At 45.3% G+C, this 72,089-nt stretch overlaps 1 protein-coding gene across 1 annotated transcript; it reads left to right on the top strand.

Moving 5' to 3' along the window:
- The first annotated feature begins 20,814 nt into the window (after positions 1-20,814).
- Positions 20,815-40,903, top strand: B4GALT7 (beta-1,4-galactosyltransferase 7). The gene is made up of 6 exons (XM_082256847.1): positions 20,815-21,338; positions 24,663-25,001; positions 28,420-28,645; positions 33,985-34,068; positions 39,649-39,753; positions 40,622-40,903. Exons 1-6 carry the CDS (start codon positions 21,289-21,291, stop codon positions 40,775-40,777), a joined length of 960 nt encoding a protein of 319 aa, XP_082112973.1. The 5' UTR covers positions 20,815-21,288; the 3' UTR covers positions 40,778-40,903.
- The last annotated feature ends 31,186 nt before the right edge of the window (positions 40,904-72,089 follow it).

Raw genomic sequence — 72,089 nt, 5'->3', positions numbered from 1 at the left:
GCTCTGAGAGCATTCTATCCTGGCGGTGATCCGTAGCTTGATTCTACTCACCTGTACCCCGTTCCGGCGTTCTGCATGCCCTACAGGTCCTCCGGAAGGTCCCAGAGGGGGAAGAAGCTCCACTTTCCTCCTTCTACAGCCTCACCCGAGATCGTTGATCCCGCGCGGACTAGGCCGCAGCCCGCTCTGTGCTCTACCAACATGGCCACGCAGACGGACCCGAGTGAGGGGGCTGCTGCTAATCCCCCTGGCATCCCGGAGGTGATGGCGGCCATCGTGTCCTGTCAAACGGCCCTCACCACCAAAATCGAGGAGGTTCAGCTGGATGTGGGCTTGCTGAGACAGGACTTTGACAAGATCCGCTCCCGTCTTACCGTGGTGGAACAGCGTGTAGGCCCTGTCGAGGACACCCTTGCTGCACACTCTGCCTCCCTCCGGGTCCTCCATTCCCGGGTTCGGGCCCTGGAATATCGTGCTGAGGATGCCGAAAACCGCAATAGGCGCAACAACCTCCGGATCGTTGGCCTCCCGGAGGGTGCGGAGGGTAAGGACCCGATGTTGTTCGTGGAAGACCTGCTGAAGTCCCTCTTACCTGCAGCCCGCTATTCCCCGCACTATACTGTGGAGCGGGCTCATCGGGTCCCCCCGCGCCCGGGTCCGGAGGGTGCCCCCCCTCGCACGCTGATCCTTCGGCTTCTCAATTTCCGGGACCGGGATGAGACCCTGCGGGCGGCCCGGGTCGCGGGCTCCTTGTCGTTCCAAAATGCCAGGCTGATGATTTTCCCTGACTATACGGTCGAGACGCAGAAGCAGCGCCGCTCCTTTGATGCTGTGAAGGCGGCTCTCCGTGCCCGAGGAATCAAGTATGCCATGCTGTTTCCCGCCAAGCTGAGGGTGGTCGATGGCGAGACCACCCGCTTCTTTGTGGATCCGAAGGACGCCTCGGACTGGCTGGATCAGCTGCCCCCCCGGGGGTGAGTACTGCTTCGGGCGTGTGGATGCCTCCCTGGAAGTGACTGCCCTGCCTGTCTTGTGCTGTCCTTGTTCTGCTGAGGTCCTGAGTTCTCACCCCTTGTGCCTGGCGGCCTATCCTGCTGGTCTTTCCTGGACCTGGGGCATGGACTAGCTCCGAGGATTATTGGGACTGTTCCCTGTTCAGCGATGCTGCGTTACTATCCTCCTGTTTTGCATGTACTTATTTTTTTATCTGCTCTTCCCCCCTGTTTGTTGGGGTGCAGGATGTCACTAGACACCCCTTTTTTTTTTTTGTTTGTTTGCTCTCGGATGCGACATGCAGCTGCACTGACTCGGTACCTGTTGTGCCTTACACAGCTGTGCTACCCTGGTGCCCGTTGGCCCTTGGTTACACGCCACTTCTTTGACTGGTTGATTGTTGGGGTTTGGGGTTCCATGCCTGCCTCTGGGATGGGGTCGGGCGGGGTGGGGGGGGGATTGTGGGATTATATCTGCCTCCCCCCGTTGACCCCGCATTTCTGTACACGCTTATGCAGCTTGTCATTTCTTATGATGTGTCTAATGTGCTCTTGTTGGGGGACTTTAATCTGTCCCCCACTCCTGATCTGGACCGCCTCCACCCTCCCTCTACCTGGTCTGACGCCCTGGCCCGCTGGATGTCCATGTTTTCCTTGGTGGACGTCTGGCGGTGCTTTCACCCGTCGGATAGGGAATATACCTGTCACCCGGCCTCCCACCGGACCATGTCTCGTATTGACCTGGCCCTGGCCTCCACCGAGGTGTTGAGAATGGTTACATCTGCCTCTATCTTGCCTAGGGGCATATCCGACCATGCCCCCCTATTGCTCTCACTTCGGGTGGCGGATGGGAGGTTGGGTGGGCGTTGGAGGCTGTCCAGGTACTGGATCATGGAGCCCTCGATCTTGGCGGCGTTGCCGGCTGCACTGTCTCAATTCTGGTCGAGTAATGAGGGCCACCCTAATCCTCTGATACTGTGGGATGCCTTTAAAGCGTGGTGGCGGGGGGTGTATATGACTCAAATTGATATGGCCCGTAGGAGTTCTGTGCAGTCTCTGGAGCAGCTGGAGGCGGCCCTCCGTTCCGCGGAGGGTGCCTACGTGGCCTCTCCGGATGCTGCTCACTATGCATCCTTCCAGTGCGCACTTCGTGATCTGGTGGTGTGCAGGACTGCTGCCACTGAGAAGTCGCTTCTCTCGACAGCTCAACGCATTTTTGAATATGGTGATAAGAACGGGCGCCTTCTTGCTTGGCTGTCGAGGGAACAGGCTCCGGTCACGCACATTGGTCGGATTCGCCTGTCATCGGGGGTTTTACTGACTGACCTGGGCGACATCAATGATTGTTTTAGTGACTACTACCGTGCTCTGTACGCCTCTAGGGTGGCTTATGGCGCTGAGGAGTTGGATAGCTTTCTTGACGGTATTGTGCTCCCTGAGCTGGACGCTGCTGCTAGGACTAGGTTGGATGGCCCCATTACGCTGGAGGAAGTTCAGGTTGCTCTGACTAAGATGCAGTCCGGTAAGGCTCCGGGCCCTGATGGCATTCCGATTGAGTTTTTCTCCTGTTTTCAGGAGCAGCTGGCCCCCCGTGTGGTGAAACTGCTGGCCAGGTTTGCGGACCTGGATGCCTTGCCAGACTCTTTCTCTGAGGCCCTCATTGTGCTTATACTTAAGCCTGGTAAGGACCCTGAAGACTGTGCCTCCTATCGCCCCATCTCCCTGCTGAATGCAGATGCCAAGCTCCTGGCCAAAATCTTGGCTCTTCGTTTGGCATCGGTCATTGAGGATATTGTCCATGTGGACCAGACCGGTTTTATGCCGGGGAAGGGGACGGACATTAACCTTCGGCGCCTTTTCCTTAATCTCTCTGCTTCACATCTTAATCCGGGACAAAGGGTGGTGGCCTCTCTCGACGCGGAGAAGGCTTTCGATTCGGTCGAGTGGCCTTACCTATGGCGCGTTCTGCGTCGCTTTGGGTTTGGCCCCAAGTTCCTGAGTTGGCTGCGCTTGCTCTACCGTCGACCCATGGCCCGTGTTCGTACCAATGGTGATGTCTCGGGGGCCTTCCCGCTGAGCAGGGGGACGAGGCAGGGGTGCCCTCTCTCGCCGGGGCTGTTTGCCCTGGCGCTGGAGCCCTTGGCTACCCTGCTCCGTTCCTCAAGGGAGGTGTGCGGATGGCGGATTGGTCCCCTGGAGGAGAAGGTGTCGCTGTACGCCGACGACACCCTACTGTATTTGGCAGATGCGTCCTCCTCTCTGCGGGCGGCCCTGGATATTTTTGAGTCTTTTGGGAGGTTCTCGGGGATACGGATAAATTGGAGTAAATATGTTTTGTTTCCCCTGGACCCGGACGCCCGAGCCCTGGCTGCCCCCTCCCCCTTGCAGTGGGTGAACGAATTTAAATATTTGGGTATCTGGGTTTCTGGGGACCCGGGGGCATACGTCCCACGTAATGTGACCCCTGGGTGGGCTGCGATGCGCTGGGTGGGCCTCCCTGCCCCTTAACCTTCTGGGTCGTATCAATATCATCAAAATGATTTTTTTGCCTAAATTCCTTTACGCAACTCCCCGGCCTGGCTCCCCGCCGCTTTTTTTCGTGATCTAGACAGCTGTATCGGCGCGTTTTTATGGGCCGGAGCTCACCCCCGGTTGGCGCGTTCTACCCTGCAGCTCCCGGTGGACTCGGGAGGACTGGCCTTGCCGCACTTTAAATTTTATTTTTGGGCAGCTGTGTTAGTTACCGTCCACTGGTGGTTTGCCGGCTCTCGTTCTAACGCTGCGACGTGCCTGGAGGCGGCTTGCCTGGGCTCCTTAGCTGACCTCGGCAACCTGCCCTACAGGGGCGCGGGTGCGTACCCCCCTCTTCCCCTCCCCACTATGACTACGCTGCGGGTCTGGCGGGTGGCCAGGGCACGGTTTCTCCAACCTAACACCTGGTCCCCTTATCAGCCCCTATGGGGCAATCCGTCGCTCCCTCATCTGCGGATGATACCTGACCCGCAGGTGTGGGGCCGGTGTGGTATACAGCGCTTGAGGGACATCATGCCTGTGGGCGAGCTACGCTCGCTCCGGGACCTTAAGGGGTCCTTTGCCTTGCCCCGCTGGATAGGCTTTCGTTATCTCCAGTTGCGCCATGCGGTCAGTGCTCAGTTCCCGGTCACCCCTGTCATACAGACTGATCGTCTGGAGGATGTGCTGGCGCAGGCGGACCTCCCTAAGCCCCTTTCTGCCCTATACGCTACCCTGCTTGTTGTTGACTCCCCTGCGTTGGAGCGTCTTTGGCAGAAGTGGTCTTTGGACATCCCCGACTTGGATAGGGAGGACTGGGAGGACTGCTTGGGGAATGGTTCCAGACTGGTCATTGCCTCCAGGGACAAGCTTATTCAAGTCAAGTTCCTGCACAGGGTCTATTATACTCCTCAGCGACTGCACAGAATGTTTCCTGCGAGGCCGGCAGATTGTCCTAAATGTTTTACTGCAGAGGGTTCGTACTTCCACATGTTCTGGGCATGCCCACGGGTGGCGGAGTTCTGGGGGGCGGTGTTCGAGGTCATGAACACCCGTCTTCACCTCTCGGTCACGTGCGCCCCGGAGCTGGCGCTCTTGGGCATCCCCGATCAGGTTAGGCGCAATAAGTATTCCCGTTTACTGATTTCTCTATTGCTGTATTACGCTAAGAAGGAGATTGTCCTTCGGTGGGTCTTCCCCTCCCCTCCCACGCTGGCTGCGTGGGAGGCCCTGGTGCATGGGGCTCTCCCAATGTATAAGCTCACCTACATTAATAGGAACTGTCCCCATAAATACGAGAAGGTTTGGCAGCCTTGGATAGATGGCACGGGTTGATCCTCTGTTCTGTTTGATGCTATCTGTCTGTGTTCCATTTGTTTTTCCTTTCTTTTTTGTTCTTTTTTAGTGGACTTGCATCTAGCCCCACCATGCCTTTTACCGTGTTCTTACTGTTGGATCCCCCACTGTATAGGTTTTGTTGCCTTCGGCACATCTGTTTTTTCCCCTGTGGTCTGATGATGTACAGCAGCTACACATGTAATGTATGTTGTATATTGTCGTGTGTTTTTTTTTCAATAAAGAGCAACCTTGTTTGTAAAAAAAGACTCAACTCAAATCCACCGGTCCCTGCACTGCCCGCTCCCCAGAACTTTGGCACGTTGGGCTCCTCCTGCCTGGCCACATCGATCATTCACAGTATTCTGTGAATGGAAAACTACAAGGTCCAACAGCCCTTGCGGCTGTCGGCTTGTAGTTCTCAATGAACTACCACGGTGATGCTGAGCGCTGTGGTAGTTCATTGATGCACCCTGTTAGTGTGTGACTGCTTAGCTGAATGATGTATGGCAAGACATTTTACACACAGAGTCTGCAAGGGCCCTGCATTGCACCCAAAATCTGTTGAGCGTGGTTTCAATGCTTTCCAGGCTCCCAAAAAAAAAGAATAATGCACATTTTTTTACCTGCAAAAATATTTTTTATTTTCCTTTAAAAATTTATTTTTATTGATTAGGGATTTTTTTTACATTTTGCTGTTACAATGTTGATCACTATAACAGCAGTGTTTTGAACAGTTGTAAATGGGGGATTGGCCCACGGCTATCACATGGTACAGGGTGCTGTGATTGGCCCAGGTACCATGCGATAGCTGTGGGTCAATCACAGCATCACCATTGGAATCACTGCTGTCGTGAATTAAATTAATTCATAACAGATTTGTTGACATTGTGGTCATGTGAATGCATAGTGATACTGGGAGCCGCAATCTGCTGTGTCTGGCGGACACAGCGGTCGCAGAAGCGATGGGATGTGTGTTACAGGGGGAGGAGCGCTGCGTGCCCCTCAGCTGGATGACATACATGCACGTGATCCAGCCTGCCCGTGCTGCCCTGCCACAGTAAATGTACTGTGGCAGGATGGCATGCGGTTAATAATGAGTGGCGTAAGAGTTAAACATATGAATCCGTGTCACTAGGATGAGGTGACATTAAACTGGGCTGTTGAAGTCCAGGGCACGTCATGCGCCACTGGCTCAGAAATGCGTGGAGAGAGAGCAGTGAATTATTATCCTTTGTGTACAGTACATAAAGTTGAAAGAACTGTGCCACGCAATCCAAGAATGGAACTACTGTATGCGTGGAGAAGTGTCGTTCATTATGGAGAGATCATGCTATATCCGTGATTCGGCATATGCTTCTGGCAGCTTGCAAAAACATTAGGACACTGAGACAATGGGACCAATGCGCTGCAAACATGAGCCAAGCAGCGCAGCCCCATTGACTTGAATGGCTGTGTTTGACAGGCGATGTTGCTTTCACTTGGCCATGATTTTTTGCATGTAAACAGTCTTCTCCAGCTGTATTTTAGTCTTTAAGTGGGCAGTTGTGGGGTAGTTACCTGTGTGAAGAAGGCCTTTCAGAGAGCCTGCATTGAGTCTTTACAATTACTTATATGATTACTTAGTTTGTGCTAGTTTACCCTTTTGGACACTGAAACCAAGTAAAAGAAAAGAAAAGGCAGAAAGATGTGAGCATGTGTGCACTATATGTAGCACTGTCCCCCCTTGGCCTGCTGAATAGTGTCTTGACGGGCTCCACTGATTACCAGCACATAGTTACCTTAGAATGGTAGTCTGTGAATCCCTCCTTGTTTCTGATGGCTCGTCACGCAAATAAACAGTCTAGAGGTGTTGGTTTTTTTTGGTATTAATTTGTAATTGGGATAGGAGAAGCGAAAAGTGGGATACCCCAGCGGAAATATTCACATTGGTTGAGGACTTCTATCTTCAGTCAATTATGTCAATTGGAAACAGCTAGGCTGCTTAATCCACACTGCCACAAGTGTAGAAAGGGTTAAGTCTCTTGTTGTCTTTACTCTATGACAAGACGACTTGGTGGATGATAACTTATCTTCAGGACACTTCCACTAGCATCCCTTTTCAACTGACACCTGTCCACTGACTATCCAAGGAGCAGAGGTGACCCTCCTCAGGTCAGGCCCCTTGACACGAGCTTCCATACTCACTGTACTGCAGAGACAGATCCTCTAGTATCTCCCCTCTCAGTCAGCTTCTGTGGACCTCTTGGTTCAGTTCCTCACTGCTACTCTCCAGGCCCTCAGGACGACCCCCCTGAGGCTGCATGGCACCTCTACAGAGAAGGAGGCAGCCCCCTCCCTCCCTCTGGGACTCCGCTATCAATACGAAAGACCACAAGCACATGTGCTTTGGGCTTTTATACAGTATCCCAACATGCACCGAGGCACTTTCCCTCTGCCAATCATCAGGACTGTGTCAAAAGCCCATGCACCCATTCGTCAGGTTTCCTTTCACTGGTTGTGCCTTCAGCTGGAATAGTGTAGCGGTGCAAACTCATTTTCCACATAAGTAGGATGAATAGGAGAGGCAAAAGTGGGCACCCCTGCTGAGCCCTGCATCTAAAATCAAAATATGTGGGTGTAAAACTGGAAAATTTCACATTTGCCCGAGGAGAAGAATATAAGGAAAGGATCCAGGTACATAAATGGGGGCCTAAGCCACATTTAGGCAACAGATTTTGTAGGTATGGCCAGGAGATTGAATCAAATGCTTTTCGGAAATGGAAGTAGTAATTTTAGTTTCATCATACGTATCTTCTGTTTTGTAGGGCTTTTAGTTGAATGCAAGATCCTGTTGTCATATATTGATTCATAGTATTAGAGACTTAACCACTTGCCGACCGCCCACAGTATATTTACTGCGGCAGTCAGCCCCGTACAGGCAAAGTGACGTAGTACTACGTCGCTAGCCTGAGAGCCTCTAGGGGGCGAGCGCGTGCCGCCGGAGGCGCGCTCCCACCCCCGCTCGTTCCCTAACATGTCCTCGCGATCTCCAGGTGGAGAGGGAGAAAGGCAGGCGGCTGATGTAAACAAAGCCGCCTGTCATTCTCCCTGATCTAACTGCAGAGATCATACAATCCTGCTATGTAGGATCGTATGTCTCTGTGGTTACATCACTAGCCACACCCCTTTACAGTTAGAAGCACACCCCTAGGGACACACTTAACCCCTGCATCACCAATAAAGTTAACCCCTTCCCTGCCAGTGTCATTTTTACAGTAATAGTGCATATGTATAGGGCGGCACAGTGGTGTAGTGGTTAGCGCCGCCGAGAGAGGGGAGAGTCTGGTGACGTAGGTCTACGTCGCCAGACGATAACGAGCCACTTTGCCGCAGTGCCAGCTCAGTGAGCGGTCGGCAAGTGGTTAAAGGAGTAGTAAAGTCCTATTCGATACGTTAGGTATTAATAAAGAGCATCAATCACTAAGGCTCCATTCAGGGCCGGGACAAGGGGTGGGCAGGAGGGATGGTTGCCCTGGGTGCAATGCTTTTTTGCAGGGATGGGGGGGCACCTTGACCCAGACCCTAAGGGAAGGGGGGGGCGAAGTTTGGCATCCTTTCCCTGGGCGCTGGATGACCTTGTCCCGGCACTGGCACGATTCACACCTGAGCGTACTGGAATCAAGGGCTGAATCACAGGATTCTGCCTGCGATTCCAGAATCGTGGCAAAACACGGGACGCATTTGAAATGCCATTATTTCTTAATGCCACCACTAACATGGTGTGATTTTGCAACGATTGTCGAAAATCATGGCAGAAATTGCACCGCTAAACGCTCCTGGCTCTGTGCCAAGATATGCTACATGAACTTGCAAAACACTGCATTATAGTGTAGAAATGTTTTTTTACTTTGAAAATGTGTGTATACCCTCAGTCAACCCCCTATAGCAGAAGCTGCTGTATTTTTAGTATTTCTTGTTTTTTTTATAACAGCCAGTAGGTATTTAGGGTAATATATTAATTTCCTACTGGTTGCAGAATTGAAAGGACCCATCCCTGATCACCCTTTGGACTTGCATGTTCTAGGGAGGGAGTTGGACATAATTTAGACTTTAGCTAAGCTGTCTGCTCATCAGTTGATTTATTACATTTTATCAGACCTGCTTCTGGAACATTAATCAAGCACCTCATCAGCACAGCACCACTAAAGTCTAGACCTTCTATTGGACAGGAGGGAGGATCTCTGGATTGTATCAGGATAAGCCTGCACCCCATGCTCCGGGACACGGGGATATACTTTAACCTCTACTTTGAGTGGCGCCAAAAGCAATATAACAGGAATGATTTGAGGTATGTATGAAACAATTGAGAATTGAAGCTTGAAGCTGTATGTAAATGCAACTTTTTTTTTTTTTTTTACTTTCTGTGGTTCTAAAAGCTACATTTTTTTTTAATTTAATGTATTCCACACATTAAAGTTGAAATTATTTTTGGACTTGCTGTGCCCCCTCCCCCTCTAAACACTTAATTGACGCTGTTCCTGATTCTGTTAGTCAAATTCAGTGAGGAGGGAGCAGGACAAAGCAGCACTGTGTCTGTTAATAGATGTGCACAGCCTGGCTCAGGATCAAGCACACATGTCTGACCCCATAGCATGCAGTTTGCTATGGGGGCAGACACAGAAGAGGAGGAGCCGAGAGTGCCAGCGGGAGACCCCAGAAGAGGAGGTTCAGGATTGCTTGGTGCAATACCATTGCACAGAACAGGTAAGTATATCAAGTTTATTATTTTAGGAAAAAAAAGCCTTTACAAGCACTTTTAGTTATGCTTGAAGGAAAACAGTTTTTATGAAATCTGCTGGGTATGATGCAGAATTATTTTTTGATTTTTTTTGGGGAATTTTTGAACTTATTAGAATTTTTATACAATAAAAATAATATTTTTAAAACAGGGAAAATTTAGGGTGGTGCCTTTCTCCACTATTTCATTCTTCCATTTAGTTATGATAATTTGTGTGTGGATGCCTGCCCTGATTATGGGAAAAATCCCATATCTGCTTAATTTTTATATATATTTTTTTTTTTTGAGCATTACTGTCCAGTTTTTACATCATTAAAGCTCAAGTATGGCCAAAAACTATTTTTGTAAATTTTCATGATAAAAATAAGCTGGCACATGTGCCGTGTGGAGTCAGCTGTAACTGATTCGGAAGTCACAGTCAGCTCTCAAATTCAAGATGATGGTACAGGACTGAAGCCAGCACTGACGTTTTTAGGTTGTAGGAACAATTCCAGTTCACACAGCTCCGGAATGGCAATGGAGCGGTTTGCAGAAGGGTCCTGTGCGTCTTCTGGTCTGTTTCAGGTCCAAATTTAGCCAAAAACTCAGACCGAATTCAGACCCGAATCAGTGAATAGGGGCGCACACCAGTGAATTACGTAGGCTCTTTACCGTGTGACCAGCTGTGTCCAATCACAGCTGGTCACATAGTAAATAGGAAGTGCCGTTGATCGACTTTCCTCAGTTTGTCCCTGACAGGCACGAGTAGAGGAGAGCCGATCTGCGGCTCTCCTGATGAGGGGGGGTCTGTGCTGGTAATCAGAGCATTGATTACCATTGCAGACCCTTGGTGGGGGGTGCCACTAGAGCCACCAGGAATGTCCACCCATGACCCCAGGGATGCCCACCCATGACCCCAGAGATGCCCACTATGGCCACCAGGGATGGCAATAAGGGCTCAGGGAGCCCGCCAGTGCCCTCCCCATCAGTGCTGCCCGCCAGTGCCCTCCCCATCAGTGCTGCCCACCAGTGCCCATCATTGCCATCTATAAGTGCTGCCCACCAGTGCCGCCTATCAGTGCCAATCAGTGCCGCCTATCAGTGCCCATCAGTGCTGCCTGTCAGTGCCCATTAGTGCCACCCATCAGTGCCACCTATCAGTGCCCACCAATGCTGCCTATCAGTGCTATCTATCAGTGCCACATATCAGAGCCCATCAGTGCTGCATATCAGTGCCGCCTATCAGTGCCCATCAGTGCTGCATATCAGTGCCACTCCATAAGTGCCTGTCAGTGCGGCCTCATCAGTGCTCATCAGTGCAGGTAAAAAACGTATTTATTTACAAAATTTTATAAGATAAACAAAAAACTTTTTTTTTTTCAAACTTTTCGGTCTTTTTTTATTTTTGTAGCAAAAAAGAAAAAAACCTTGCGGTGATCAAATTCCACCAAAAGAAAGCTCTATTTGTGGGAAAAAAATACATAAATTTAGTTTAGGGTACAGTGTAGCATGACAGCGCAATTGTCATTCAAAATGCAACAGCGCTAAAAACTGAAAATTGGCCTGGGCGGGAAGGGGGAAAAGTGCCCGATATTGAAGTGGTTAAATTAGCCTCAGAACTTGTGTACATCATATGTAGTGATGGACAAACATAGGCCGGGGCGGTTCGCAAACGTCAGCCGCAAATTTTCTCAAAAGTTCGAGAACCGCAAGTTCGCGGTGGGCCCCATTGACTTTAATGGGAGGCGAACTTTAAAAACCCTTAGGTCATATTTGCAGCCACAAAAGACGTACTAGCTGTACACAAATAGTCCCAGCACATGGACAATGTCATAACAGAAGTATTGCAATTGGAAAAGTTGCCCTAATTTTTTTTTTTTTTACAGCAAAAATTATTTATTTTTTTTTTCCATAAATCAGCCAGAACTGACAGAAGCCGGTAAATACATGTCTAATACATATAGGGTCCATTCACACATCTGTAAAATGGGTCCGCATCCATTCCACAATTTGGCGAAACCTTTATAGACCCATTGTTTTTAATTTCCAGTCTGAAAAATTAGGCATTCACAGGATGAAGAAGTAAGTATCGGCCATTCCAGGCCCCAAAAATTAGCTCACATGCGTTTACCTGACAGCTAAGAACGTAGTATTCTGTGGCTGAAGGTACATTAGTCATTCAGAGGATACAGAAGTAAGTGTCGGCCATAAAAGGTCCCAAAAGTTAGCCCACATGCGTTTACCTGACAGCTAAGAACGTAGTATTCTGTGGCTGAAGGTACATTAGGCATTCACAGGATACAGAAGTAAGTGTCGGCCAGTATTGGCCCCATAAATTAGCCCACATGGGTTTACCTGACAGCTAAGAACGTAGTATTCTGTGGCTGAAGGTACATTAGTCATTCAGAGGATACAGAAGTAAGTGTCGGCCATAAAAGGTCCCAAAAGTTAGCCCACATGCGTTTACCTGACAGCTAAGAACGTAGTATTCTGTGGCTGAAGGTAAATTAGGCATTCACAGGATACAGAAGTAAGTGTCGGCCAGTATTGGCCCCAAAAATTAGCCCACATGCGTTTACCTGACAGCTAAGAACGTAGTATTCTGTGGCTGGGGGTACATTAGGCATTCACAGGATACAGAAGTAAGCGTCGGCCAGTATTGGCCCCAAAAATTAGCCCACATGCGTTTACCTGACAGCTAAGAACATGGTATTTGGTGGCTGGAGGTACATTAGGCATTCATAGGTAACAGAAGTAAGTGTCGGCCATGAAAGGCCACAAAAATTAGCCCACATGGGTTTACCTGTCAGCTAAGAATGTAGTATCCTGTGGCTGAAGGTTCATTAGGCATTCACAGGATACAGAAGTATGTGTCGGCCTGTATAGGCCCCAAAAATTAGCCCACATGGGTTTAACTGACAGCTAAGAACGTAGTATTTGATGTCTGGAGGTACATTAGGCATTCACAGGATACAGAAGTAAGTGTCGGCCTGTATAGGCCCCAAAAATTACCCCACATGGGTTTAACTGACAGCTAAGAACATAGTATTTGATGGCTGGAGGTACATTAGGCATTCACAGTATACAGAAGTAAGTGTCGGCCTGTATAGGCCCCAAAAATTAGCCCACATGGGTTTAACTGACAGCAAAGAACGTAGTATTTGATGGCTGGAGATACATTAGGCATTCACAGTATACAGAAGTAAGTGTCGGCCTGTATAGGCCCTAAAAATTAGCCCACATGGGTTTAACTGACAGCTAAGAACATAGTATTTGGTGGCTGGAGGTACATTAGGCATTCACACAGGATACAGAAGTAAGTGTCGGCCTGTAGAGGGCCCCAAAAATTAGCCCACATGGGTTTAACTGACAGCAAAGAACGTAGTATTTGATGGCTGGAGGTACATTAGGCATTCACAGTATACAGAAGTAAGTGTCGGCCTGTATAGGCCCCAAAAATGAGCCCACATGGGTTTAACTGACAGCAAAGAACGTAGTATTTGGTGGCTGGAGGTACATTAGGCATTCACAGAAAAAATAATTGTCGGCCCTGAAAGGCCCCACAAATTTGCCATTCAATGGACATGAAATGCCTTTTATGCCGCTGTATGTAGCGAAGCCAAGGACCAGGAATTGCTGTGGGTGGATGGCGGTCTGGCGGATATTTGTGACCTGGCATGAGGAATTTCAATGATACATGGTCTACTGGTCACATGTGTTGAATTCCTCAGAGATCCATGCCTCATTCATTTTTAAAAATGTGAGGTAGTCTACACTGTCATGAGCTAGGCGAGTGCGCTTAACGGTCAAGATCCCCCCTGCTACGTTGAACGTCCTTTCGGACAGGACACTGGATGGGGGGCAAGCGAACATTTCCATTGCAAATTGTGCAAGCTCTGGCCAGAGGTCAAGCCTGCCCACCCAGTAGTCCAGGGGTTCATCACTCCTCAGAGCGTCCACATCGGCTGTTAACCCGATGTAGTCGGACACCTGTCGGTCTAGGCGTTCCTTGTTGATGGATCCGGAGTACAGCTGTCAATGGTTCGGCTGAAAGAAGGATCTCATATCTGAAGTGACCAAGACATCTTCAAACCGCCCTCTTCTTGCAGACGCTGTTGGATTCCTACCCGCAACTGTCTCTGTGACTGGAAATTCCTCTGCCAGCGCACGCAAAAGCAGAATGCAGCATTTCCCGCAGCAAGGCCTGGAAGCGCTGCATTCTGACCGCCCTCTGTGATTGTGGTAACATTTTCGCCATTTTTTGTTTGTACCGGAAAGTCTAAGTATGTTGCCACCCAGTACTGGTCCTTGGCCTTTATGCATTTTATACGGGGTTCCCCCTTAAAACACTGGAGCATGAAGGCCCCCATTCACACTAAACTGGAAGCGGTTTAGTGGCCTGCTTCCAGCTCATCATCCAGGATAATGTCGTCCTCATTCTCCTCCCCCCATCCACGGATAACACCAGGGATCCCAGAAAGGTTTAAAGCATGCTCTTCTTGCTCCTCCTCATCCCCCCAGCACCATCCTCCTCTGACTCCTTTTCAGACTCCTGCTGTTGATTTGTCTCAGATGTAGCACCCACTGGGAATTCATCCAACATTGCGACTTCCTCATCTTCCTGCTCCTGCTCCTCGACGGCTTGATCAATGACACAACGTAATGCACGCTCCAGAAAAAAGGCGTAAGGTATGATGTCACTTATGGCACCCTGGCCGTGACTGACCAGTTTGGTGATCTCATCGAATGGCCGCAGAAGTCTGCATGCGTCCCGCATGAGCAGCCACTGGCGAGGTGAAAAAAACCCAAGCTCCCCAGAACCTGTCCTGCCGCAGAGTTCGTACAGGTAGTCGTTAACTGCTCGTTTCTGCTGGAGCAGCCTATCAAGCATATGCAACATTGAGTTCCATCGCGTTGGGCAATCACAAATAAGACACCTGACGGGCAGGTTGTGTTGCCGCTGAATGTCAGCAAGGCGAGCCATGGCTGTGTAAGATCTTTGGAAATGGCCCAAGATTTTCCTGGCCTGCCGCAAGACGTCCTGGACCCCAGGGTATTTGGCAACGAATCGCTGCACCACCAAGCTCAGGACGTGTGCCATGCATGGCATGTGTGATATTTTGCCCTGTTTCAGCGCGCTCAGCAGATTGGAACCGTTGTCGCACACCACTTTACCAACTGTCAAATTCAGCGGTGTCTGCCACTGATCTGCCTGTGAACGCAAAGCTGAAAGGAGTGCAGGACCAGTATGGCTCTTGGCTTCCAGGCACAACAGACGCAGCACAGCATGGCAACGTGGCAGGTGAAATAGGTTCTGGGGATCTTGGGCGGCGCAGTGGAAGAGACGGTAGCAGCGGAAGAGGAGGAGTCAGCCGAGGAGGAGAGGGAGGATGGAGAAGGAGAAGGAGAAGAAGAAGAATAAGAGGCAGGCCTGCTTGCAATCCGTGGCGGTACAACTAAATCTACACGGGTGCCACGGGTTACATGCTTGACGGCCGTCAGAAGGTTCACCCAGTGGGCAGTAAAAGTGATATACCTTCCCTGCCCATGTTTGCTAGACCATGTGTCTGTGGTCAGATGTATCTTGGCACCAACACTGTGTGCCAGAGATATATTCACTTGTCTCTGAACATGGCCATACAGCTCTGAAATGCCCTTCTGCAAGAAATATTTCCTGCCTGGGACCTTAAATTGTGGTGTTCCAATGGCCACAAATTTACGAAAGGCCTCCGAGTTCACCAGTTGATATGGCAGTAGTTGGCGGGCTATCAGTTCCGACAAGCCAGCAGTCAAACCTTGGGCAAGAGGGTTATCCGGCGTCATCATTTTTTTCCGCTCCAACATTTGGACCACAGAAGCCTGCCTTTTTCCAGAACAACGTGACAACGGCATCATGGAAGGTGTAGTGGAGGACAAATGTGAGGAGAGAGGAGAAGGAGAAGGCGAAGGGGCTGGACGGTAAGAGCCTGGAGTGTGGCTTTGTGGGTTCTGACGGTGTTGCTCACACTGGGCTAAGTGATGGGAGTTCAGGTGCCTTCTTAAGGCGGTTGTCCCTAGGTGAGTGTTGGGCTTACTGCGACTTATGCGTTGACTGCAAAGGCTGCAGATGGCAACACTGTTGTCAGCAACGGACACATTAAAAAAAGCCCACACTGCGGAGCCACGTGCCGGCATCCTGGGAGCACCAGATGTGACTGTACATGGTTGATGGCTCGCTCCTGATACATTTGCAGTCTGCTTTGTACCTCTTGTGCAATGCAAGTTCTGCCTGCCTCTCCTCCCTATTTGCCGGTCCATCTCTCCCTCTGAACTCCCCTCCTCTTCCTCTCTTGTGACCACCCACGTGACGTCCATAGACATGTCATCATCCACGTCACCTTCCCCACCACTAACATTCGAGATCTTGGAGTAGGCAGCAACAGCGGGGACCAACCTCCTTGGGCTTATCTGGGTACTGTGGTCAGACTGCTGATTGTCAGCTGTTGCTACCTCCTCTTCCTGATCCGATGCCAACAATGGCTGCGCATCGCAAACGTCTTGTGATGGATCGGAAAATCATTTCAGTCACTCGAGCGGAGGGTATGTGGTGGTGTCTTTGGGGGTGCACACAGCAGAGAGTGAAGAGGGTGCAGATAGAGAGGATGAGGAGGGTGCAGAAGAGGAAGGCTGAGTGAGCCACTCAACCAAGTCTGGTGCGTCCTTTGACGTAATTGCACACAGCTTTTAAAACTTCACACTTTGGCTCCGGCCTACTGCTCCTGCCCTACCCCTACCACCCCTGCGTAAGTGTCTGCCTCTTCCTCTGTGTCAGGTCAGCTGTGGTCAGGTGACAACTGCACCCTGATAGAGGTAGGGGTGCAGTGCAAGGTAGCGAACCCGATAGCTGACTGCTGCAGATGGACCGGAACGTGAGCCTAAGATTCCCCAGGGCGAGGAGTCTAAGACCCAGCAGGTGTTCACCAGAGCCTCTAGTGGTGAGGATGGACTTGGCTGCAGCTGGGCCCAGGTCACGGCCCCTGGGGTCCCCCAGGTAATGCTCCGTAGGGAGACAGGGGAAGCAGCCACTCAGGACACAAGGGATAGAGATGGGTAAGCCGAGGTTGGGGTAACAGGCAGACGAGGGTAACCAAGGGACAGGCCAAAGATCAGGGTCACAGGCAAACAGGAGTAGTCAGAGACAAGCCAAAGTCGGTACACAGAAAGGTAGATCAAGCACACGGCAGACAGGAAACAACTAGCAAACACTGTTGAACAGCAAAGCAGACCTGCAGTTCACTGGTTAATATAGACTTCCTGTGATGGCCTGGGGTGGGGCCAAACAGGAAGGAGAGATGATAAAAAGGAGCCAGAAGGGGAATCTGGCCTCTAATGCAGACATGAAGGAGCAGGTAAGCTGCCAAACACTATTGCAAGCCTATGACACTCTGCCTGTCATGTTTTTTAATTACCCTCTGACAAAAATCTCTAGAGAATCGCAGTATATCTGGAAAAAGGTAGATAACACCCCGCTTCAATCTGTGGTATTGGGGGGCCACAGGTTTATCACACCAGTTCTACAAATAATTGGCCAGTAACTGTTGTCACACAGCAAAAGAGGCCAAATTTTTGCAGAACTAAAATACAATCTTAAAAAAATATACTGTTAAATAACACCTCACTTCAATCTGTGGTATTGGGGGGGGGGGGGAGGGGGCACAGTTTTATCACACCAGTTCTACAAATAATTGGCCAGTAACTGTTGTCACTGTGTGTAGCACAGTTAACACAGCAAGAGAGGCCAAGTTGTTCACACCAGTTGTTCAAAAAATTGGCCAGGGAGTTTGGCACTGTGTGTATCAGACTTAACTCAGCAAAAGAGGCAATATTGTTGCAGGACACAAATACACTTGTAAAAGTATACTCAGATAACACCCCACTTCAATATGTGGTATTGGGGGGGCCACTGGTTTATCACACCAGTTTTTCAAAAAATTGGCAAGGGAGTTTGGCACCGTATGTATCAGACTTAACTCAGCAAAAGAGGCAATATTGTTGCAGGACACAAATACACTTGTAAAAGTATACTCAGATAACACCCCACTTCAATATGTGGTATTGGGGGGCCACAGGTTTATTACACCAGTTCTACAAATAATTGGCCAGTAACTGTTGTCACTGTGTGTAGCTCAGTTAACCGGTTGCCGACCGCCGCACGCCTATATACTGCGGTGGTCAGCCCCGGCCAGGCAGAGTGACGTATGGGTACGTCACTCGCCTGTCACTGACTTGAGAGCCAATTGCGGGCGGGCGCGCGCCCACCGCGGCTCGTTCACTGACAAGTCAGTGCGTGTGACCGGCCGACCCGATGTCCGCCGGTCACACTACGATCGCTCCGGTGAAGGGAGAAAGGCGGAGCGGCTTATGTAAACAAGCCGCCCGTCATTCTCCCTGGTGTAAAAATGAAGATCAGACGGTTCTACTATGTAGGACCGTTGATCTTTGTTTTTACACCAATAGCCATGTCCCTATACAGTTAGAATCACGCCCCTAGGACACACTTAACCCCTCCCTCTCCAATACAGTTAACCCCTTCCCTGCCAGTGTCATTTTTGCAGTAACAGTGTATATATATAGCACTGATTACTGCAGTAATGTCACTGGTAGCCCCAAAAGTGTCAAAAATGTCAGTCAAGGGTCCGATCTGTCCGCCGCAATGTTGCAGTACCGAAAAAAAATCGCAGATCGCCGCCATTACGCGTTAAAAAAAAAACACCAAAAATGACAAAAATCTTTCCCTTTGTTAGTAAACGCGATAACTTTTGCGCAAACCAATCAAAATACGCTTTTTGCGATTTTTTTTTACCAAACATATGTAGCATAAAACAAATTGGCCGAAAATGTTAAAAAATTTTGATTTTTACATTTTTTTGGGGGGAATTTCATATAAAAAAATGTGAAAAATATTGTTATTTTTGCAAAATTGATGCTCTTTTTTTGTTTATAGCGCATGATCAAAAAATCGCACAGGTGATCAAATACCACCAAAAGAAAGCTCTGTTTGTGGGAAAAAAAGGACGTCAAATTAGTTTAGGTACAGCGTCGCACGACCGCGCAATTGTCCGTTAAAGTCACGCAGTAAAAAAATCACAAAAAACTCCCTGGTCTTTTAGCAGCCAAATCCTCCGGGGCTTAAGTGGTTAACATAGCAAGAGAGGCCAAATTTTTGCAGGACTAAAATACACTCTTAGAAAAGTATACTGTTAAATCACTCCCCACTTCGATATGTGGTATTGGGAGGCCACTGGTCTATCACACCAGTTTTTCAAAAAATTGGCAAGGGAGTTTGGCACTGTGTGTATCAGACTTAACTCAGCAAAAGAGACAATATTGTTGCAGGATACAAATACAGTTATGAAAGTATACTCAGATAACACCCCGCTTCAATATGTGGTATTGGGGGGCCATAGGTTTATTACACCAGTTCTACAAATAATTGGCCAGTAACTGTTGTCACTGTGTGTAGCACAGTTAACACAGCAAGAGAGACCACATTTTTGCAGGCCTAAAATACACTCTTAGAAAAGTATACTGTTAAATAACACCCCACTTCAATATGTGGTATTGGGGGGCCACTGATCTATCACACCAGTTGTTCAAAAAATTGGCCAGGGAGTTTGGCACTGTGTGTATCAGACTTAACTTAGCAAAAGAGACAGTATTGTTGCAGGACACAAATACACTTATGAAAGTATACTCAGATAACAACCCACTTCAATATGTGGTATTGGGGGGCCACTGGTTTATCACACCAGTTATTCAAAAAATTGGCCAGGGAGTTTGGCACTGTTTGTAGTATTGCTGCAGCAACGCTCAGTCACCACACCCGTCACGTCACAATGCTGCACAGTGCACATTAATACTACTAATGCACTATAATATGCTTTCTACAAAGTATATTATACTGTGGATTACCCCCCCCCCCCCCCATATAGTGCACTGCACAGCAATACCAAAAAAATTGCAGCCCTTTAAATTACTTTTGTCGACATTAACAGAGCGATTTGTGTGACTGCTGCCGATCTCTAACTGCCCCTAAAGCACTGACTGGATACCTGCCCCTAACCTGAAAAGAGACTGGACCTATACCGAAATACCAGCCCTTTAAATGACTTTTGTGGACATTAACAGAGCGATTTGTGTGACTGCTGCCGATCTCTAACTGCCCCTAAAACACCGACTGGATACCTGCCCCTAGCCTGAAAAGATACTAGTAGACCTACACCAAAATACCAGCCCTGAAAAGGACTTTTGTGGATCTTCACAGAACTATTTGTGTCTGGCAATCTCTCCTTCCTGAGCACAGCAGACCTCACCCTACGCTGACAAAAAGCAGAATGTGAAATGGCCGACAGCTCAGGTCTATTTATAGGGTAGGGGGCATGTCCATGTGCTGAAATGTTTCAATTGGCTGTCCCGTTCTGCCTGACGGCTGTGTCATAGGTCATGGTTCTTCTGAATGAAAAAGAAAATGGCGGCGCGGACATCTTCGCGAACATCGTCAAAAGTCCGACTTTTCGCGAATTTGCGAACAAGCAAAATTTGCAGCGAACCAACCGCCGGGTAAACCGCAAGGCCATCTCTATACATATGTGTTCAGGTTTAAAGGGATGAGGAGGCAACCCTAACAGCAAGCTGTGTATGTGCAGCTCACTGTATAAATTTGGCAATGCTGAAGCTGACAGCATTCCCCCATGCGCAGGAGTGACGTCATATCGGCCTGGCCAATGAAAGCAGCTGGCGAACGATACCCGGCGCCTTGAAAATGTCAGTGGCCAGCGGGGAGCTGCAGGATACTGCTTCGCTGGAGCCAAGGTGAGTATTGTTCCGCTTTACCAAATTCTGCAGCAGACAAACATGGCAATAACTTTTCTTCACTATAAAAAAATAGTTTTTGGCCATACTATAGGTTTATTATTAAATTAAATAAATGTATGATAAAGAAGGTTGTGTGAGGGCTTCACTGTACCTCGTCACGTTATTATGTGCAAACGAATGAGTAAGCACGACACATTACAACCTCCTGTTTGTTTGAAGGTAGGAACGTTTAGCGCCGGAACCTTTAGGCGAGTCGCTATAGTTCTGAGGGGGACATGTATTCCGACGGATCAGGTTTCTGGATAGCCAGCGTGTAACGGGCAGAAGGGAGAGAAGACAGCCAGGAATAGCGGAACAGACAGGACAGGGGTGCAGGGAGGGTGTTATAGGGACCGTTTTCTGTTTGCTGTTTAGGAAGCCTCTGGTATTAGCAGGGGGAAGAGTTCTCTAGGTGCACGCTGTACTGGGATTTGTAAATAGCTCGCCTGGTACATTGTCATCATAAAATTCCATGGTATTCGTATACATCAATGGCTAGTCTAGTGCTGTGTGTGTGGCTGGCAGGCTGATTATTCCTAACAAGTTAATTTTATGATGATTTTGGAAAAGTTTTAGAAGGGGCGTATTTGTTCTTAGCTGTTTTATTATTTACCTTTATGGTATTAGTAAGGGCAAGTTGTGGCATGGAGGGATAGCTAATGTGCACAGGGGAGAATTTAGTGTTCCTATATGATGTGTTGACAGATGTAGATCAGATAGTAAGATGCTCTAATTGCTGGTTGGAAATGGCTTTGAGTATGTGAGAGTCAAGAATCAGTGAGCTGTGTGCTAGAAGAAATGTATTTGACACGAAGGAAACCGGCACTGTATCTCCGAGAAGACAGCAGGTAAGAAACGTAAGCTGCACACTAATCTCTCCCTTTTTTTTTCCCTTTAAAAGCTAAGTTTTCTAAAAAAAAAAAAAAAAGCTCCAATCACCGTAATCTGTAGTCCTCGGACCCTGGATACCCCAGCACTACTCCATTCAAAGACGCTGCGCTATCAGTTCCCACAATGAAAAGCTTTCTAAGACTAACAGGATTGTTCTCCAGAACCATTGAAATGTACTTTTGCTTTACTGATTTATTAATCACTTTGTTTTTAAACTAGACCGACAGTCAACAATCTACCTTTTCTTTTCAATTATATGACATTTGACGGTCTATCAGTGATGGTGAACCTTGGCACCCCAGATGTTTTAGAACTACATTTCCCATGATGCTCAACTACAATGCAGAGTGCATGAGCATCATGGGAAATTAAGTTCCAAAACATCTGGGGTGCCAAGGTTCGCCATCACGGGTTGATGCTTTTATATTGCATTTGATTTTTTTTTTTTTTTTGTCTCTTTCCAATTGAAGTAACTAGTTACCCCTTGAATATGTACCACCATCCATGTAAAATTCAAAGTGTTCTCCGTTATTTTTTTTTTCAAAACGTTAAACAAATTTGACAAGGAAAAGATTTCTATGAATAGAGGAAGGCAGGATAAATTAAAGTATCGCCTCCAAACACAGCATGCTTGATCATTGTGGGAATTGATAGCATGGCTTTTGCGAATGGAGGAGGGAGCAAAAAGGGATGGCATTTGATGTGTGCCTGTCACAGAGCACTAGAAGATCACTGCAGGGGAGTATCCAGGGGAATAAAATTTAGTAGCCACCAAAACACGGGACACTCTCCATTCATTGTAAATGCTAGTGATGCACTGATACCTGTTTTTTAAGTGTGAGTACAGTAAACCCCCCTCCATTGCGGGGGTTACGTTCCGGACCCAGCCCCGAAAAATGAAAATCCGCGAAATAGAAAAACCCTATTAAAATGCATTGTAGGCATGTTTTTTTTACTGTCACTGTACGTGTAAAAGCATTTTAAGGTCTTTAAACACACTTTTAAAACAATAGAAACTAATTTAAACACATAAAAGATACTGAGAGACATAGCAAGAGCTACGGAAAACACAAAAATATTTCATTTTTAATGATTTATATTGTAAAATAAAATTACAAAAAAAAAAACGCAATATACTGGGACCGCAAAAACTGAACCGCGATGGAGCGGGGGTTTACTGTACCGATACTTGTCCTCAATTCTCACTGATACCAATGTGCGGTGCAATTTGAGCCCATACAAATTCAATGCGCTCAAATTGCACTTCAAAGAATCGAGTGTGATTTGAACAGGAATGCGGTGCGATTCCTGTCTGAATCACATGTGGATTCCAGGTCCTTTCCTGTGTGAACACAGGCTGAAGTCACTATGACAAGACTGGGTTCAACCTGGAGCAGCGCAGGAAACCGCATTTGATTCGGACAGGAAGCGCACCCTGTTCAAATCACATGCGATTCTTTGCAGAGCCATTTGAGCCCATTCATTTTATGAGCTCAAGTCGCCAAGAAAAGGCATTGGAGCATTGGCACGAGTACAAGTACTCGTGCCAATGCTTAGTATCGATACCGGTATCGGTGCTACCCTAGTAAATACCATCCCTGGTGCTGTTTTTTCATTTTTAAAGTTTTCATTAAATTAAACTTCAGCTTCAGATCTGATCTGTTATCGAGAAGGAAGGGCAGTAGAAGTTCTGCCCGCTGCTTATCATCCTCCTTGATGCCAGAATCTGCCATCACCCGAATTAGAATTAGAAAATTAAAAAAATATAAATAATAAATGCACATTTTTTTTTGCTGAAAAAAATAAAAAGCATTGTACCCACGATCAGTGGATAATGGGTGTAATGACCGGTAGGGCACTTTTGACAGTGGGAGGGTTGCTAAACAATGTGTTACATGTTACAAGCGTAGCATGAAACCTTGCTAGAAGTGGAGTTAGCCTTTAAGCTCCCTTCCACACTTAAATGATTGCTTGAAGTGACCATGCTCAACATGAAGATTCCCATTATTTTCAACAGTGCCTTTTTAAAACTGAGTATTGTGCTGTCTTGTGAAAGCGTACATATGATTTTATTTTCAAGTACAGTTGCGTGTTTTTGGCCCCATAGAGTTCAGCTGGAGTTCCTGAAAATTTTCCACGTTGTATTTCTCGAGTTTTTAGCATAACAACTTGGTCTCTCCTAGCAAACTAAGGTCTGTGAAGAAAAAGGAGGATTCTGGAGTGTCCATGCTCAACGTGGACACTTTCATCTACCCAGTTTGACAAAGAAGCCGGGAGCTTTGAAACGCGTTATCTGATTGCTAGCCCATTCTGTGGTTGAGCGTCTTGGGTCTGTTTGTTGCATTTTCATTTACCCAGTGAGGACCCACAAGAACCTCTACAACCCCAGTAATGCCCATCACAAGAACAGACGTGACTTTAGAGCTACAACAGCACAAAATGCCACACAATAAAAACAGAAAATAGATACCAGGACGATAATGAATATGTCACAGATGATACTGCTTTTCACTGGACAAAAAAAAACCCCATGAAGCCTGCGATAGTTGGCAATGTGTTGCGGATTCCTATTATACTTTTGATGCTGTACTTACAGCCTGATCGATGTAAAGTGTTGTGTACTTTAGTGGAGGTTATAGCTGTCCTATCTCCAACTCTGATCATCATGTGCAGTTAAAATGATATTAAAGTCTTGTTTTGTTTTTTTGGTTTAAAAATAACAAACATGTTCTACTTACCTGCTCTGTGCAGTGGTTTTTCACAGAGCAGCCTAGATCCTCCTCTTCTGGGGTCCCTCACTGGCGCTCCTGGCTCCTCCCTCCTGCTGAGGGCCCCCACAGCTAGCAGCTTCCTATGGGGGCACCCATGCCGAGTCGCTGCTCTGTTTGTCCATTTAGACACAGAGCCACGGCTTGGTCCCACCCCCTCTCTCTCCTTATTCGCTCACCCGCTGCTGTCTTAGCCAATGAGGAGGGAGAATCCTCGGACAGCCAAGGCTCTCATGCAACATCGCAGTATCGAGATGGGGCTTAGGTAAGTATTGGGCCCCTTTCACACCATCTGGCAGATTGGGTCCACCTGTCTGTTTTTTAGGCAGACCCAATCGTGCCACCAATTGACCTCTATGGGGAAGCGGATAGCTATAGTATAGTGATCCACATTCAGATGTAACCTGCTATGATATATAAGCTCTAATTCCATTTTTGTGCAGATAGCCTTCTTGTACAGGATTTTTATGTTGAGATGTTCTTTTTAATAAAGATTTAAATTTATTTCTTTAGGTCTGGCCTCTTTCTTGGGATTCTGCCAAGGAAATGCAGCATCTTCAAACTGTTTCTGACTTGCTTATTACTGGGATTCTTATCTATGCTTTGGTTACAATTCAGCTGCACAGGAGATGTCAAGAAGCATGAAGAGAGATCTCCAAAGCAGCCCTGTCCACCAGTTCCTAGGACTATAAGTGAGGATCCCTCATGGGGTCCACACCGTCTTGCCTTACTTATTCCTTTTAGAGAACGTTTTGAGGAACTCCTCAGCTTTGTACCCCACATGCACCAGTACCTGTCTGAGAAGAAAATCCGCCACCATATATTTATAATAAATCAAGTGGATCATTATAGGTTTGTATGTTTTCAATTCTTGTCCAGTACTCTCTGATGGTACCTTTTTTTTAAAGGGTATTTCATCTGTTGCAGTCAAGTTTGAAGATGCCCAACTATGTTTATGTGTTCCCATATACGTAGCATGCCTAAATATTTTATAAAAAAATTCTTACCTTTCTATATGTTTGTTGGCAGCGGGCCCTGGGCAGATTGCAAGCTTCTCTTTAACAATTTGAAATGAGAGGAAACTCAGTGTGTCCCATTGACAAAGGAGGATACACTGAATTTCCCCTCTTTAACCTATAATGTAGAAGGCCAGCTTAATACTGTTAAACTTGGTATACACAATAGGATTATCAGATGAATGATTTCCGTTTTTTTTTTTTTTTTTTTTTTTTTTTTTGCATGCTAGTCTCCATATCGAAAACAAATTGGTTACTAATGTAAAGAATTTTTGTGCAACAGAAAAAAAATTCCAAAGTGATGTAATTAATATTTGTACTGTATTTTCGGACTAAAACTGTACCGATTAAACGAAAATTGTATGATCTGGTATCGTACGAAAAAACTTTTCGTGTTTGTCCCTTCAGATAATTTTGGATGAAAGCATTGTACTAACTCCCAGATTATTCTACAATCGATTCAAAAGCGGTATTGTTTGTACGATATTCTGATTGTGTGTACTAGGCTTTAGGAAACACGGCGTTCAAATCTTGTTTGTTACTGATAGTGAGATGTGCACAGACAGAGTTTACTATAGTAAATATTATTTCCAACAAAAACGCTTGTAATCAGCCAAAAAATAAGCTCATGTACTTTTTGAGCTTCAGACGTTTTTCTTCAGGAGACGAAACGCTCAGATGTGAACAGGGGTCATTGAAATGAATTGGATTTTGCTTGTTGGGCATTTTGAAACTTTAAAGATGAGCGTTTTACGAGCTGAAATACACTCAGGTGTTAACAGGGTCTTAGAGGAATGCAGAAAATGAAAAGCTGTGTCTATAATATTCAACCTGTTTTGCCATGTCAGTTATGCTGGATTTAGCAGGTCAATCAGCATGATGTAGTGGAGGGTTGGACACAGCAAATATTAGGGTGCTCTGACTACATGTTAGCTATTCTTAAGGAAACAAAGCAATTTGTAATGCCTGTTGGTTTCCTGAACTGTTCCTGCTTTTCCATTGGACTGGAGTTTTTCATTACCTAATGCTACAGTTTTGCTGTCTTAGATCATATTGTGTCCAGACAACAACTATGTGCTACATTTCATAGTTTCACTCAGTAAAATATAGGAGCAGGGAGGGTGGGTATAAGGCAGGTCATACAAAGTTATCCAATCACAAAAGCCTTCATACCTTTTTTTTTCTTAGAAATTCTTCCTTCAAGCAAGAGAGAAATTCCATTGCTAAGAAATTTTTTTGCAAAACTGGTAAATGTATTTTTTATGTGCATAAAAACCGGTTTTACAGCTACACAGAATACACGTTGATTATCAATACAGGCAAGATTATATTTCCTGTTTAAAGGTATACCAAATGTGTTGTCACTGGGCACCTAAAAGGAGCACTAATGAAAGAAAGTAAACTGTTAGGAGAAACCGAAATATTCAAACCCTATAACAGGACAATAAACTTCACACATTACAGTTAAACCCTTAGGCTGGTTTAAAGACATGCATTTATAATTTCTTTTTCTTAATACAACTAATGTAAGTACCTTTACCTCAACTTGACTTGATTGCAGGCTTTTGTCGTCTCCTGTACAGCAGCTCTGGGAGCCATTCCAGTTAGCTGCCTGCAACTGTTCTTGCTAGGAAGACTAAGGGCTCTTTCAGACGGCCGCTCCGCTGTTCTTATCCGCTGCGGGACTTTTTTTTTTTTTTTCACGGAGCGGATGACACTTGTGTCATCCGCTCCGTGTGTCCGCATATCATCCCATCCGTTTGCGGATGATATGCGGACATAATGTAAGTCTATGGGCATTGCGGATGTCAGCGGATGACACCGCTGACATCTGATTTTCCTTCCTTTCCGTTTTTTACACGGAGGAAAAATAGGGTTCTGTTCCGTTCCAAAAAACTGAACAGAACTGAAAGGAAGAAAATCGGATGTCAGTGGATGGTATTCCGCTGACATCCGCAATGCCATTGACTTACATTATGTCCGCAAATCATCCGCAAAAAAATAGGATGATTTGCAGACAAGCGGAGCGGCCGTGTGAAAGAGCCCTAAGGCCCCTTTCATACATACGGTCCGTTCAGTTCATCAGTTCAGTCATGTCAAAATGTATCCATTTTTCATCTTTTCATCCGTTTTTCATCCGTTGTCATCTGTTTTTCGTCCAATCTGTTTTTTTGACGGATGAAAAATAGAGCATTCATCCGTTCAAAAAAACGGACATTGACGGAAGCGGATGAAAACGGATGTTAACTGATGATCATCCGTTGTCATCCGTTTTTACATGGAGATACATTGATGTCCATTTTTCATCCATCAACGGATGGATGAAAAACAGACAGCATGTGTGATAGGGGCCTAAGCAGAGAGATCACTTCTTTAATCTGCTGCTGCTCCCTTACAGTTCATTGGACAGGTGGAGTTGGCAGTATTTTCCCTGAAGCGTAACTAAAAGCAAAAACTGTTTTTCCATTGTGGATAGAATAAAGGGAGGGTTAAAACCCCTTTGAGTGGTTATATATTTTTTGGCATCTGTGTCCCCTGGGAGAGATTTCCCTTAACTTCGTGCCCCATAACCAAAGCAGGCAGTGAGAAGAAATTCCTCCAAAGTGAGCAAATCCAGGGGTGTCGCCATAACTAGTGTCCCTATTGGAAGAGGGTAAATTGTATTTCTGAATGCTATTTCTTCCTGAAAAGATTATATTCTGGATAATTTAGAACACATGTTTTTTTATATTTTATTCCTACAACATTGTCATTAAAAACTCTGCAATTACTGGAAGTAAACTATGAATCCATCACATTGCTTCCAAAACATCATACTGTATGGCTCGCGTTCTAAAATCCCAACTGGCTTTGCAGGGTCTTCCTATATGGTCTGTTTGCTAGCATTGAAATAATTGCTTACGGTGTTGCTGATTAGTAAAAAAACTATATTGGATAATAGGGGCAATTAAAGCAATAACTCCTAACGTGTAGTTTTCCTGTTGTAACAAGGCGTGGTATTGCTATGCACTACTCGGATGTAAAATTCAACGTTGAACTCCTGGCAAATATAGAAAGCACTATTAAGTTATCTAGTAATTTAAAAGTGTATTTTTTTTACCTGCAATTATCATAAGTGCCTGACTATACCTAGATGGCCACCACCTGTACAAACTATGATAAGAAGTTGTCTGTCAGTTCAGAAAAATACTGTTTCATGTCACTTAAATACTACTTCTCTGTGCACTATAGTTACATGTTTTAATACATTTCAGGTTTAACAGGGCTTCTCTTATAAATGTGGGCTTCTTAGAGAGTGGAAATGAAACTGACTACATCGCTATGCATGATGTCGACCTGCTACCTCTTAACCCAGATCTGGATTATGGGTTTCCAGAAAAGGGACCTTTCCATGTGGCTTCCCCAGAACTTCACCCCCTGTACCATTACAAGACCTATGTTGGAGGGATCCTCCTCCTTACCAAACAGCATTATGAACTGGTGAGTATGCTTCACTTCCTCATCCTATGGATGAAGCCAATCAAGGATTGTCTAGTTTAAAATGGTTGTAAAGGCAGAAGATTTTTTTTACCCTATTGCATTTTATGCACCCCCCCTTAAATACATACCTGAGCCACATCTCGATCCAGTGATGTGAATTGAAGCATGTAATTGGCTTAGATACACCAGCAGAAGCCATTGGCCTCTGCAGCTTTCAGTCAGAACCAGTGGGGATGGTGGGGCTGAGCCCAGTCGCACTGTGTGTGTCTTATGGACACTCAGAATGGGGCTTGAGAGCAAGCATGCACCAGTGCCCCAAAGCAAGTGGCTTGCTATGGAGGCACTCACTTGGGGGGGGGGGGGGGGAGACCTGAGAGGAAGAGAATCGGGACTACTAAGTATAACATGTTTGTTATTTTAAAACAATAAAAAAAACTCTACTAGTGTGGTGTTTTTTTTTTTTTTTAGTTCTAACAGAGTGTAGAGGGATTACAGCACTTGTCAGGTTTTTATTGCTGTCTGCTTACCTAGTCGCATGATGTGAAAGAAAAGTGGGTTGTCCCCAGAACAGCCACAGTAATATGATGAAATCTTCCAATGGGGACACTAGTTTTGGTTACCCTGGTGACAACTGTCACATGAAATGGGGGACAGATGACAAAAAAACCTGACAGTGATTATAACCCTCCCTTTGTCCATCCCCCTTTAGTTCTCCTTTAAATATTGTTTACATAAGAGATTAATGGGACTTCTTTTTAAAGTTAAAACCTTAAATTCTGATAGGGAATTGGATTCCAACAGGAATACTACCGATTTGGGACTCACAATACATTCCATAGGGACATGAGTAGGATCAACAACCGTCTTGTTTGTAAGGCCCATAAGAAGCTGAACCTGAGCAGCCAGGTAATACAGATGTATATTGGGGAGTGCAAGGCCTGCCATATTCAAGGGCCTTTGTAATATTATTTATTACTTTAGGTCTGGGAGGACCTTGTTTCCACAACAGCTGACAGATCAAGATAATAGAAAATCAGTGCACGGGTATCCATAAAGGGGCATTCTGCAAAATATAAAGTAGTTGAGGAAGCCATATCATTTTCGCCAGATTAACTAGTTTTTGCACTTAAAGAGGAAGTAAAGTCAAAAAAAAAAGAGAAAAAAAAAGCCCTGTAAAGAGAAAGGCATAATGAGCTAGTATGCATCGCATACTAGCTCATTATGTAGTACTTACCTTACAACGAAGCCCCCGCCGTGCCGCCACCTCAGCGACAGGACGGCGACATGTCCTGCCGTCCCGCTTCCGGGTTCGCGTCCTCCGGCCATCTGATTGGCCGGAGGCGCGATTACATCACTCCCACGCATGCGCGCGGGAGCCGCCGTTCACGGCACTGAGCTCTGAAGGAACGGCACGGGTGGCCGTTCCCTCAGATTGCCTGCGCCAATGACGTCATCGGCAGTTTGCGCTGTAAATATCTCCTAAACGGTGCAAGTTTGGGAGATATTTATAGCACCTATAGGTAAGCCTTAATATAGGCTTACCTATAGGTAAAAGTTATACAAGAGGGTTTACAACCTCTTTAAGACGTAACTTACTTATCAGGGGTTGTAAGTTAATAGAGCAATAGTCTGGGAGACAGGCTGAGATAGTATCACCTAGATATCTAAACTATTCCACTACCTCCAATGATATTGCTTCTGCCGGAAGAGGTGCCATAAGTGTGTCAAGAGGCAATAACCTGTAATTATCACAATTTATCTCTAGGCCCGAAAAGGAGCATCATTTCTGTATCAAGGTAATAAATTGGAGAGAGATTCAGTTGTATCAGGGAGTAAAAATAAGGTATTGTCAGTGTAAAGAACAAGCTACCCCTTCTAAAACCACTTATACCAGGCAGTCCTTTTACTCCATGAGCGAGTGACTCCATCGCCAGAGCAAACAGGAGGGGTGTCCCACAAGGGGTAAAAGCTAAGGAGAGCACTGCTCGTTCACACTAATTTGTGCCTGAGGTTTAGCATAGAGAAGTTATATTCAAGGCAGAAATTTCAGCCAGACACCAAATCTGCACAGGACTTCCCATAAGAAAGGCCACTCAATGCTGTTGAAGGCCTTGGTCATGTCTAGTGACTATTTGGCCTTGTTGTCTCTGGCTGGTGTTGAATGTCAGTGGAAGTAGATTTTCCCAATATAAAGCTTGTCTGGTCAGAGTGCACCAACTTAGGCATATATTGTGTGAGACGATTGACCAAGACTTTCGCTGGCAGTTTAGTGTCAACATCAGTAAGGATATAGGCTTGTAGACATCTGGCTTGGTAGTATTCTTACCCGGTTTGGTTTATAGAATAACACTGGCAACTGTACATGAATCGGGGAAAGAAGGCCTGAATCAAAAGCTGCGTTTAGGATATCTAGGAGAAGGGGAAATGTGCGGTCACTGTAACATTTATAAAGCTCAGTTGGCAAGCTGTCTAAACCTGGGGCCTTATTACTTGGTAAAGATTTTAGCGCCTCAAACCGCACCTCAGAGGTTATGGGGGCATCTCATTTTGTGCGCTCCTAATTCTTACTTTGATAAGTTAGCAGTCTCTATGCCATGATTAATTACCTTTTGTCTACTTAGTGTCACAGCTGCTTAAATCCAGAAAAAGGCAACCATGCTTTGATAATGAGAATAGTAATAATTGCAACTTAAAAGGATTTTTTCCAGAGAAAGGGGTCACATAAGTATGGGAGTCTCCGGTTTCTGTTCTCTTGTAGGGTTTTTTTTTTTGTTTGTTATAAAACCCAACTGATTCATTCCTAGTAAGGTATGTGAGCCTGTAACTACCAAACTATGCGCAAAGTTACACCCAAATAGGGGTGTGAAAGTGGTTAGTAAATAGACGTAATTCAGTAAAACCATTATCCTCATTCTAAGAATTCACCAAAAAACTCTTCCACAAACCTTTCACCAGATTAGTCTACAATAACATTTTAATAATTCCCACCCTAGTCCAGAGAGATACACACATTACTTTAGATCTGTATGCGCACTAATACCATAGTATATTAATACTTATACTAATAACATAGTAAGAATCCTGGCTACATCAGATATTTGCTGTGTTACCAAGAGTACAAGTCTTCTGCAAAAAAGAATGGAAAGGCAGCTTCCTGGTCTGAGCATGTACAGGTGAATCCCCTAAAATTTGAATATCTTCAAAAAGTTACTTTATTTCAGTAATTCAAATCAAAAAGTAAAACTCCTATATTTTATATACACCCAGAGTGATTATATTTCAAGCATTTCTTTATTTTATATTAAAGATTATGGCTTACAGCTAGTAAAAACCCAAAATTCACTATCTCAGAAAATTAGAATAATACATAAGACCAATAAAAATAAATAAAAAAAAAATTAATTACTGAAAAGTATGTCCATGTACTGTGTAGTATGCACTCAATACTTGGTTGGGGCTTCTTTTGCATGAATTACTGCATCAATGCGGCGCGGCATGGAGGCAATCAGCCTGTGACACTGCTGAGGTGTTATGGAAGCCCAGGTTGCTTTGATAGTGGCCTTCAGCTCATCTGCATTGTTGGGTCTGGTGTGTCTCATCTTCCTCTTGACAACAACCCACAGATTCTCTTTGGGGTTTAGGTCAGGCGAGTTTGCTGGCTTCTCAAGCACCGTGATACCCCAGGCATTGGTACTTTTGGCAGTGTGGGTAGGTGGCAAGTCCTGCTGGAAAATGAAATCAGCATCTCCATAAAGCTGGTCAGCAGAGGGAAGCATTAAGTTCTCTAGAATTTCCTGCTAGAGGGCTGCGCTGACTGTGGACTTGATGAAACACAGTGGACCCACACCAGCAGATGACATCACTTTGCAAATCATCACCGACTGTGGAAACTTCTATCTTGGCCTCATGCAACTTGGATTCTGTTCCTCTTCACTCTTTCTCCAGGCTGTGGGACCTTGATTTCCAAATGAAATGCAACATTTTCCACAGTCAGTGATGATTTGGGAGCCATGCCATCGGCTGGTGTAGAAATATTATATTTGGGACAAGCCATTTTTAAGTGGGCTGTAGTGTAAGACTTATTTTTAAAGGGGCTATAATGTCTGACTGCGCTACTGGCAGGTAAAACAAATAAATCTGCTTGTGTAGACAAGCCTTAAAGAACGCTGATTATAGCAATGCTCTTCTAGGCTCATAATTCAGTGGTGGAGTCTTTTATTATAGTGGGTAAAGCTCGGTGTCATGAACTGCAAAAGCCCCTTGAGACATTTTGACGCATGTCAAGAATAAATTATCAGTGTGTGCTTTATTGTTTGTAGTCTTTGGCAGACTTCCTATTTTGTGTGCCACATAATGACATGACACTGAGCTAAAAGCTGAGAAGCAAACTAAATGTAAAAGAAGACGATAATTAATTTATAAGCAATAACCTTTGACAGAAGAAAACCTTGTTTAACCATTTTTGCCACTAAGAGTCTGCTCGTTTTTTGCAGCCTAGGTTGGCCTTGAAATTTTATCACATTTTTCACATGCACCTATATATAATAAAACATTTTGAAGCTTCTATTTGCATGACTTTCCCTATACTCAAAGCTTGAGGTTGCTCATCTACGTAGCACCAATGGTTTCTTGAAGGTATCCCAAATAAAACATTCACCATTTGAACTTCGACCCTGGTCATGTTGTATCTCTGTCGATTTGATAGCCAACCCCCCACCCCTACCAATCCCTTTCCCCCCCCCCCCCCCCTCTTTAACACCACCACTCATTTTCTTATGCTTTGGCTGTTCTTTCAACTTTCTCTCCATTACTCCCTGTCTTTCAAAATCGGAATAACTTATCTCTTAATTATTGAAGAAATTGCTCAAAGTTTGGTGTTGAGCCTACCCTTGGCACTTCCCTCTCTCTCCTTCTTCTATTCCCCTATCCCCCTATTTTCCCACCACAACACTCCCATTTTCACCTCCTACCTCTTGTTTCCTACTTTACTGGTTCAACTGTTCTGTTTTCTGTACACTGTAATCGAGACTGAAACTATGATTGCCTCAGGTAAACTGCCCAGGGAGCTTAGTCATGGGGATCCCCATGATAACTTAAAAACCAAAAAATAAACACGCTTATTCTATAAGGGAATATATTGCAATGTACTAAACAAACAGTAAAACTAAATATGAGTAGTTGTAGTGGATTTTTGTTCTGTGCCCTTTTTTTAGACTTTGCTCTGGGATAGTTGTAGTTGCATCAGTGTTGCTGGGGGATCATATGGAACTGTAAATAGAGACTAGCTTGCATATCCCCAGTAATATTTACATTCCTTATTTCCTATTTCATCTCTACAGTGTAATGGAATGTCAAATCGATTTTGGGGATGGGGTCGTGAAGATGATGAGTTTTACAGAAGAATCAAAGGAGCTGGTCTCCAGGTAACCTCTAGAGCATGTTCCTGATTTTTTTGTGAATAAATCTTGTAAAAGCAAACCTGTGTGGCAAGGGGATCTACTAGGATTAGACAGCTGATATAAATAGCAGGTACCACTTACCTTTTATTTACACCCCTACAACCCCACCCAGAGCCCTCCAACTGTTTCTTCACTTCCTCCTACCAGTGACCCAGTCACACAATGCAGTGTGTCTGGCCATAGTGTTCTATAACCAAACCTGAATATTGCCACATGGTAGCAAAATATCTAGATTTTTATATATACACTAGACATTAAGCCCGTTAAATTAACGGGCGCTAGAACATATGGCTGAGCGGCTCTCGCTTATCTCTTTTTTTTATTTCTAACAACGGGAGAGCCGCAAGACATAGTTAGCTCTGCACATAGCGTCCCTGTTGCCCTAGCAACAGAGACACGCGCAGAGCTGACCGAGCGGCTCTCGCGTGCGAGCGCGTACCCACCGCGTGCCCGCGCACACCCGCTGCTTCAAGAGTTTTGGCCGGCCGCCCGACTGGGGTGTATGTAGGATATCTATTCTATATTAATAATATGCAAGTGTCTCTGCGTCAGTCCCTGTGTCTGTTGGATTGCTCTACTGCGCATGTGCCCCACGGACAGCCGTTGGGACTGGGGGCGGGCACCATGTCAGGGGCCCCAGAAGTAAGTCAAACTGACCTGTGTAGGATAGGGAGCTCCTTGGTGTCGGAGGCCGGGTCCCGGGTGCTGGGGGTTACCCCGATAATGGTGCTCTTCAGGGAAGTTCCTCTGAGCAGGCGGCTCCGGATCAGATCCATATTCCCCGGAGAGTCTACACTCACCCGCATGCTGGAGCCGGGCAGGAGCACCCCGTCATGGGTCAGAAGAAGAGGCAGGCGCCGGGGGATCTGGATAGAGCCGCTAGAGGCCATGACCGGCCACACACACAATCCGCACACCGACCGACCAAACTCACTGACAGCTCCGAGTCCGGGCAAAGAGCAGCAAGACTACAACTACGGAGAGCGGCTGGAGACAAATCATCTCCGCCTGAGGAAACCACCGCCATCTTGTGATATCCTACATACACCCCAATATAATCACCTCATCATATACTATACACCCCAGTATCATCACCTCATCAGATATCCTGATGATACTGGGGTGTATAGTATATGATGAGATGATTATATTGGGGTGTATAGTATGTAGGATATCACAATATATGATGAGGTGATTTCTGTCCTCAGCCCTGTGAGGTGAATTCCCAGTTGTAATACTCACAGTTGGCCAGTAGATGGCGGTGGTTTCCTCAGGCGGAGATGATTTGTCTCCGGTCGCTCTCCGTAGTTGTAGTCTTGCTGCTCTTTGCCCGGACTCGGAGCTGTCAGTGAGTTTGGTCGGTCGGTGTGCGGATTGTGTGTGTGTGTGGCCAGTCATGGCCTCTAGCGGCTCTATCCAGATCCCCCCGCGCCTGCCTCTTCTCCTGACCCATGACGGGGTGCTCCTGCCCGGCTCCAGCATGCGGGTGAGTGTAGACTCTCCGGCAGGGCCGGAGTGCGACTCATTTTCAGCCCTGGAGTTTCATGCCTTAGACCTGCCCACTTTAGTTCACGACTGACTATATTAAAAGAATGTAATTAAAACCTCAGAATATAAGTTTGCAATGGCTGCGCGCATGGTGCAGGGGAATGCGGGGCTGCGCGCATGGTGCAGGGGAATGCGGGGCTGCGCGCATGGTGCAGGGGAATGCGGGGCTGCGCGCATGGTGCAGGGGAATGCGGGACTGCGGGCATACTGCAGGGGAATGCGGGGCTGTGGGCATACTGCAGAAGATGCAGTGCTGCGGGCATGGTACAGGAGTACCATGCCTGCAGCACTGCATCTCTTTTAGTATGCCTGCAGCCCCGCATAATGGCAGGCAGTGCGGCAGTGGAGGAGTCTCACTTACCTGTTCCTGATATGTGCTGGGGAGGATGGGGGATCTCCTCGGTGTCGGAGGCCAGGTCCCGGGTATTGGGGGGTCACCCCCAATGATGGTGCGGTGTGAGGGCCGTTGTACTGCCGATAGTTTCAGTAGCCACCGTTCTAAATTCGTATGTGCTGGGGAGGCGGGAGGCGGAGTTCCGATCAGTTGCCTTAGATTTAAAAGTGGCGCCATCCGGCGCCAACACGTCATTGCGTATGCGCCGCCGCTTGGGAAAGCTTGAATACGTTTGGCTATTTCCGGAAATAGCCGAACGTGTACGGCTTTTACCGAGCAGCGGCGCATACGCAATGACGTTTTGGCGCCGGGTGGCGCCATTTTTAAATCTAAGGCAACTGATCGGAACTCCGCCTCCCCAGCACATACGAATTCAGAACGGTGGCTACTGAAACTATCGGCAGTACAACGGCCCTCACACCGCCATCGGGGGTGACCCCCAATACCCTGCTTCCGACACAGAGGAGCTCCCCCAGCTTACACAGGTCAGTGCCCGCCCCCAGTCCCAACGGCTGTCCTGTGGCACATGCGCAGTAGCGCATTTCCACGGACACGGGAAATCTGGAATCTCTGGACGCAGGGACACATGGGTTTTATTAATATAGATTTACATTTTTTTACAGGTTACCTCTTTTGAGTTACAGAGGAGGTCTAGCGCTAGAATTATTGTTCTCGCTCTAACGTTCACAGCGACACCTCACGTGTAGTGTGAACACGTTTGTATATGCGTGTGTGACCTACGTATGCGTTTACTTCTGCGAGCAGGGAGGGATGGGTGCGCTTTTCTTCTTTTTTTTTTTTTTTTCTGTAGTTTTTTTTTTTTTTTTTTTTTTTTTTTTACACTAAAAAGGTGTAATGTATATCAGCCCAACTAAATAAATGAAGTATTGAAGTGTCAAAAACTATTGTGGCTGCAATATCAAAGTGGTGAATCACTACACATAAAATCAATAAATATATAAAGTGATATCGCGCTACAATAAAGTGCTAATAACAAAAAATTGCCGTTCTGTTCGAACAGCAAAAAATGCTGTGCAGTGCAAATAACAAGAGTTGCTGTGCTGTGCAAAGGTGCAATAATTAAAAGGGTTGAAGAAATGACTGAATATATCAACAAATCAATCAACATAAAACATAGGTGTCCATATGACTCCTTAGCATGAACACTAAAATAACATGTCAGAATCGGCTTAATCGCATCAATTGAAAAGATAAATCAAAAGTGCAAGGTGCTAGTCCATTAAAGTGATTTCAAGTGAATAAACAGTCTCTAAAGTGCCAAAATAAGTGCAGCTTCCGCAATGGATCATTCAGGTGCTCACGATCCCACCGCCAGTGATGGATGGCCTCTCACCTTATAATTTGACCAGTGTTACACCACTAGGTCAAAAACAGCTTTATAGTATCCCCAGAGAAATGGGTAGACTCGATCCTCTCATTAGGTCCTGAGTGCTCCCTGGTTGCTGCACAGATAATTAGGGTGGCTCTGTCCTCACTGTATTTCCCCATTCTCCGTCATAAAACGGGAATAAATGGAAAACAAATCTAGTGCTCTCTGTATATAAGGTATTTTATTAAATAATCCAAATAATAAAACTCGCATTCGTAGGCACATAAGCTGTGCGGGCTGGGTAGGCATTGAATCGGTTTGGGAGATGCAGGAGAAGTTGTGTCCTGTAGCTGGATCTCGCCCGTGGTATCTCCGCCCCCTAGATGCGTATCGTCAGGTGCTGATGGGCATGTGACTTCCTCAGTAGGAAGTACTAGCCAGGCCTTAAGGGTTACTCGCCACCAGTTGCCCCACCTATAGGAGACGCCCCCCCCCCCCATCATGTGACCATAGATAAGACATGCTGTGCCTTGTAGTCCTATATGAGACCCCCCATCATGTGACCTTAAGACATGCTGTGCCTTATAGTCCTATATGAGACCCCCCCCTCCCATCATGTGACCATAAATAAGACATGCTGTGCCTTGTAGTCCTATATGAGACCCCCCCCCTTAGGCATGTGAATAGAAATATGGAATGCTGAGCCTTGCAGTCCTATAGGAGACGCCCCCCCCAACCATGTGACCATATATAAGACATGCTGAGCCTTGTAATCCTATAATAGACCTCCCCCCCAACCATGTGACCATAAATATGGATTGCAGCCTCACCTGTGCAGGAGAAGAGAGAGGAAGAGGAAAGGCGGCTGGATAATCAGAGCGGGAATCGCTGTGCTCTAACATCTTTCATTTGAATTGCCGGGCGCACCGCTTCACACGTAGTCCCGCCTCCTGGCTCGGCTCCTATGATAGACCTCACACGTACCGGCGGTGTTCTGTCTATCAAAGGAGCCGAGGCGGGAGTACGTGTGAAGCTGAGTGCCCGCCAATTCAAATGAAAGATGTTACAGTGCAGCGATCCCCGCTCTGATTATCCGGCCGCCTTTCCTCTTCCTCTTCTCTCTCATCCTCGCCCGCAATAATTTTCCACTCGCAAAATGCGAGCAGGCGAGTGGAAAATTTTGAGGGCTGCTTTAAGTGAACTTTACAGATGTTCATGAGTCACTACTCCTTTGAATAAAGCTTGATAAAACATAGCCTGATTTTATTTAAGGCTGCAACAGATGAATGGGGTGGTGGGGAAGGACTTGAGAGGTGTGTGCACTGCACTCTCCCTGCTGTAAAGTGAACCCATTACTTAACTGCAAATGTACAGGCTAGCTTTAACTCCTTACCGAAAGCAGCCTGTGTATTACTATTCCCTCAGCACAATGCTCTGCTCTGTTCTGAGGATATGTTGATGAATAGCATCCCTTTGACAGCTGCCAGCTGAGACTTTGCAAGGCTACTTGCCTTCAGACCCATTTGTGACTTACAGCTTTGTACCCCACTAACAATCGGGAGCCAATGGTATAGCCAGTGATATGACATAGCAATCTCATAAAGCTTTGACAAAGTTGCCAGATGCCAACTTTTTAGTAAGAAAAAAAAAATGCATTCGGCTTGCAGTGGCCTCTGTGGCCATTAGATTGCGGTGTGCCTCTGTTTAAAGCTGTACTTGTTTGGCACACCTATAGTATTAAAAGTAACCATACATTAAAAACATTGAGGTGGGAAAATTAAAGTTCTAACCAAGTTAGCCAATTCATGCGTATGCTGCTAAACTTTGTCTTCGCATTCTTACCCCATCATTTTATGATCCTGATATGTGCCTGCTGTACCATGTACTTATATGAAAAAGTATCCTATTCTCTTTTATATTAATTCCTTTGTGTGAAATCCCTGGTGTTCCTGACAGTCCCTCTGCTTTCCTATTAACTGACCACACTAAGCAGGAGAGCAGTTTTCTAGCTGTGCTGGGAACTTAGCCTGTTCTTCTCCAATGATCAGACTTGTCCTGACACCGCATAGAAATGTTTTGCCTTTGATTTCTATTTCAAACTGAATGGGTTGTTTTTACAAGGTGATAGTTTACAATCACTTTAAATGCTTGAGGAGGGAGGGTAGATGTCCTTTCATCAGCAACAGTAGAAATGATCTAGTAAATTATAATTTACAATAAATGAGGCAATTCAACTGCATGCAATAAACTCTTAATACTTGAATACTTTCAGCTCTATCGGCCCTCTGGAATAACAACTGGATACCAAACCTTCAGGCACATTCATGACCCGGCATGGAGAAAGAGAGACCAGAAACGGATTGCTTCTCAGAAGCAGGTACACTTCTAGCACCAATGAACAGAATCTTTAAGCTCTTTAGTTTCCATACTGGCAAACAGAACTTGTGATATGCCCTTGCAAAGTTGACTAGTACTGCAATCTACTATAGGAAGCATGCACTGAAATGCAGAATTCTGTTCTGTAATCAGATAGCTTTTCATTTTATCTATGGAAAATGGTAAACATTCTAAAAAAAAAAAAAAAAGTTCTGTAACCATTGTAAACTCTTTTGTTACTAATAAAAGAAACACATATGCAGTGAAATGAGAATGGTATACTGTATGTCATAAATGATATCAATAAAGATTTCTAGAGTACTTCTAGGTAAAAATCTCATCTCATCATTAAAAGTGCCTGTCTGAAATAGGCATGTGTATAAACCCTCCACAGGTACACCAAACGAGTCCTTTGTACCCATCTGCACCAATGTGTCATTCACATAAAAGGTCCGCCATCTAAAATCCACATCCTTCAGTTGGTATATATGGGAACGGTCTCCTTTCTTGAAGGGGGAACCCACTTTTTTACTTAAAATTTTCCTCTGTGCATGGGATATGCAGTACAGTATGATGAGCATCACTTATGTGCCCTCACTTTCACCTTTTTGTTACAGCCAAGGTATTGCTCATGTGACATACCTGTACCTTTAGTGTGTTACATATGTTATGTAAACCAAATGATAAAATGGCAATTTTAATTACAGGCTGTAAAACTACGAATTTTGAGAGTCCGACATGAGAATACTTATGCAAGACCTGTAGCTGCAGATAGTTTCCCTATAAAATATATTACGCTGTATTTTGGTGTGATGGGATAACTTTACCAAATAAATAACATGTTTTCTCTTCTTTTCTGTGCATCCCAGGAACAATTTAAAGTAGACCGTGAGGGAGGTTTACACAGTGTCCAGTATCGTGTGGAATCTCGATCAGAATTAACCATTGGTGGTGCTCCGTGTACAGTGCTGAACGTACTGCTGGATTGTGACCTGAATGATACTCCATGGTGTGTTTTTAGCTAAATTCATAAAGTATTTTATGACTCAAAGGACTGAGATAGCCTGGATTCCAGGCAGACATGTGAATCTGTAGTTAGATTTGAACTGTAAAAATTTTTATATATTCTAATAAAATTATGGAAAATCTCATGCTGTCTTGTTACTCTGCCAGATAATTGTACATTGCAGCTTTGGTTGCGTAATTTTCTAACAAAATATATAAATTTTTACATGTAGGAGAGAAGTGTCAGAATAGGCCTGCTCTTCAAGTGTCAAATCTACACTTAGAAACCACTTTATTGAAAACAAATTGCTAGTACTGGGTTGGACCCCTTTTTGCCTTCAGAGCTGCCTTAATTCCTCATGGCATAGATTCAACAAGGTGTTGGAAACATTCCTTAGAGATTTTGGTCCATATTGACATAACATCACGCAGTTGCTGTAGATTTGTCGGCTGCACAACCATGATGTGAATCTCCCCTTCCACCGCATTCCAAAGGTACTCTATTGGATTGAGATCTGGTGACTGTGGAGGCCATTGGAGTACAGTGAAACTCATTGTCCTGTTCAAGAAACCAGTGGTGAGATGATTTGAGCTTTGTGACATGGTGCATTATCCTGCTGGAAGTAGCCATCAGAAGATGTAGTCATAGGATGGACATGGTCAGCAACAATACTCAGGTAGGCTGTAGTGTTTAAACAATGCTCAATTGGTACTAAGGGGGCCAAAGTGTGCCAACAAAATATCCCCCACACCTTTACACCACCACCAGCCTGAACAGTTGATACAAGGCAGGATGGATCCATGCTTTCATGTTTATGCCAAATTCTGACCCTACCATCTGAATTTCACAGCTGAAATCAGGACTCATCAGACCAGGCAACTTTTTTACAATCTATTGTCCAATTTTGGGGTGAGCCTGTGAGAATTGTAGCCCCAGTTTCCTGTTCTTAGCTGACCAGAGTGGCACCCGGTGTGGTCTTCTGCTTTTGTAGCTCATCTGCTTCAAGGCTCGATGTGTTGTGCTTTCAGAGATGGTATTCTGCACACCATGGAAGTAATGAGTGGTTATTTGAGTTACTGTTGCCTTTCTGTCATCTTAAGTTGCTGCCATGTGATTGGCTGATTAGAAATTGGTGTTACCAAGCATTTGCACAGGTGTAACTAATAAAGTGAACGGTAAGTGTAGAATAACTTAGTGTAGGTAATTTTCCATACTAAAAACGCATTATTTGGTGTGACGTTCAGTTTTTTGTGTTTCTCCGCCAACATTCCACATGGCTGTACTGTTCTAGTGCTCAGGTTTTACTGGAGTACATACTGGCTTCCTGCATTCACACCATATTGTGAACTTTACACTTGAATGAATGCCAACCTGAAATGGGGAATATCTGTTTTTAAAAGCACTAGATGAGTGGACTCCAAACTGTAGCCCTGGGCTGGATGTGGTCTTTTGCTTGATTCTATTTGGCACTTAGGGCATTATTTTCTCCACTGATGCCAACAAAGGCACACAATTCCTCACAATGACACCTACGATGGGGCACAACTCCTCCCAATGACACCAAGGATGGGGGTATGATTCTTTCCATTCAATGACCCTAACGATGGGGCACAATTCCTCTCACTAAAGATGGGGCATTGTTTACTCCCATTGTTCTGGGACGTTTTCTACTTCCAATGGCCACAGTCCAGACCCCCCCAAAGTTTGAAGGACAGTAAACTGGCCCTTTGTTTAGAAAGTTTGGGGACCCGCTGCACTGGATAATTATTCCTATATTTGTCTTGCAGAATTTGTGCACTGTGGTTGACAGGTTAGTGAACAGCCAGTCATTTGCAAATTTGACTTTGCCTGGAAAATTTGATTCTCAATTCTCAAACATCCCTCTTCATTCTTTACTGTAATGGGTCACCTCAATAGGGTCATCAGGGGATAGGAGGATCAAGGTCAACTTTTACAGGATTAGCCAAGATTAATGAACTTCAGCTGCCTATACTGTATATCTAGCTTGTGGTTTTTACTAAAAATAAACCAAGAAAGGTTGTAGGCAACTGTTCATGAACTCCCATTTTGAATATTCTGGTTGTTCATCCAAGGCCTTTAGTATTTTTAGTCACTGGTCTGATTTTCCTGTAATTTCCCTAGCTGCATGCTTGTCTTGAGATAGTGACTCTTATTGAGACCAGAAGTAAGCAGGCTACTAGCTTTTCATAGGCAGTACACAATGGCCGCCTTCTAATTCGTTTCAGAATATGCATCCTCTGTTAATGCATTTTTTATTTGTATGCTTGGTTTAAATTGTCCAGGGTTGTGACAGGTTTTCTTCAACCCCTTTTCTACCATGGTCCCTTTTTAAAATGGCAAGTAGGTGGCCTATATTTACCTAGTGCTGTTTATAAACGGCATTAGATGAATAGCTGTTGGGGGACGGATCTGCCTGGTAATCACTGTGTACTAAGCTGTCATTTTACGGCTCAGTGCATACAGACAATTTACCAAGCCAATCAAAGGGGATGCGCGATTGGTCATCACAGCAATCGCGTTATTGTTTACAGTGTTGATCCTGCCCCCTTGCCATTACTAGAGGGGAAGGAGAGCGACTGAGTATATGTGAATGGGGGAAGAATGAAGCTGCAGTGCCTAAAGGATCTTTTTTTAAACCATTTATGCCCCCTCCTTTCCTACACATACTATCTCCATGCTGTCTCTATGTGACCTGTATATTAGGACTTTCACCTCCCTTACTGTGCACATCTGAACATGTGACTGGTACATTAACCTCTTCCCTTCCTCCTTCCTCTGTGTATGAACTGTGCATGAATTTATGTAGTGCACCGATACCAAATTCCATGTTTAACCCTATCACACCCGCATGTGTAAATAAGAAAATGTTGTTTCAAATTATATAAAATTAATTTGGGTACAGTGTGGCATGAGTAATTAGCAATCAAACTACAACACTGAAAAAAATGGCCTGGTAAAGAAGGCATATTAGGTGTGCAAGTGGTTAAGGGGTCAATTAGTATTGTAGCTGTATTCATTTTCTTTTTCTTAACCACTTTACCACCGGAGGATTTTCCTGCTTTACGTCCAGGCCACTTTTTGCAACTCGGAACTGCGCGACTTTAACTGACAATTTCGCGGTCATGCAACGCCGTACCCAAACTAAATTTACATCCTTTTTTTCCCTCCACAAACAGAGCTTCCTTTTGGTGGTATTTGATCACCTCTGCGCTTTTCACTTTTTTCAATATTAACCACTTAAGCCCCGGAGGATTTGGCTGCTAAAGGACCAGACCCCTTTTTTCAACTTGGCACTTCGTGACTTTAACTGATAATTGCACGGTCATGCAATGCTGTACCTAAACGAAATTTACGTCCTTTTTTTCCCACAAACAGAGTTTTCTTTTGGTGGTATTTGATCACCTCTGTGCTTTTTATTTTTTGCGATATTAATAAAAAAAGAGCGAAAATTTTGCAAAAAAAATGACATTTTCAACTTTGTCTTTTAAAAAATATCCAATATACTCAATTTATGTCATTTTTTTTGGCCAAAATATATTTAGCTACATGTCTTTGACAAAAAAAAAATCAATGAGCGTATTTTTATTGGTTTGCGCAAAAGTAATAGCGTCTACAAACTATGGTGTAAATACTGAAATTTACAAAGCTTTAATTTCTGACTGCCTATCTCATTTCATGAAGTGCTAAAATGGCGGGGCAGTACAAAACCCCCCCAAACTACCACTTTTTGGAAAGCAGACATCCTAAGGAATGTTCTGAGAGGCATGTTGAGCTCATTGAATATTTTATTTTTTTGTCACAGGTGTTTGAAAAATGACTAAAAAAAATTTTTTTCTTTTTTTTACACAAAGTTGTCATTGAAATGATATATTGCTCACACATGCCATGGGTATATGTGTAATTACACCCCAAAATATATTCTGCTGCTTCTCCTGAGTACAGGGATACCACATATGTGAGACTTTTTGGGAGCCTAGCTGTGTACGGGAGCCGGAAAACAAATCACCACCATCAGAATTTCAAAGGGTGTACATTTTTCATTGCATTTTCTCACTACCTATAACGGTTTAGGAGGCCCTGAAATGTCAAGATACCACAAAACCCCCCCAAATGACCCCATTTTGGAAAGTAGACACCCCAAGCTGTTTGCTGAGAGGCATGGTGAGTCCATGGAATATTTTATATTTTGCCTTAAGTTTCGGGAAAATTGCAATTTTTTTTTTTAAATTTTTTTTTTAAATTTTTTTTTTAAATTTTTTTTTTTTACACAACGTTGTCACTAAAAGATACATTTCTCACACATGACATGGGTATATGTGGAATGACACCCCAAAATACATTCTGCCGCTTCTCCTGAGTATGGGGATGCCCCATGTGTGAGACTTTTTGGGAGCCTAGCTGTGTACAGGACCGCGAAAACCAATCAACACTCTCAGGTTTTCTAATGGCGTAAATTGTTCATGTCACCTCTGCACTACCTGTCGCAGTTTCGGAGGCCCTAAAATTCCAAGATAGCACAAAACCCCCCCAAATGACCCCATTTTGGAAAGTAGACACCCCAAGCTATTTGCTGAGAGGCATGGTGAGTCCATGGAATATTTTATATTTTGCCACAAGTTCCGGGAAATATATATATATATATATATATATATATATATATATATATATTTTTTTTTTTTACACAAAGCTGTCAGTAAATGATATATTGCTCACACATGCCATGGGTATATGTGAAATGACACCCCAAAATACATTCTGCTGCTTCTCCTGAGTACAGGGATACCCCATGTGTGAGACTTTTTTGCAGTCTAGCCGAGTACAGGACCCCGAAAACCAACCTCCACTTTCAGGCTTTCCAAAGGCGTAAATTGTTGATTTCACTCCTGACTACCTATCACAGTTTCGGAGGCCCTAAAATTCCAAGATAGCACAAAACCCCCCCCAAATGACCCCATTTTGGAAAGTAGACACCCCAAGCTGTTTGCTGAGAGGCATGGTGAGTCCATGGAATATTTTATATTTTGCCACAAGTTCCGGGAAATATATATATATATATATATATATTTTTTTTTTTTTACACAAAGCTGTCAGTAAATGATATATTGCTCACACATGCCATGGGTATATGTGAAATGACACCCCAAAATACATTCTGCTGCTTCTCCTGAGTACAGGGATACCCCATGTGTGAGACTTTTTTGCAGTCTAGCCGAGTACAGGACCCGGAAAACCAACCTCCACTTTCAGGCTTTCCAAGGGCGTAAATTGTTGATTTCACTCCTGACTACCTATCACAGTTTCGGAGGCCCTAAAATTCCAAGATAGCACAAAACCCCCCCAAATGACCCCATTTTGGAAAGTAGACACCCTGAGCTATTTGCAGAGATGCATGTTGAGTGTTTTGCAGATCTCACTTTTTGTCACAAAGTTTTGGAAATTGAAAAAAGAGGAAAAAAAAATGCATTTTCCTGTTTTTTCTTCATTTTCCAAAAAAAATGAGAGCTGCAAAATACTCACCATGCCTCTCAGCAAATAGATTGGAGTGTCTACTTTGCAAAATTGGGTCATTTGGGGGGGTTTTGTGCCATCTTGGCCTTTTATGGACTTCAAAAGTGTGATAGGTAGTAAGGAGTGAGATCAACAATTTACGCCCTTAGAAAGCCAGAAGGTGCAGATTGGTTTTCCGGGTCCTGTACGCGGCTAGACTGGCAAAAAGTCTCACACATGGGGTATCCCTGTACTCAGGAGAAGCAGCAGAATGTATTTTGGGGTGTCATTTCACATATACCCATGGCATGTGTGAGCATTATATCATTTACTGACAACTTTGTGTAAAAAAAAAAAATTATTTTCCCGAAACTTGTGGCAAAATATAAACTATTCCATGGACTCACCATGCTTCTCAGCCAATAGCTTGGAGTGTCTACTTTGCAAAATGGGGTCATTTGGGGGGGTTTTGTGCTATCTTGAAATTTCAGGGCCTCTGAAACTGTGACGGGTAGTCAGGGGTAAAATCAGCAATTTACGCCATTAGAAAACCTGAAGATGTGGATTGGTTTTAGGGGGCGCGTACACAGCTAGGCTGCCAAAAAGTCTCACACATGGGGTATCCCTGTACTCAGGAGAAGCAGCAGAATGTATTTTGGGGTGTCATTTCACATATACACATGGCATGTGTGAGCAATATATCATTTAGTGACAGCTTTCTGTAAAAAAACAACAAAAAAAAAAAAGAAATAATAATTTTCCCGACACTTGTAGCAAAATATAAAATATTCCATGGACTCACCATGCCTCTCAGCAAATAGCTTTGGGTGTCTACTTTTCAAAAAGGGGTCATTTGGGGGGTGTTTGAACTGTCCCGGCATTTTATGCTCAATCTTATCCACACATCACCCACTCTTCTAACCACTTGAAAACCAAGCCTTTTCTGTGCCTTTTTGTTTACATGAAAAAATATTTTTTTTTTACTAGAAAATTACTTTGAACCCCCAAACATTATATATTTCTTTAAAGCAGAGGCCCTATAGAATAAAATGGTGGATGTTGCAAATTTTTTTGTCACACGGTATTTGCGCACAGATTTTCCAAACGCAATTTTTGCGAAAAAAATACATTTTTTTTAAATTTATTGCACAAATACACTATATAATTCCAATTTTTTTGGTAAAATTTAAAAGATGATCTTATGCCGAGTTCATAGACACCTGACATGACATGCTTTAAAAATTGCGCACGCCTGCGCAGCGGCAACAACGTACGTACATTTTTAAAAACCTTTAAAAGTCTCTACAGGTTACCACTTTAGACTTACAGAGGAGGTCTACTGCAAAAATTACTGCACTCAATCTGGCGATCGCGGCGATACCTCACATGCATGCTGAAATTGCGGTTTACATATGACACTAGACTAACGCTTGCGTGTGCCATTGCGCGCAAGCACGGGGGGAAGAGGGGGGGGGGTCAATTTTTTTTTTTTTTTGCTTTTTTATGTTATTTTGACACCTTTCCTTTAATTTTTTTTTTTTTTAAATCATTTTTATTGTTATCACAGTGAATTTAGATATCCCCTATGATAGCAATCGGTAATGACAGGTACTCTTTTTTAAAAGAATTGGGGTCTTTTATACTCTAGATCTCTCCTCTGACCTTAATGCATCTGACCACGCCAAAATTGGTGTGATAAAATACTTTCCCAATTTCCCAATGGCCCTGTTTATTTCTGGCGAAAAAGAAGTCATGAAATGCTCGTAGCCTCCGGCATCTTAGGCCATAGAGATGATTGGAGCCATTCTAATCTTCAATTAGCTCTATGGTTAGATAACTGAACCACCGGCTGCACTCTCGGGTTAACCGGTGGGACAGGAGAGCCCGAGAAAAACCACGGAAGGCTGCGGAAGGCGGCGGTGGGGGGGGGGGGAGGCCCCTCCCACTGCATGTAAAAGCAGTCTAGCGGCCAATTACCTGCTAGGATTGCTTTTACATGTTAGCCGACCGCTGGCTGTAAAAAACGATACCAAGACGATGCCTAAATCTGCAGGCATCATCCTGGTACACCCACTCAAAGTCCAGCAACGTACCAGTACATTGCTGGTCCTTGTTTGGCATATAGGTTTTTTTTTTTCATGCAGCCTGTGGGCTGAACGGAAAAAAAGAGAACCTATCAGAAATCAGCACAGGAATAATACAGTATGAAGTATTACTCATCATTAACTGCCCAAACAACCACCCACTGAATTTAATGATGGGTATACACGACACTATCCACGTATACCAAAATAGGATTTTAACTGCAGTGCTGAAATCAGAAAATCACCACAGCTGCTATCAGCAAAGGTATCCATATATGCTGAGCGCAAACGCTGTTTGTGTCAGAATATATAAAATCAATGCGTGGTAGCCGACGAGTACCTGCAAGAGAAACAGGTCACAAAAGAATGAAAAAACAAACAAAGTACATTAAAAAAAAGTACATTAGGAAGAGTAGGACATATAAAATGACTGACACAACAAAAGTTTTTGGATTCTCATCATTAACCGCCCAAACAACCACCCACTGAATTTAATGATGGGTATACACGGCACTATCCACGTATACCAAAATAAGATTTTAACTGCAGTGCTGAAATCAGAAAATCACCACAGCTGCTATCAGCAAAGGTATCCATATATGCTGAGCGCAAACGCTGTTTGTGTCAGAATATATAAAATCAATGCGTGGTAGCCGACGAGTACCTGCAAGAGAAACAGGTCACAAAAGAATGAAAAAACAAACAAAGGACATTTAAAAGTACAGTAAGAAGAGTAGAAGGACATATAAAATTACTGACACAACAACAGTTTTTGGATCCTTTTATTTTTCTTTCTAACTGTTCCTTTATTTCTTGATTTGGGAGGGAGTGCGATCTTCTGCGATCTTCTCTTCCAGCTTGGGTCTCTCAAAATGTCGATGGACATCCAACATCCTTCGAGACCCTGTGTTTGTGTGCCCTACACTGTGTCGTGCTGTACCCTACACTAATACTCCACTAGTGTATGGTAGCGCTCAAAACATTCCCCGATGCAGAGACCAGGTTGGTCAGGACATTTGGGACAATAATAACGGGTGTCACGCCTAAATCCGCGCCTGCTACAGACACGACATCGTCTTTGGGATCGTATTTGGGTAGGGGTACTCGGGAGGGCATAAGGAAAATGCCTCTCATGCAGCCGGCTCACTGCATCTGGAAGGGGAAGTTGGGCAGGCATGCCTCCTGGGTACAGGTAGGCAAGGATGACCGCTTCCTGGAATTCCCGGAAGGGTCCAGTTCGTCCTGACGCCCTGTATAGGACAAAGGCGTTCAGCATAGCCAATTGGAAAAGGTAAACAGACACTTTTTTGTACCAGCGTCTGGCTTTACGGGCAACTAAATACGGCGCCAAAAGCTGGTCGTTAAGGTCCACCCCTCCCATGTTAAGGTTATATTCGTGGACACAGAGGGGTTTCTCCATAACGCCAGTTGCCGTAGGGATTTGGACTGTCGTGTCTGCGTGAAGGGAGGACAGAACATAAACATCCCGTGTATCCTTCCACTTCACCGCAAGCAATTTGTCCGTTTTCAAGCAGGCTCTCGCCCCCGACTAAGACGGGAATTTACAAGCCGTTGGGGGAAGCCCCGGCGATTAGGTCGCACGGTGCCACATGCGCCAATTTGTAAATCAAGCAGGTGACTAAATAGTGGCACGCTTGTGTAAAAATTGTCCACGTACAAATGGTACCCCTTTCCGGATAAGGGTGACACCAAGTCCCAAACAATCTTACCGCTGCTCCCTATGTAGTCTGGGCAGTTCGGGGGCTCCACAGTGCTATCTTTTCCCTCATAGACACGGAAATTAACTGTATAGCCTGTGGCCCTGTCACAGAGCTTATACAACTTGACCCCGTATCTGGCACGCTTGCTGGGGAGGTACTGTTTGATAGCAAGACGGCCAGTAAATTTAATCAGGGACTCGTCAATGCAGACAACTTGTTCGGGGGTAAACAAGGCTGCAAACCGCTGATTGAAGTGGTCTATGAGGGGCCGAATTTTGTGGAGCCGATCGTATGCAGGGTCTCCCCGAGGACGACAGATTTCATTGTCGCTGAAATGCATAAATCGCAGAATTTGCTCGTATCTCCCCCTGGACATGGAGGCAGAGTACATGCGCATATGGTGAGCTGGGCTAGTGGACCAATATAGCCGCAATTCACTTTGTTTAGTTATGCCCATGTGGAGGGAAAGGCCCAGAAAAATTTTAAATTCGGAAACCGTTATAGGATTCCAGCCGAATCGTCTGGCAAGGTGCGAATTTGGGTTGGCGGCGATAAATTGTTGAGCATATAAATTTGATTGATCCACAATAGATCTGAAAAGATCTTCCGTGAAGAACAGCTCAAAAAAGTTCAGGGGCGTAAAACCAGCTGTCTCCACGTGGATTCCAGGTTGGGCAGTGAATGGGGGAAGTACTGGCGCTGTAGAATCAGTGGGTTGCCAATTGGGATATGCCAGCGCATCAGGGAGGGCACTATGGGCTCTACGGGCCTGTCTTCGAATGCGCGGTGGCTGCGGGCCACTACTTGTGCTAGCCACCGCACCAGCTTCAACTGCACTTAGGGGACTCGCCACGTCACCAGGTCTTACTGCAGTGCTGGTTGTACTAGGTCCAGGTTGTACTAGGCCGCTGGCGCTTGCCAGGTCGCCAGAAAAATGAGCGGCACTAGTACCGACACTCTGCTCCATACGAGCACCCTGCGATTCCTGCATTTCAACAACTCCAGAATGGGGTCGGGTACGCCTGGGTCTAACAGGGACCCATCTGTCGTCGGAGCTGTCTGTCAGGGAGCCGCTGCTGTCATCTGATTCGTATACTGACCCTGATTCTGCCGGTGAGGCTTCCCCATCGCTCTCACCTGGCATGGTCATTATACTGTAAATAGCTTCATCACTGTACGAACGTTTAGACATTTTGGTAACTAAATTTACCCGTACAGTGATGCGACTCACAGGTAATAAAAGCACCTGGTTGTCGAAGACTATTTCAAGCGCTACCAAAAAAACTGCTAATGCTAGCAGGGATCAGGCCTGACTCTGCTAACACAGCGGTTTTGTGTCTTGTGTTTTTTGTAAGTGACAGTAATCTATTGATTACTACACTTACCTGGGTGAAAGGGTTAAACGCAGGTGCTTGCCGGAATCAGTGCTGATCGTGCAAACACCGCGTTTTGGGAACCCTAAACTATGGGGGCGCTAGTATAGCTCTGATCAGATCAGATATTGATCTGTTCAAACACTATACTAGAAATGGAAGTGTATGTGCGTGCGTGCGTGCGTGTGTGGTAATCAAGGGGTTACTTCTAAACTATGCGCCGGGGATCTGGGGGGGGGGGGTGGCGGGGACCCTAAACCTCCTTTGGGAAAGAAACTAGCTAGCTAGAGCAACCTCAAGTCACAATGACACCAATACAAAATACAGTAAAAACAGTATATTATGTGTGTATTAGTGCTAATGTGACAGAGGGTGTAGGGGTTAACGGGATGTGATCAGGGGGGGATCAGGGGTTTAAATCTTTATTGGAAGGGGCTGGCGGGTATCCTAAGGATAAAAGAAACGGTGGCAAGCGCTAAACCTGGTCACAAGTCACACTTATACGGGTATATAGAAAATGCTATATACTGTATACAGTGTGCGTTGTGGCAGGGGGTGTAGGGGTGATCAGGGGGGGATCAGGGGATTAAATCTTTATTGGGCGGGTGGCGGGGACCCTAAACCTCCTTGGGACACAAACTTAGTCGCCTGCGCTAATTCTGATCACAATCACACTAATACAAAAATACAAAAACACAGTATATTACGTTTGTATTAGTGCTGATGTGACAGAGGGTGTAGGGGTTAACTAGCGGTGATCAGGGGGGGGGTCAGGGGAGATCAGGGGCTCAAATCTTTATTAGGGGGGGTTGGCGGGTAATTCAAGTGGAAAAAGGGGGTCGCAAGCGCTAGACCTGACCACAAATCACACTTATACGGGTATATAGCAAAATGCTATATACTGTATATGGTGTGTGTTATGGCAGGGGGTGTAGGGGTGATCAGGGGCAGGTCAGGGGCTTAAATCTTTATTGGGCGGGTGGCGGGGACCCCAAACCTTCTTGGGACAGAAACTTAGTCGCCTGCGCTAATTCTGATCACAATGACACTAATACAAAAATACAATAACACCGTATATTGCGTTTGTATTAGTGCTGATGTGACAGAGGGTGTAGGGGTTAACGGCGGTGATCAGGGGGGGGGTCAGGGGAGATCAGTGGGTTAAATCTTTATTAGGGGGGGGTGGGGGGTAATTTGAGTGGAAAAGGGGGGGTCGCAAGTGCTACACCTGTTCACAAATCACACTTATACAGGTATATAGGTAAATGCTATATGCTGTATATAGTGTGTGTTGTGTCAGGTGCTGTAGGGGTTAATTGGGGGGGGGCGATCGGGGGTGAAATGTGCCTATCTAAGTGTGTATGTACGTGCTTGGTGCTGTACTTACAATTAGATGTGCTCTCCTCTCACGCTGGATCCAAAAAGACCGTTGGGAGGGGAGGGCACATCTCTAAGCCTGTGTTTACATTTCACAGGCTTAGAGGGAGATCTGATTGGGCAGGACCGATCAACAGGTCCAGACCAAAAATGATTGGCCTGGACCTGATGACTGATCGGTTCTGACCCCAATCGAGTCATCGGCGGGACCGCGGGTGCGCGCGCGCGCACGCACCAGAGCGGCGAAGGCTAGTGACGTACCGCTACGTCACTCTGCCTGGCCGGGGCTGACCGCCGCAGTATATAGTCGTGCGGCGGTTGGCAACCGGTTAATAAAAAAAAGCGAAAATATTGACATTTTCTACTTTGACAGTTAAAAAATATCCAATATATTCAATTTTTGTCATATATTTAGGCCAAAATGTATTTAGCTACATGTCTTTGACAAACAAATTATCAATGAGCGTATTTTTAACCAATTTAAGACCAGAAGATTTTACCCCATTCCTGACCAGGCTATATTTTGCGATTCGGCACTGTTATTTTAACGGACAATTGCACGGTTGTGCGACGCTGTACCCAAATTAAATTTATGTCCTTTTTCCCCCACAAATAGAGCTTTCTTTTGGTGGTATTTGATCACCTGTGCGATTTTTAATTTTTGAAAAAAAGAGCGACAATTTTGAAAAAGAAAAACCAATATTTTTTTACATTCTGATATATAACATTCCCCAAAAAAAATTATAAATCAAAATTTAACATTTTAGGCCAATTTTTTGTTTTCTGCTACATATTTTTGGTAAAAACAATTACAATAAGCATATTTTAATTGGTTTGCGCAAAAGTTATCGTGTGTACTAACTACGGGAAAGATTTGTCATTTTTATTGTTTATTTTTTTACTAGTAATGGCGGCCATCTGCGATTTATTTTTTTATTTTTAATTTGTGTTTTTATTTTATTTTTTTTGCAGGACTGCGACATTGCGGCGGACAGATTGGACCCCTAACTGACATTTTTGACACTTTTGGGGGTACCAGTGACATTACTACAGTAATCAGTGTTATAAATATGCACTGTTACTGTAAAAATGACACTGGCAGGGAAGGGGTTAACTTTATTGGTGATCAAGGGGTTAAATGTATGCCTCATGCTTACTGACGTGTGTGGGGGGAGGGGATTGTGTGACAGACACAGATCGCAGGTTCAGCTATGCTGAATCCTGTAATCTGTCCCTGTCTGTCACATAGGAGATCTGCCCGCTTTGTTTACACAAGTGGGCGGATTTCCTCACTCGATCCCGACGATCGGGGAAGAGCGGCGGTGATCACCGCCTCTCCTCCCTTGGCCCGACTCCCGCTGTGTCTGAATACACACTGTGTCTGAATACAATACTGAGAGAGGGGAGAGTCTGGTGACGTAGGTCTATGTCGCCAGACGATAATGAGCCACTTTGCCGCAGTACCAGCTCAGTGAGCGGTCGGCAAGTGGTTCAACAAGAAAGATTTTTGATAGTTTCTGGTCTAGTATGTGTGTATATATATATATATATATATATATATATATATATATATATATATATATATATATATATACACTGTACATTCTGGACAGGTAGCAGTTATACTGCAGCCATGACCCTGCTATTTTTTTTTTTTTAGAGCCAGTGATCGGCTTTCATGTAAAGTTAGCAATAAAGTTGAATGAAACTAAAAAAAAAAAAATTAAAGGACCCCCTGAAGGTCTGGCACACGTATGTAAACAGTGACTGCACCAAAAGTGAGCTTTCGCAGCAAATGTCAGAATGAAAGCAATAATTCTAGCACCAAAGCTCACATTCAACTATAAGCTGATAAACCTGTAAAGGCTTGTAAAGCGTTGCCAATGGATAAGGTTAGTTACCATAGTTTGTCTCCATTTCACAGGCGTGCACATTTTTAAATCTTTAAATGTTTGGTATCTATTTACTCAGCACAACATCATCTTTTATATTTCACAAAAAAAAATGGGAGTGTTTGTGTGCACCAAAATTAATTTGCAGTATAAATAAAGGCCAAACTTTTTTTTTTCCAGTTTTAGATAGAGTGGAGAGGGATTTGAACTAGGGATAGACCGATTAGCGGCAAAGCCGATATATCGAGGGCCGATATGAACTTTCCCCGTTATATCGGTATCGGCCCTGGAACTGGCCGATATTGCCAATATTTTTGTGACGTCATTCTGCCTTCTTAGGCTGCCTCCCTTGCCTTGGACAGCCTCGCCTGGAGTCGGGATTAGTCTCGCGGGAGTGTATCCCAGCCATACACCCACCCACAGCAGCCCGGTGCCAGCCACCCACATAAACAGGCCCTGTACCAGCCAGCCACAGGCACTGTACCAGTGAGCCAGCCAGCCAGCCACCCACAGCCCCTGTGCCAGCCAGCCACCCACCACAGGGTGCCAGACAGCCAGCCACCCACAGACAGGGTGCCAGACAGCCAGCCAGCCACAGGCCCTGTACCAGCCACCCACCTACCACAGGGTGCCAGCCAGCTAGCCACCCACCACAGGGTGCCAGCAAGCCAGCCATTAAGCATTAAACTAAAATTAACATGTTCAGTACCAGATTTGTGTCAAAAATCGTCTATTTTTCAAAACTTTAAATGTACAAAATATCGGCCGATACCGATATGCAATGGCCAAAATATCGGTATCAGCCCTGAAAAAAACCATATCGGTCTATCCCTAGTTTGAACCCCTGTTCATTTTTATTGCCATCTGTACCCGTTAGGGACATTCATCCTCTCTGTTTCTCCTGTGTTTACCATTAATATAAAAAGTGAAAGTAAGAGAAAATCCCAAATTTTGGGTTGTCCCAAGAATAGGGTTTATCTTCCAATGGAGGCACCAGTTTTGGTGACCTGGGGGCCCCCGAGGAATTCCCTTAATTTTAAGGAATTTAATTTCACTTCCTGTTTGGCTATGGGGCAAGACGTGAAGGGAAAACTTCTCAACAGACACCGATGGCAAAAAATCTAACAGGGGTTATAACCTTCTCTTATTCTATCGAAAAAGAAAAAAAGTTTTGCATTGCATACGTGCACATTATAGCAAGTGTCATGGAGCTATAGTTTTGCTTTAGCATCTATCCTTTAAAGGGCACCTTTAGGTAACAAGTGAGAGCATTCCAAGAGCAACTAATGCATGCTAAAGCTACAGTGAGGGAAAGCCCCACACCAGGAGAGATTGACCGTTATTTTGTGTTTCTTCCATTTGCGAATAATCGCACCAACTGTTGTCACCCTCTCAGCAGCTTGGTGATGGTCTTGTAGCCCATTCCAGCCTTGTGTAGGTTTACAATCTTGTCCCTGACATTCTTGGACAGCTCTTTGGTCTTGGCCATGGTGGAGAGATTGGAATCTGATTGATTGACAATTCTTTGTCAGCGGGCAAATGTATAAAATCAGCAGGGGATCAAATACTTTTTCCCCTTACTGTATGTTAATGTCAGAAAGTTCTTTCAATTTACATTTATCTGAGTTCTATGCAATCTACTACAGAACAAGATCACAAAATCCAGGGTCAGATGGTTGTAGATGTAAAGTTCCTTTACTTGTATTATCACTAATCACATTACAATTTTCATGGCAGGTTTAACATCCTCAGACCCACGCTATTGCCAAAAGACGGCTACAGCGTGCCTCTCTCGTTCATGGACGTCCTCCCAGAACCAAGCCCCACTGCGTGCCCGGTGTACTCTGTAATCAATGTGTCCTTTGGACACAGATGATCACAGATCTCGGTAAAGACTGAAGGGAATAGGTGAACAGATAGATACACTACAGTAGGGGGTCTCTAAAATTTTTAGTACAAAGGGCCACATTGTACATCTTACAAATATTTGCAGACAAAAAAAAAATTAACGGATCAAGAATAAATGTATGAATACCACCTTTTTTTTTTTTAATTAGCATGATATGATTTACAGCAATATGACTCTACGGCATAAAAGAATGTTCTCCCTAGTTCTGCTCTATTTTATTAGGAATATGTCACTTGTGTTTTGGCATAGCTGTTCATAAAAGAATGTTAACAGAAGTTATTTAAAAATGGCCCCCTGACTGTTAATGTCAGGGTTATTAAGGTGTCAGATAAAATTGCTTGCTGGAAAACTGTAACCATGAATAGATTCTGATTGATATGGTCTACACACTATATATTAGCACACGCAGCATTTGACCAGCAGGTGGCACACGTCATGCTTTTTATGCTGCATGTACTTTTGTACATGTATGAATATACATAAAAACACATAAGAACTGTATTGGGCGCTAAAACAGCTATTGAGGCTGCTTTTTTACCCGAGCAGACCAATTTTCATTCATTTTCAGGCATTTACTTGAGCATGTTTTGAATGCATATACAAATCCTTTAGAAGAGTAATTCAAGCTTTGTGCTAAGAAATATGCCTGAAAAAAAGCCTACCTTTAAGGTTTTTCAGGTAATCCAATGAAAGTCTATGGGGCCACAAATGTTCCTGAAAGGTACCCCATAAAGGCTTTTGGAGTCTCGGGCATTGGGCTACAGGTGCATGGATGCTCACATGTGAACAGCCACCTTCTAATTACATGGGATTTTGCTGAGTTTTGGAGCTTGGAGCTTCAACCTAGAAAACACACAGATGTGAATGGGACCTAAGTGTATGTCACATTTAATCAGAAGGATATACGGTATACAGCCTTTTGATGAATTGTTTTTTATGTATATATTACATTTATTGGCATTCATAGCATGAAGTTTTAGGTAAGATATAAATATACAGTATATACACACATTGTTGTGCAAAAGTTTTAGGCAGGTGGTAAGAAATGCTGTAAAGTAAGAATGCCTTAAAATATATACAGTTTGGCAAAAAAGTATTTAGTCAGCCACAAATTGTGCAAGTTCTCCCACTTAAAAAGATGAGAGAGGCCCATTCCCCCCCATTCTGTCTCTCATAGTTGAAGTGTACCTATAATGAAAATTACAGGCCCATATCTCATCTTTTTAAGTGGGAGAACTTGCACAATTGGTGGCTGACTAAATACTTTTTTGCCCAACTGTGTGTGTGTGTGTGTGTATATATATATATATATATATATATATATATATATATACAGTCGTGTTCAAAATTATTCAACCCCCAATGCTGTAAAGGGTTTTAGGGAATTTAGTGTACATTTGTAATTGTATTCAGAATGAAATCCTACAAGGACTTCTTAAAGAACCATATGCAACTACAATGAGATCAATTGGTTTTGTAATACAGTAGTAAATGTTTCTTTTGTGAATTCTTCATTGACACAATTATTCAACCCCTTAAAGACTACCACTCTGAAGAACAGAGGTTCATTGAAGTGTTTTCAATCAGGTATTGAAAACACCTGTGGATGTCAGGGAGCAGCAATAAAGCCTAATAAGCACCAATTAGGCAGCTTTAAAATGACTGTGATACTCAGCTCCTTCTAGACATTTACTGGTGTGGTTACAAACATGGTGAAGTCAAGAGAATGGTCCAGGAAGACAAGAGAAGAGGTGATTAATCTTCACAGGAAGGGCAATGGCTATAAGAAGATTGCAAAGATGTTAAACATACCAAGAGACAACATAGGAAGCATCATTCGCAAATTCAAGGCAAAGGGCACTGTTGAAACGCTACCTGGTCGTGGCAGAAAGAAGATGCTGACTTCGACTGCTGTGCGCTACCTGAAGCGTCGAGTGGAGAAAAGTCCCCGTGTGACTGCTGAGGAACTGAGAAAAGATTTGTCAGATGTGGGTACTGAAGTTTCTGCTCAGACAATATGGCGCACACTGCGTAATGAAGGCCTCCATGCCAGAACTACCAGGCGCACCCCCTTGCTGTCTCCAAAGAATAAGAAGAGTCGACTGCAGTATGCCAAAAGTCATGTGGACAAACCACAGAAGTTTTGGGATAGTGTCCTGTGGACTGATGAAATAAAATTAGAACTGTTTGGGCCCATGGATCAACGCTATGTTTGGAGGAGGAAGAACAAGGCCTATGAAGAAAAGAACACCTTGCCTACTGTGAAGCATGGCGGGGGGTCAATCATGCTTTGGGGCTGTTTTGCTTCTGCAGGTACAGGGAAGCTTCAGCGTGTGCAAGGTACCATGAATTCTCTTCAGTACCAGGAGATATTGGATGACAATGTGATGCAGTCCGTCACAAACCTGAGGCTTGGGAGACGTTGGAGCTTTCAACAGGACAATGATCCCAAGCATACCTCCAAGTCCACTAGAGCATGGTTGCAGATTAAAGGCTGGAACATTTTGGAGTGGCCATCACAGTCACCAGACTTAAATCCGATTGAGAACCTCTGGTGGGACTTAAAGAAAGCAGTTGCAGTGCACAAGCCTAAGAATGTGACTAAACTGGAGGCTTTTGCCCATGACGAATGGGCGAAGATACCCATCGATAGCTGCAAGACACTTGTGTCAAGCTATGCTTCACGTTTAAAAGCTGTTATAACTGTAAAAGGATGTTGTACTAAGTACTAAGATTGAATGTCACTTGGGGGTTGAATAAAACTGATAATGATGTGAGTGCAGAAAAGACATTTGTGGTTATTTCATTATAAATGTTATGTTATATTTGTCTGACCTACACGTGCCTCTTTGATTTAATTGTAAGCAGGATGACTGAATGATCAAAATCAATGTCAAACTGGCCAAAACAATCAATTTCAGTGGGGGTTGAATAATTTTGAACACAACTGTATGGCTATATGGTTGGGGTCATTGTCCTGCTGCAGAATAGATTTGGAGCCAATCACACGCCTCCCTGATGGTATGACATGATGATCTATCTGTATTTCTCCGCATTCTTCAAGATGTTTGGAGCAACCTACCTGCCGAATTAGTTCAAAAACTGTGTACAGGTGTATCTAGAAGAATTGATAACGTGTTGAAGGCAAAGGGTGGTCACTCCAAATATTGATTTGGAATTCTGTTCATTCACTTTCCACCTTGTTAATTGAAAAAATAAACTAATACTACTTTTAGTTCTGAAAGCATTCTTCATTTACAGCATTCTTTCACACCTGCCTAAAACTTTTGTACAGTAACATATACACTCACCGGCCACTTTATTAGGTACACCTGTTCAATTGCTTGGTAACACAAATTGCATCAACCAATAACCTAGCAGCAACGCAATGCATTTAGGCATCTACGGTGCCTTGCAAAAATATTCACCCTCTTGACCTTTTACCTATTTTGTTACAATACAGCCTTAAGTTCAATGTTTTGTTAATCTGAATTTTATGTGATGGATCAGAACACAATAGTCTAAGTTGGTGAAGTGAAATGAGAAAAATATATACATAAAACTATTTTTTTATTAATAGAAAACAGAAAATTGGCATGTGCGTATGTATTCACCCCCTTTGTTATGAAGCCCATAAAAAAGCTCTGGTGCAGCCAATTACCTTCAGAAGTCACATAATTTGTGAAATGATGTCCACCTGTGTGCAATCTAAGTGTCACATGATCAGTCATTACATATACACACCTTTTTTGAAAGGCCCCAGAGGCTGCAACACCTAAGCAAGAGGCACCACTAACCAAACACTGCCATGAAGACCAAGGAACTCTCCAAACAAGTAAGGGACAATGTTGTTGAGAAGTACAAGTCAGGGTTAGGTTATAAAAAAGTATCCAAATCTTTGATGATCCACAGGAGCACCATCAAATCTATCGTAACCAAATAGAACATGGCAAAACAGCAAACCTGCCATGAGACGGCCACCCACCAAAACTCACGGACTGGGCAAGGTGGGCATTAGATCAGGCAGCACAGAGACCAAAGGTAACCCTGGAGGAGCTGCAGAGTTCCACAGCAGAGACTGGAGTATCTGTACATAGGATGACAATAAGTCGTACGCTCCATAGAGTTGGGCTTTATGGTAGAGCGGGCAGAAGAAAGCCATTGCTTTCAGCAAAAAACAAAATAGCACGTTTTGAGTTTGCAAAAAGGCATGTGGGAGACCCCCAAAATGTATGGAGGAAGATGTTCTGGTCTGATAAGACTAAAATTGAACTTTTAGACCATCAAAGAAAACGCTATATCTGTCGCAAATCCAACAGATATTCTAACTAGTGTTGAGCGAACACGGACTGTATTATTCGTGTTCGTTCCGAATAATTGGATTTTTGTTACCCGAACACGGACACGGACACTTTACTGTATGTTCGGGTAAAAAATCCGTGTTCGGTCGTTTTATTTCCGGGTTTTGCATGTTTTGGCGCTCTTTTCATGGCGGGCTTTCAACAGCCAATCAACAATCGTTTAACTGGTGTGCCTTAAGCTATCCCAGCCATGCCTGCAAATGTATGAGTAGCTGTGATTGGCCGTCTGAAGCATGTGACCAAGTCTTTATAAGTTCGAGGCAGCCGCAGCGACGTCATTCTGCTGCTTAGCTCAGGGACAGAGCACACATACGTGCTGGCTGCTGATTAGGGAAAGACAGGCAGGGAAAACGAATTGGTGTCCGGATAGAATTTAGGGTCAGGTCGGAGTGTTTAGGCAGGGCGAGTTGTAGGCATTTTAGGGATAGAGTCTGCTGAATTATAGGGTCAGTGTGTTCTACAAACTACAATCGATATTGCTGTGTGGTGTGGGATAGGAGATAGGCAGGTGTCAGTGATCCACATCCATTTTTCTGTGTGTGGGCTGCAGTGAACACAATCTTTTTGGGGTGCAGTGAACACAATCCTTTTGGGGTGCAGTGAACAAAATCTTTGTGGGGTACAGTGAAGACAATCTTTGTGGGGTGCTGTGAAGACAATCCTTGTGGGGTGCAGTGAAGACAATCCTTGTGGGGTACAGTGAACACAATCTTTGTGGGGTGCAGTGAAGACAATCCTTTTGGGGTGCAGTGAACACAATCTTTGTGGGGTGCAGTGAACAAAATCTTTGTGGGGTACAGTGAACACAATCTTTGTGGGGTGCAGTGAAGACAATCCTTGTGGGGTGCAGTGAAGACAATCCTTGTGGGGTGCAGTGAACAAAATCTTTGGGGGGGTACAGTGAACACAATCTTTGTGGGGTACAGTGAACACAATCTTTGTGGGGTGCAGTGAAGACAATCCTTGTGGGGTGCAGTGAAGACAATCCTTGTGGGGTGCAGTGAACAAAATCTTTGGGGGGTACAGTGAACACAATCTTTGTGGGGTACAGTGAACACAATCTTTGTGGGGTGCAGTGAACACAATCCTTTTGGGGTGCAGTGAACACAATCTTTGTGGGGTACAGTGAACACAATCTTTGTGGGGTGCAGTGAAGACAATCCTTGTGGGGTGCAGTGAAGACAATCCTTGTGGGGTACAGTGAACACAATCTTTGTGGGGTGCAGTGAAGACAATCCTTTTGGGGTGCAGTGAACACAATCTTTGTGGGGTGCAGTGAACAAAATCTTTGTGGGGTACAGTGAACACAATCTTTGTGGGGTGCAGTGAACACAATCTTTGTGGGGTGCAGTGAAGACAATCCTTGTGGGGTGCAGTGAAGACAATCCTTGTGGGGTGCAGTGAACAAAATCTTTGGGGGGTACAGTGAACACAATCTTTGTGGGGTACAGTGAACACAATCTTTGTGGGGTACAGTGAACACAATCTTTGTGGGGTGCAGTGAAGACAATCCTTGTGGGGTGCAGTGAAGACAATCCTTGTGGGGTACAGTGAACACAATCTTTGTGGGGTGCAGTGAAGACAATCCTTTTGGGGTGCAGTGAACACAATCTTTGTGGGGTGCAGTGAACAAAATCTTTGTGGGGTACAGTGAACACAATCTTTGTGGGGTACAGTGAACACAATCTTTGTGGGGTGCAGTGAAGACAATCCTTGTGGGGTGCAGTGAAAAAAATCTTTGGGGGGTACAGTGAACACAATCTTTGTGGGGTACAGTGAACACAATCTTTGTGGGGTGCAGTGAAGACAATCCTTGTGGGGTACAGTGAACACAATCTTTGTGGGGTGCAGTGAAGACAATCCTTTTGGGGTGCAGTGAACACAATCTTTGTGGGGTGCAGTGAACAAAATCTTTGTGGGGTACAGTGAACACAATCTTTGTGGGGTACAGTGAACAAAATCTTTGTGGGGTACAGTGAACACAATCTTTGTGGGGTGCAGTGAAGATAATCCTTGTGGGGTGCAGTGAACACAATCCTTGTGGGGTGCAGTGAACAAAATCTTTGGGGGGTACAGTGAACACAATCTTTGTGGGGTACAGTGAACACAATCTTTGTGGGATACAGTGAACACAATCTTTGTGGGGTGCAGTGAAGACAATCCTTGTGGGGTACAGTGAACACAATCTTTGTGGGGTGCAGTGAAGACAATCCTTGTGGGGTGCAGTGAAGACAATCCTTGTGGGGTACAGTGAACACAATCTTTGTGGGGTGCAGTGAAGACAATCCTTTTGGGGTGCAGTGAACACAATCTTTGTGGGGTGCAGTGAAGACAATCCTTGTGGGGTGCAGTGAACAAAATCTTTGGGGGGTACAGTGAGCACAATCTTTGTGGGGTACAGTGAACACAATCTTTGTGGGGTGCAGTGAAGACAATCCTTTTGGGGTGCAGTGAACACAATCTTTGTGGGGTACAGTGAACACAATCTCATACTTCTGAAGATTTGAGGGTGCTGCCTGTTTCATCCTCCTCCTCCTCATCCATCCTTTTAGGGGTACAAACAATAGTAATTGGGGCCTAGTGTGCTTCTGTACGTGTGAAAAACATACACTTTTTTTTGATCATATTTCCTATTCCGCTATTCAATAAAAACCTTTGGGGATCAATTAAATTGCGGGATAGTCTGTGTCGGTACGTGTGAGATCCACCTTTCCAAGTTTTTGGGGTTCATCTCATACTTCTGAAGCTTTGAGGGTGCTGCCTGTTCCATACTCCTCCTCCTCCTCCATCCTTTTAGGTGTACAAACAATAGTAATTGGGGCCTAGTGTGCTTCTGTACGTGTGAGATACATACACTTTTTTTGATCATATTTCCTATTCCGCTATTCAATAAAAACCTTTGGGGATCAATTAAATTGCGTAATAGTCTGTGTCGGTACGTGTGAGATCCACCTTTCCAAGTTTTTGGGGTTCATCTCATACTTCTGAAGCTTTGAGGGTGCTGCCTGTTCCATACTCCTCCTCCTCCTCCTCCATCCTTTTAGGTGTACAAACAATAGTAATTGGGGCCTAGTGTGCTTCTGTACGTGTGAGATACATACACTTTTTTTGATCATATTTCCTATTCCGCTATTCAATAAAAACCTTTGGGGATCAATTAAATTGCGGAATAGTCTGTGTCGGTACGTGTGAGATCCACCTTTCCAAGTTTTTGGGGTTCATCTCATACTTCTGAAGCTTTGAGGGTGCTGCCTGTTCCATACTCCTCCTCCTCCTCATCCATCCTTTTAGGTGTACAAACAATAGTAATTGGGGCCTAGTGTGCTTCTGTACGTGTGAGATACATACACTTTTTTTGATCATATTTCCTATTCCGCTATTCAATAAAAACCTTTGGGGATCAATTAAATTGCGGAATAGTCTGTGTCGGTACGTGTGAGATCCACCTTTCCAAGTTTTTGGGGTTCATCTCATACTTCTGAAGCTTTGAGGGTGCTGCCTGTTCCATACTCCTCCTCCTCCTCCTCCATCCTTTTAGGTGTACAAACAATAGTAATTGGGGCCTAGTGTGCTTCTGTACGTGTGAGATACATACACTTTTTTTGATCATATTTCCTATTCCGCTATTCAATAAAAACCTTTGGGGATCAATTAAATTGCGGAATAGTCTGTGTCGGTACGTGTGAGATCCACCTTTCCAAGTTTTTGGGGTTCATCTCATACTTCTGAAGCTTTGAGGGTGCTGCCTGTTCCATACTCCTCCTCCTCCTCATCCATCCTTTTAGGTGTACAAACAATAGTAATTGGGGCCTAGTGTGCTTCTGTACGTGTGAGATACATACACTTTTTTTGATCATATTTCCTATTCCGCTATTCAATAAAAACCTTTGGGGATCAATTAAATTGCGGAATAGTCTGTGTCGGTACGTGTGAGATCCACCTTTCCAAGTTTTTGGGGTTCATCTCATACTTCTGAAGCTTTGAGGGTGCTGCCTGTTCCATACTCCTCCTCCTCCTCCTCCATCCTTTTAGGTGTACAAACAATAGTAATTGGGGCCTAGTGTGCTTCTGTACGTGTGAGATACATACACTTTTTTTGATCATATTTCCTATTCCGCTATTCAATAAAAACCTTTGGGGATCAATTAAATTGCGGAATAGTCTGTGTCGGTACGTGTGAGATCCACTTTTCCAAGTTTTTGAGGTTCATCTCATACTTCTGAAGATTTGAGGGTGCTGCCTGTTCCATACTCCTCTTCCTCATCCTCCCTTTAGGGTAGGAAAAAATTTAATCGGGCCTAGTCTGTGTTTGTACGTGTGAGATACACAGTTTTTTATCCTATTCCGCTATTCAATACACACCCTTTTGGTGTAAAAAACATTAAATTGCGGCATAGTTTGCATATTTGACTGTGAGATACACCCGTGCGATACTGTTGTTCTTTTGTTCTGCTATTCAATAAAGACCTTTCTAGGGCAAGATCTTAAATTTCAGAAATATGAGGAGAGCGTCAAATAGGGGCCGTGGCCGGGGTCGTGGTGCTGCTGCTAGAGCTCCTGTTGCAAGGAGAGGACGTGGTCGATCTGTGCCAGCTACACGCACAAGTGAAACACCTTCCTCAAGTGTGAGTAGGCGACAGAACCTGCAGCAGTATTTGGTAGGGCATCATACGCCTCTAGAAGTGATGAGGCCAGAACACAGAGAGGCGATAGTAGATTGGTTTGCTGCTGACAGTGCCTCCAGTTCCTTCACATTGTCTCCCACCCAGTCTACTGCAGAAAGGTCAGAGTTGGCACCTGCAGCCAATGTCCAACCGTCTTTCACCTCACCCCCTTGCAAATCAGGCAAGCAGTCTGAGCCCCAAGCCATACAGCAGTCTCTTATTCTTTTTGAGGACTCTGTCAGCAGGGTTTCCCAGGGCCATCCACCTAGCCCTGCCCCAGAAGTGGAAGAGATTGAGTGCAGCGATGCCCAACCACTTATTTCTCAAGATGAGTACATGGAAGGACCATCACAGCACGTCTCCGATGATGACGAAACGCAGGTGCCAACTGCTGCGGCGTTCAGCATTGTGGAGACCGACAGGGAGGGCAGGGGTGAAGACTGGGTGGAAGATGATGTGGAGGACGATGAGGTCCTCGACCCCACATGGAATGAAGGTCATGCAGGTGACCTGAGTATTTTGGAGGAAGATGCGGTGGTCGCACAGAGCCACCAGCACAGCAGAAGAGGGAGCAGGGTGCAGAAGCGGAGCGGCCGTGCCCTAGACACTACGCCTGCTACTGCCCAACGCAGCAAGGGAACGAGCGCACCAAAGTCAGCTCAAAAGAGTTCTCTAGCGTGGAAGTTCTTTAGAAAATGTGCTGATGACAGGACACGAGTGGTTTGCACCCTGTGCAATCAGAGCCTGAAGCGAGGCATAAACCTTCTCAACCTGAGCACAACCTGCATGATCAGGCATCTAAGTGCAAAGCACGAGCTGCAGTGGAGTACACACCTTCAAAACCAAGAAACGTCTCTGGCTCATCCTGCTTCCTCTTCTGCTGCAGTCTCGGCCGCTCCAGCCACCTCTGTAGTCATACCGGCACCTGCCACCCCGCAAACAGACGATCTGTCAGCAACACCACCACCTGGGTCACCAACAACCATCTCCACAATGTCCCGTGGAAGTGTTCAGCTTTCCATCTCCCAAACACTTGAGAGGAAGAGGAAGTACCCCCCTACCCACCCGCGATCCCTGGCCCTGAATGCCAGCATTTCACAATTATTGGCCTTTGAAATGCTGTCATTCCGTCTGGTGGAGACGCCCAGTTTTAAAAAGCTTATGTCGGTGGCTGTCCCACAGTACGTCGTGCCCAGCCGCCACTACTTTTCCAGGCAAGCCATCCCTTCCCTGCACAACCAAGTGGGGGAAAAAATCAGGTGTGCACTGCGCAACGCCATCTGTGCCAAGGTCCACCTAACTACCGATATGTGGACCAGTAAGCACGGTCAGGGGCGTTATATCTCCCTAACGGCACACTGGGTAAATGCAGTGGCGGATGGGCCTGAGGCGGATAGCAATTTGGCGCATGTCCTTCCACCACCGAGGATTGCAGGGCGCTTCAGTTTGCCTCCTGTTCCTAACTCATCCTACTCCGCTACCTCATCCTCTACCGCCTCCTCATCCGGACAGCGTAATACCTTCACCACCAACTTCAGCACGGCCAGGGCTAAACGACAGCAGGCAGTTTTACAACTTGCCTGTTTGGGGGACAAACCACACACCGCGCAGGAGTTGTGGAGGAGCATGGAACAGCAGACAAATGAGTGGTTGCTGCCAGCGAGCCTCAAGCCCGGCCTGGTGGTGTGCGATAATGGGCGAAATCTCATAGCAGCTCTGGGCCTAGCCGGTTTGACGCACATCCCTTGCCTGGCGCATGTGCTGAATTTGGTGGTGCAGAGGTTCCTTAAAAACTACCCCGATATGTCAGAGCTGTTGCAGAAAGTGCGGGCCGTCTGTGCGCACTTTCGGCGTTCTCACCCTGCTGCTGCTCGCCTGGCAGCGCTGCAGCGTAACTTCGGCCTTCCCGCTCACCGCCTCATATGTGACGTGCCCACAAGGTGGAACTCCACCTTGCACATGCTGCAAAGACTGTGCGAGCAGCAGCAGGCCATAGTGGAGTTTCAGCTGCAGCACGCACGCGTGAGTCGCTCTGCGGAACAGCACCACTTCACCACCAATAACTGGGCCTCCATGCGAGACCTGTGTGCCTTGTTACGCTGTTTTGAGTACTCCACCAACATGGCCAGTGGCAATGACGCCGTTCTCAGCTTAACTATCCCACTTCTATGCCTCCTTGAAAAAACAATTCGGGCGATGATGGAAGAGGATGTGGCACAGGATGAGGAGGAGGAGGAGGATGAAGAGGTAACATTTCAAAGGCTTTCAGGGCAGTCATTCGCAAGGGGCTCCGAGGGTGGGTTCCTGCACACACAAATGCCAGGGACACAATTGTCCAGCAGGGGCACAGTTCTGGAGGATGAGGAGGAGGAGGAGCTGGAGGAGGAGCTGGAGGAGGAGATGGAACCATGTTCACAGCAGGGTGGCACCCAGGCCAGCTCATGGCCATCACTGGTGCGTGGCTGGGGGGATACAGAGGACACGGACGATACACCTCCCACAGAGGACAGCCTTTCGTCGCCTCTGGGCAGCCTGGCACACATGAGCGATTACATGCTGCAGTGTCTCCACAACGACCGCCGAGTTGCCCACATTCTAACTTGTGCTGATTACTGGGTGGCCACGCTGCTGGATCCCCGTTACAAGGACAACGTACCGTCCTTAATTCACTCACTGGAGCGCGATCGCAAGATGCGCGAGTACAAGCGCACGCTGGTAGATGCGATGCTGCTGGCATTCCCATCTGACAGCGGGGCCACAGTGGAAGCACAAGGCAGAGGAGGAGGAGGAGGAGGAGGAGGTCGCCAACGCAACCAGGGCACCGCCAGCACCTCAGAAGGCAGGGTTAGCATGGCCGAAATGTGGAAAAGCTTTGTCAGCACGCCACAACAAACAGCAGCACCAGCAGCTCAGATGGAACGTCTTAGCAGGAGGCAGCATTTTACCAACATGGTGGAGCAGTATGTGTGCACACGCCTACATGTAGTGAATGAGGGGTCTGCCCCCTTCAACTTCTGGGTCTCCAAATTGGGCACATGGCCTGAGCTTGCCCTTTACGCCTTGGAGGTGCTGGCGTGCCCTGCAGCCAGTGTATTATCTGAATGGGTATTTAGCACGGCTGGGGGCGTTATAACAGACAAGCGCAGCCGCCTGTCCAGAGACAATGTGGACAAGCTCACGTTCATTAAAATGAACCAGGCATGGATCCCACGGGCCTTTTCCGTACCTTGTGCAGAATAGCAATGGATACCGACCTTACCCACCCATTGTTCCATTTTTGCTCTTTCTCACTCTTTTGGGGTGTACCCTCATTTAAAATTTGTGAAAAGAAGCAGTGTTGGCTACCTAATCCTCCTCCTCAGGGCCAGATTAACGTAGGGGCTATTGGAGCTGCAGCTCCAGGCCCCTACCTTTTATATAGGCCCCGGGTTGGCCATATTCACTGTGACCGCTCTTCTGTCACTTGTAAACACAGAAGTCTGGCTTCTATGCTCGCTTCCCCAGGCAGCACCCTCAGAACCTCCCCACACAGCGCGAAGGCCTGACAAGGAGGGACAGTTGCCGATGCATGGATGTGTTTATGGGCTTCAGAGACAGCATCCCATGTTGAATTAGGCATGCATGGCTGCACCCTTCCTCCTCTGGGTGCATGCCAAGGCACGGCCCTTAAGGCCCTTCAAAATCCTCAGCACCAAGACCATGATGCTCTTAATCTGGCCCTGGTCCTCCTCCACCGCCGCTTCCACCTACACCGCCCATAGGTGTGCGCAGCCTATTGCATTAGGGTGTGCACCCCAAAGTTGAAATACACATGCATGTGTTTGCCTACATGTACATGGTCCCGATACATTACTCTCCCTGCTGGCAAAGAGAAATAGAGCAGAGCAGGTCCGAGGGAGATCTTTCCCATCTCCTCACTGGCAAACAGAGCGATAATGCTATGTGCCCTAGGTGATTAGGGTGTGCCCAGGTACACCCGGCACACCCTGTGCGCACGCCTATGACACCGCCACATCCACCACCACCTCAACCTCCCTCCTACTCCATATGGGCCTCGTCCTTCAGAGATGAAGAACATTGTTTTATTTTTCTGTTTTTTTTTTGTTGTTTTAAGTTATTTCCCTATCCACATTTGTTTGCAGAGCACTTGCCATGCTCTTAACTACGTTTTGCTGCCATTTGCAGCACTCTAGCCCTTTCCATTGGTGTTTTAGAGCCATTTTAGTGCCTTAAAGTTCGGGTCCCCATTGACTTCAATGGGGTTCGGTGTCCGGGAAAAGTTCGGTAAAAGTTCGGGACACGGATCCGGACTTTTTTTTAAAGTTCGGCCGAACCCGTCGAACACGGACATCTAGGTGTCCGCTCAACCCTAATTCTAACCCTTATACAGGTGCATCTCACAAAATTAGAATATCATCAAAAAGTACATTTATTTCAGTAATTCAATTCAAAAAGTGAAAATCATATATTTTTTATAAATGCGTTACACACACAGTGATATATTTCAAGCATTTCTTTCTTTTAATTTTTGATGATTATGGCTTACAGCTAGTGAAAACCAAAAATTCAGTATCTCAGAAAATTAGAATATTACATAAGACCAATAAAAAAAGGATTTTTAATACAGAAATGTTGGCTTACTGAAAAGTTTGTCCATGTACAATATAATATGCACTCAATACTTGGTCGGGGCTCCTTTTGCATGAATTACTGCATCAATGCGGCATGGCATGGAGGCGATCAGCCTGTGGCACTGCTGAGGTGTTATGGAAGGCCAGGTTTCTTTGATAGTGGTTTTCACCTCCTCTGCATTGTTGGGTCTGGTATATCCCATCTTCGTCTTGACAATACCCCACAGATTCTCTATGGGGTTTAGGTCAGGCAAGTTTTCTGGCCAATCAAGCACAGTGATACCAGCATTTCCATAAAGCTGGTCAGCAGGGGGAAGCATGAATTGCTCTAGAATTTCCTGGTAGAGGGTTGTGCTGACTTTGGACTTGATAAAACACAGTGGACCAACACCAGCAGATGACATGGCTGCCCAAATCATCACTGACTGTGGAAAATTTTGCTTTTCATTTGGAAATCAAGGTGCCAGAGTCTGGAGACAAAGTGGAGAGGCACAGAATCTAAATTGCATGAGGTCCAGTGTTAAGTTTCTATATGGACTGCTTTCGGACCACCCGCTGCAGTTTTACACCGGTACTTTGACGTTAAATACTGGTGTTATGTTATGGCAGCAGATAGCTGGCTTAACCTCGGTATTTTCTTACAGGGTGGGCGGTCCTCTTTCACATAAAAGTGGTCCCAGTTGCGGATTCGCCGCCGGATCACTTTTATGAGTGGTGGGAGAGGTTCACCCCCTCCCCTCCCGCCACTTCCAGGTCATTTTCCCCGCTTACCGGAGCCGTCAGTATCGAGTAAAACAGTTCGGTCCCTCCAACTCCCAGACAGGAAGTTGGGTTAGGGCAAGATGGCCCCCACTCGACTCTATGGCCATGGAGGACCTGAGCGACGTTGTATGTCGCTTTGTCCCAACGTCCTTAAAGGGCCCACTTTTTTCTTGCTGAAAAAAAAATTACATTTTTCTTCTTTTTTTTCTTTTAAGGGTAGATGTAGGATCTGAGGTCACATTAAAGAGGACCTGTATTGCTTATTTCTATTACAAGGGATGTTTACATTTCTTGTAATAGGAATAAAAGTGATTTAAAAAAATGGGGGACAGTGTTTTTAAAGGGACAGTGTAAAAATAAAAAATAAAAGGTAAAAAAAATAAGAAAAAAAAATTAAATTCCCCGTCCCTCTAAGCTCGCGCGCAGAAGCGAACGCATAGGTAAGTCGCGCCTACATATGTAAACGGCGTTCAAAACACACATGTGAGGTATTGCAGCAATCGTTAGAGCCCTAGACCTCCTCTATACCTGTAAACCTGTAGACATTTTAAAGTAATTTAAAATATTTTAAAATACCAATGCTTGTCACTATTCCATGTGCGTGTGCAATTTTGAAGCATGACATGTTGGGTATCTATTAGGCCTGCGGAATATAATCGAAAGATCGATGCATCGCGATTCGGCCCTTCGCGATTCTGCATCGATGTGGGTTGCTGGCATAATCGATTAGGAAATTACGTCATCAGCCGCGGCCACGCCCTATCGGGCAAGGGAGAAAAAGTCACAAGATCGCAGCTGATTGGTGGATTAGTGCGGGAGCTTAATAAAAAGGCTCCGCCCCTCCTCTTCCGTCTCTTTGACCCGGGCCGAGGCGCAGCAAGAATATCCCCCGCGTGTATCGGCGTCCCACCTGCGGCCTTGAAGCCAAGAAGCCAGCCAGTCAAGCCAGTCCACAGACTCCACACACAGGAGCCCCAAGTGCGTCCCCATCGCAGCCAGCCAGCGCCGCCCGCCTCACCGTAGCCGCCCCAGGCCCAGCCGCCACGCCA

This window comes from Pelophylax lessonae, assembly GCF_965119305.1.
Source record: "Pelophylax lessonae genome assembly, chromosome: 4".
Taxonomy (NCBI): Eukaryota; Metazoa; Chordata; class Amphibia; order Anura; family Ranidae; genus Pelophylax; species Pelophylax lessonae.
The sequence above is the reverse complement of the archived record's forward strand: the minus strand, read 5'-3'. Positions and strand labels throughout refer to the sequence as shown.

Coding starts and splice junctions, on each gene's coding strand:
- B4GALT7 (XM_082256847.1), top strand. CDS start 21,289: ATGTATTTGACACGAAGGAAACCGGCACTGTATCTCCGAGAAGACAGC. Junction 21,339..24,662: donor TATCTCCGAGAAGACAGCAG/GTAAGAAACGTA, acceptor TTATTTCTTTAG/GTCTGGCCTCTTTCTTGGGA. Junction 28,646..33,984: donor CCAAACAGCATTATGAACTG/GTGAGTATGCTT, acceptor TCATCTCTACAG/TGTAATGGAATGTCAAATCG.